The sequence below is a fragment of the Myxine glutinosa genome, chromosome 12 (assembly GCF_964187855.1).
Source record: "Myxine glutinosa chromosome 12, kmMyxGlut1.1, whole genome shotgun sequence".
Lineage (NCBI taxonomy): Eukaryota > Metazoa > Chordata > Myxini > Myxiniformes > Myxinidae > Myxine > Myxine glutinosa.
This window is the reverse complement of record NC_136272.1, coordinates 20,859,963-20,932,051: the sequence shown is the minus strand read 5'-3', so window position 1 is coordinate 20,932,051 and position 72,089 is coordinate 20,859,963.

The window sequence follows — 72,089 nt, the reverse complement described above, 5'->3', positions numbered from 1 at the left end:
TTGTTGCAGCAAACCACTTCTCGCACTTGTATTAGTGTAGCAAAACCACTTGTCGCACTTGTGTTTGTGTAGGAAACCACTTTTCGCACTTGTATTAGTGTGGAAAAACCACTTTTCGCATTTGTGTTAGTGTTGAAAAACCACTTTTTGCACTTGTGTTGGTGTTGGAAACCACTTTTCGCACTTGTATTAGTGTGGCAAAACCACTTTTCGCACTTGTGTTGGTGTAGGAACCACTTTTCGGACTTGTATTAGTGTGGAAAAACCACTTTTCGCACTTGTGTTGGTGTAGGAAACCACTTTTCGCACTTGTATTAGTTTGGAAAAACCACTTTTCGCACTTGTGTTAGTGTTGAAAATCCCACTTTTCGCACTTGTGTTGGTGTGGGAAACCACTTTTCACACTTGTGTTGGTGAAGGAAACCACTTTTCGCACAAGTATTAGTGTGGAAAAACCACTTTTCACACTTGTGTTACTGCAGGAAACCACTTTTTTCACTTGTGTTCGTGTTGAAAAAACACTTTTCGCACTTGCATTTGTGTTGAAAAACCACTTTTCGCACTTGTGTTGGTGTCGGAAACCACTTTTTGCACTTGTGTTAGTGTTGAAAAACCACTTTTCGCACTTGTGTTGGTGTAGGAAACCACTTTTCGCACTTGTGTTGGTGTAGGAAACCACTTTTCGCACTTGTGTTGGTGTTGAAAAAACACCTTTCGCACTTGTATTAGTGTGGAAAAACCACTTTTTGCACTTGTGTTGGTGTAGGAAACCACTTTTCGCACTTGTATTAGTGTGGAAAACCACTTTTCGCACGTGTGTTAGTGTTGAAAAACCACTTTTCGCACTTGTGTTGGTGTCGGAAACCACTTTTCGCACTTGTGTTAGTGTGGAAAACCACTTTTCGCACTTGTGTTGGTGTAAGAAACCACTTTTCGCACTTGTGTTTGTGTTAAAAACACACTTTTCGCACTTGTGTTGGTGTAGGAAACCACTTTTCGCACTTGTGTTAGTGTTGAAAACCCACTTTTCACACTTGTGTTGGTGTAAGAAACCACATTTCGCACTTGTGTTTGTGTTGAATAACCACTTTTTGCACTTGTTTTGGTGTAGGAAACCACTTTTCGCACTTGTATTAGTGTGGAAAAACCACTTTTCGCACTTGTGTTGGTGTAGGAAACCACTTTTCGCACTTGTGTTGGTGAGGGAAACCACTTTTCGCACTTGTGTTGGTGTAGGAAACCACTTTTCGCACTTTCGTTGGTGTTGAAGAACCACTTTTCGCACATGTATTAGTGTGGCAAAACCACTTTTTGCACTTGTGTTGGTGTAGGAAACCACTTTTCGCACTTGTGTTAGTGTTAAAAACCCACTTTTCGCCCTTGTGTTGGTGTTGAAAATCCACTTTTCGCACTTGTGTTCGTGCTGAAAAACCACTTTTCGCACTTGTGTTGGTGTAGGAAACCACATTTCGCACTTGTGTTGGTGTTGAAAAACCACTTTTCGCACTTGTACTAGTGTGGAAAAACCACTTTTCGCACTTGTGTTGGTGTAGGAAACCACTTTTCGCACTTGGTTCGTGTTGAAAACCCACTTTTCGCACTTGTGTTGGTGAAGGAAACCACTTTTCGCACTTCTATTAGTTTGGAAAAACCACTTTTCGCACTTGTGTTAGTATTGAAAAACCACTTTTTGCACTTGTTTTGGTGTAGGAAACCACTTTTTGCACTTGTTTTGGTGTAGGAAACCACTTTTTGCACTTGTATTAGTGTGGAAAAACCACTTTTCGCAATTGTGTTGGTGTAGGAAACCACTTTTCGCACTTGTGTTGGTGAAGGAAACGACTTTTCGCACTTGTATTAGTGTGGAAAAACCACTTTTCGCACTTGTGTTGGTGGAGAAAACCACTTTTCGCACTTGTGTTGGTGGAGAAAACCACTTTTCGCACTTGTATTAGTGTGGAAAAACCATTTTTCGCACTTGTGTTGGTGTAGGAAACCACTTTTCGCACTTGTGTTAGTGTTGAAAACCCACTTTTCGCACTTGTGTTGGTGTTGGAAACCACTTTTCGCACTTGTGTTTGTGTTGAAAACCAACTTTTCGCACTTGTGTTGTTGCAGCAAACCACTCCTCGCACTTGTATTAGTGTAGCAAAACAACTTGTCGCACTTGTGTTTGTGTAGGAAACCACTTTTCGCACTTGTATTATTGTGGAAAAACCACTTTTTGCATTTGTGTTGGTGTTGAAAAACCACTTTTTGCACTTGTGTTGGTGTCGGAAACCACTTTTCGCATTTGTATTAGTGTGGCAAAACCACTTTTCGCACTTGTGTTGGTGTAGGAAACCACTTTTTGCACTTGTGTTAGTGTTGAAAAACCACTTTTCGCACTTGTGTTGGTGTAGGAAAGCACTTTTCGCACTTGTGTTGGTGTAGGAATCCACTTTTCGCACTTGTGTTGGTGTTGAAAAACCACTTTTCGCACTTCTATTAGTGTGGAAAAACCACTTTTCGCACTTGCATTTGTGTTGAAAAACCACTTTTCGCACTTGTGTTGGTGTCGGAAACCACTTTTTGCACTTGTGTTAGTGTTGAAAAACCACTTTTCGCACTTGTGTTGGTGTAGGAATGCACTTTTCGCACTTGTGTTGGTGTAGGAATCCACTTTTCGCACTTGTGTTGGTGTTGAAAAACCACTTTTTGCACTTCTATTAGTGTGGAAAAACCACTTTTTGCACTTGTGTTGGTGTAGGAAACCACTTTTCGCACTTGTATTAGTGTGGCAAACCACTTTTCGCACGTATGTTAGTTTGTTAGTGTTGAAAAACCACTTTTCGCACTTGTGTTGGTGTCAGAAACCACTTTTCGCACTTGTGTTAGTGTTGAAAAAACACTTTTCGCACTTATGTTGGTGTAGGAAACCACTTTTTGCACTTGTGTTAGTTTGGAAAAACCAATTTCGCACTTGTGTTAGTGTTGAAAATCCCACTTTTCACACTTGTGTTGGTGTAGGACACCACTTTTCGCACTTATGTTGGTGAAGGAAACCACTTTGTGCACTTGTATTAGTGTGGAAAAACCACTTTTCACACTTGTGTTACTGCAGGAAAACACTTTTCGCACTTGTGTTCGTGTTGAAAAAACACTGTTCGCACTTGCATTTGTGTTGAAAAACCACTTTTCGCACTTGTGTTCATGTTGAAAAACCACTTTTCGCACTTGTGTTGGTGTAGGAAACCACTTTTCGCACTTGTGTTGGTGTAGGAAACCACTTTTCGCACTTGTGTTGGTGTTGAAAAACCACTTTTCGCACTTGTATTAGTGTTGAAAACCACTTTTTGCACTTGTGTTGGTGTAGGAAACCACTTTTCGCACTTGGTTAGTGTAGAAAACCCACTTTTCGCACTTGTGTTGGGGTAAGAAACCACTTTTCGCACTTGTGTTTGTGTTGAAAACCCACTTTTCGCACTTGTGTTTGTGTAGGAAACCACTTTTCGCACTTGTGTTAGTGTTGAAACCCCACTTTTTGCACTTGTTTTGGTGTAGGAAACCACTTTTCGCACTTGTATTAGTGTGGAAAAACAACTTTTTACACTTGTGTTAGGGTTGAAAAACCACTTTTCGCAATTGTGTTGGTGTAGGAAACCACTTTTCGCACTTGCATTTGTGTTGAAAAACCACTTTTCGCAATTGTGTTGGTGTGGTAAACCACTTTTCACACTTGTATTAGTGTGGCAAACCCACTTTTCGCACATGTGTTGGCGTAGCAAACCACTTCTCGCACTTGTATTAGTGTGGCAAAACTACTTTTCACACTTCTGTTGGTGTAGGAAACCACTTTTCGCACTTGTATTAGTGTGGAAAAACCACTTTTCACACTTGTGTTAGTGTTGAAAAACCACTTTTCGCACTTGTGTTGGTGTAGGAAACCACTTTTCGCACTTGAGTTGGTGTTGAAAAAACACCTCTCGCACTTGTGTTGGTGTAGGAAACCACTTTTCCCACTTGTGTTAGTGTTGAAAAAACACCTCTCGCACTTGTGTTGGTGTAGGAACCCACTTTTCACACTTGTGTTAGTGTTGAAAAACCACTTTTCGCAATTGTGTTGGTGTAGGAAACCACTTTTCGCACTTGTGTTGGTGAAAGAAACGACTGTTCGCACTTGTATTACTGTGGAAAAACCACTTTTCGCACTTGTGTTCGTGTTGAAAAACCACTTTTCGCACTTGTGTTGGTGGAGAAAACCACTTTTCGCACTTGTATTAGTGTGGAAAAACCATTTTTCGCACTTGTGTTGGTGTAGGAAACCACTTTTCGCACTTGTGTTAGTGTTGAAAACCCACTTTTCGCACTTGTGTTGGTGTTGGAAACCACTTTTCGCACTTGTGTTTGTGTTGAAAACCAACTTTTCACACTTGTGTTGTTGCAGCAAACCACTTCTCGCACTTGTATTAGTGTAGCAAAACCACTTGTCGCACTTGTGTTTGTGTAGGAAACCACTTTTCGCACTTGTATTAGTGTGGAAAAACCACTTTTCGCATTTGTGTTAGTGTTGAAAAACCACTTTTTGCACTTGTGTTGGTGTTGGAAACCACTTTTCGCACTTGTATTAGTGTGGCAAAACCACTTTTCGCACTTGTGTTGGTGTAGGAACCACTTTTCGGACTTGTATTAGTGTGGAAAAACCACTTTTCGCACTTGTGTTGGTGTAGGAAACCACTTTTCGCACTTGTATTAGTTTGGAAAAACCACTTTTCGCACTTGTGTTAGTGTTGAAAATCCCACTTTTCGCACTTGTGTTGGTGTGGGAAACCACTTTTCACACTTGTGTTGGTGAAGGAAACCACTTTTCGCACAAGTATTAGTGTGGAAAAACCACTTTTCACACTTGTGTTACTGCAGGAAACCACTTTTCTCACTTGTGTTCGTGTTGAAAAAACACTTTTCGCACTTGCATTTGTGTTGAAAAACCACTTTTCGCACTTGTGTTGGTGTCGGAAACCACTTTTTGCACTTGTGTTAGTGTTGAAAAACCACTTTTCGCACTTGTGTTGGTGTAGGAAACCACTTTTCGCACTTGTGTTGGTGTTGAAAATCCACTTTTCGCACTTGTGTTCGTGCTGAAAAACCACTTTTCGCACTTGTGTTGGTGTAGGAAACCACATTTCGCACTTGTGTTGGTGTTGAAAAACCACTTTTCGCACTTGTACTAGTGTGGAAAAACCACTTTTCGCACTTGTGTTGGTGTAGGAAACCACTTTTCGCACTTGGTTCGTGTTGAAAACCCACTTTTCGCACTTGTGTTGGTGAAGGAAACCACTTTTCGCACTTCTATTAGTTTGGAAAAACCACTTTTCGCACTTGTGTTAGTATTGAAAAACCACTTTTTGCACTTGTTTTGGTGTAGGAAACCACTTTTTGCACTTGTTTTGGTGTAGGAAACCACTTTTTGCACTTGTATTAGTGTGGAAAAACCACTTTTCGCAATTGTGTTGGTGTAGGAAACCACTTTTCGCACTTGTGTTGGTGAAGGAAACGACTTTTCGCACTTGTATTAGTGTGGAAAAACCACTTTTCGCACTTGTGTTGGTGGAGAAAACCACTTTTCGCACTTGTGTTGGTGGAGAAAACCACTTTTCGCACTTGTATTAGTGTGGAAAAACCATTTTTCGCACTTGTGTTGGTGTAGGAAACCACTTTTCGCACTTGTGTTAGTGTTGAAAACCCACTTTTCGCACTTGTGTTGGTGTTGGAAACCACTTTTCGCACTTGTGTTTGTGTTGAAAACCAACTTTTCGCACTTGTGTTGTTGCAGCAAACCACTCCTCGCACTTGTATTAGTGTAGCAAAACAACTTGTCGCACTTGTGTTTGTGTAGGAAACCACTTTTCGCACTTGTATTATTGTGGAAAAACCACTTTTTGCATTTGTGTTGGTGTTGAAAAACCACTTTTTGCACTTGTGTTGGTGTCGGAAACCACTTTTCGCATTTGTATTAGTGTGGCAAAACCACTTTTCGCACTTGTGTTGGTGTAGGAAACCACTTTTTGCACTTGTGTTAGTGTTGAAAAACCACTTTTCGCACTTGTGTTGGTGTAGGAAAGCACTTTTCGCACTTGTGTTGGTGTAGGAATCCACTTTTCGCACTTGTGTTGGTGTTGAAAAACCACTTTTCGCACTTCTATTAGTGTGGAAAAACCACTTTTCGCACTTGCATTTGTGTTGAAAAACCACTTTTCGCACTTGTGTTGGTGTCGGAAACCACTTTTTGCACTTGTGTTAGTGTTGAAAAACCACTTTTCGCACTTGTGTTGGTGTAGGAATGCACTTTTCGCACTTGTGTTGGTGTAGGAATCCACTTTTCGCACTTGTGTTGGTGTTGAAAAACCACTTTTTGCACTTCTATTAGTGTGGAAAAACCACTTTTTGCACTTGTGTTGGTGTAGGAAACCACTTTTCGCACTTGTATTAGTGTGGCAAACCACTTTTCGCACGTATGTTAGTTTGTTAGTGTTGAAAAACCACTTTTCGCACTTGTGTTGGTGTCAGAAACCACTTTTCGCACTTGTGTTAGTGTTGAAAAAACACTTTTCGCACTTATGTTGGTGTAGGAAACCACTTTTTGCACTTGTGTTAGTTTGGAAAAACCACTTTTCGCACTTGTGTTAGTGTTGAAAATCCCACTTTTCACACTTGTGTTGGTGTAGGACACCACTTTTCGCACTTATGTTGGTGAAGGAAACCACTTTGTGCACTTGTATTAGTGTGGAAAAACCACTTTTCACACTTGTGTTACTGCAGGAAAACACTTTTCGCACTTGTGTTCGTGTTGAAAAAACACTGTTCGCACTTGCATTTGTGTTGAAAAACCACTTTTCGCACTTGTGTTCATGTTGAAAAACCACTTTTCGCACTTGTGTTGGTGTAGGAAACCACTTTTCGCACTTGTGTTGGTGTAGGAAACCACTTTTCGCACTTGTGTTGGTGTTGAAAAACCACTTTTCGCACTTGTATTAGTGTTGAAAACCACTTTTTGCACTTGTGTTGGTGTAGGAAACCACTTTTCGCACTTGGTTAGTGTAGAAAACCCACTTTTCGCACTTGTGTTGGGGTAAGAAACCACTTTTCGCACTTGTGTTTGTGTTGAAAACCCACTTTTCGCACTTGTGTTTGTGTAGGAAACCACTTTTCGCACTTGTGTTAGTGTTGAAACCCCACTTTTTGCACTTGTTTTGGTGTAGGAAACCACTTTTCGCACTTGTATTAGTGTGGAAAAACAACTTTTTACACTTGTGTTAGGGTTGAAAAACCACTTTTCGCAATTGTGTTGGTGTAGGAAACCACTTTTCGCACTTGCATTTGTGTTGAAAAACCACTTTTCGCAATTGTGTTGGTGTGGTAAACCACTTTTCACACTTGTATTAGTGTGGCAAACCCACTTTTCGCACATGTGTTGGCGTAGCAAACCACTTCTCGCACTTGTATTAGTGTGGCAAAACTACTTTTCACACTTCTGTTGGTGTAGGAAACCACTTTTCGCACTTGTATTAGTGTGGAAAAACCACTTTTCACACTTGTGTTAGTGTTGAAAAACCACTTTTCGCACTTGTGTTGGTGTAGGAAACCACTTTTCGCACTTGAGTTGGTGTTGAAAAAACACCTCTCGCACTTGTGTTGGTGTAGGAAACCACTTTTCCCACTTGTGTTAGTGTTGAAAAAACACCTCTCGCACTTGTGTTGGTGTAGGAACCCACTTTTCACACTTGTGTTAGTGTTGAAAAACCACTTTTCGCACTTGTACTAGTGTGGAAAAACCACTTTTCGCACTTGTGTTCGTGTTGAAAAACCACTTTTCGCACTTGTGTTGGTGGAGAAAACCACTTTTCGCACTTGTATTAGTGTGGAAAAACCATTTTTCGCACTTGTGTTGGTGTAGGAAACCACTTTTCGCACTTGTGTTAGTGTTGAAAACCCACTTTTCGCACTTGTGTTGGTGTTGGAAACCACTTTTCGCACTTGTGTTTGTGTTGAAAACCAACTTTTCGCACTTGTGTTGTTGCAGCAAACCACTCCTCGCACTTGTATTAGTGTAGCAAAACAACTTGTCGCACTTGTGTTTGTGTAGGAAACCACTTTTCGCACTTGTATTATTGTGGAAAAACCACTTTTTGCATTTGTGTTGGTGTTGAAAAACCACTTTTTGCACTTGTGTTGGTGTCGGAAACCACTTTTCGCATTTGTATTAGTGTGGCAAAACCACTTTTCGCACTTGTGTTGGTGTAGGAAACCACTTTTCGGACTTGTATTAGTGTGGAAAAACCACTTTTCGCACTTGTGTTGGTGTAGGAAACCACTTTTCGCACTTGTATTAGTTTGGAAAAACCACTTTTCGCACTTGTGTTAGTGTTGAAAATCCCACTTTTCGCACTTGCGTTGGTGTGGGAAACCACTTTTCGAACTTGTGTTGGTGAAGGAAACCACTTTTCGCACATGTATTAGTGTGGAAAAACCACTTTTCACACTTGTGTTACTGCAGGAAACCACTTTTGCACTTGTATTAGTGTGGAAAAAACACTTTTCGCAATTGTGTTAGTGTTGAAAAACCACTTTTCGCACTTGTGTTGGTGCAGGAAACCACTTTTGCACTTGTATTAGTGTGGAAAAAACACTTTTTGCACTTGTGATAGTGTTGAAAAACCACTTTTCGCACTTGTGTTAGTGTTGAAAAACCACTTTTCGCACTTGTGTTGGTGCAGGAAACCACTTTTGCACTTGTATTAGTGTGGAAAAACCACTTTTCGCACTTGTGTTAGTGTTGAAAAACCACTTTTCGCACTTGTGTTAGTGTTGAAAAACCACTTTTCACACTTGTGTTAGTGTTGAAAAACCACTTTTCGCATTTGTGTTTGTGCAGGAAACCACTTTTGCACTTGAATTAGTGTGGAAAAACCACTTTTCGCACTTGTGTTAGTGTTGAAAAACCACTTTTTGCACTTGTGTTAGTGTTGAAAAACCACTTTTCGCACTTGTGTTGGTGCAGGAAACCACTTTTGCAATTGTATTAGTGTGGAAAAAACACTTTTTGCACTTGTGATAGTGTTGAAAAACCACGTTTCGTACTTGTGTTAGTGTTGAAAAACCACTTTTCGCACTTGTGTTGGTGCAGAAAACCACTTTTGCACTTGTATTAGTGTGGAAAAAACACTTTTCGCACTTGTGTTAGTGTTGAAAAACCACTTTTCGCACTTGTGTTAGTGTTGAAAAACCACTTTTCGCACTTGTGTTGGTGCGGGAAACCACTTTTGCACTTGTATTAGTGTGGAAAAACCACTTTTCGCACTTGTGTTAGTGTTGAAAAACCACTTTTCGCACTTGTGTTAGTGTTGAAAAACCACTTTTCGCACTTATGTTGGTGCAGGAAACCACTTTTGCACTTGTATTAGTGTGGAAAAAACACTTTTTGCACTTGTGATAGTGTTGAAAAACCACTTTTCACACTTGTGTTAGTGTTGAAACACCACTTTTCGCACTTGTGTTGGTGCAGGAAACCACTTTTGCACTTGTATTAGTGTGGAAAAACCACTTTTCGCACTTGTGTTAGTGTTGAAAAACCACTTTTCGCACTTGTGTTAGTGTTGAAAAACCACTTTTCGCACTTGTGTTAGTGTTGAAAAACCACTTTTCGCACTTGTGTTGGTGCAGGAATCCACTTTTGCACTTGTATTAGTGTGGAAAAAACACTTTTTGCACTTGTGATAGTGTTGAAAAACCACTTTTCGCACTTGTGTTAGTGTTGAAAAAACCACTTTTCTCACTTGTGTTGGTGCAGGAAACCACTTTTGCACTTGTATTAGTGTGGAAAAACCACTTTTCGCACTTGTGTTAGTGTTGAAAAACCACTTTTCGCACTTGTGTTGGTGTCGGAAACCACTTTTCACACTTGTGTTAGTGTTGAAAAAACACTTTTCGTACCTGTGTTGGTGTCGGAAACCACTTTTCGCACTTGTGTTAGTGTTGAAAACCCACTTTTCGCACTTGTGTTGGTGTAGGAAACCACTTTTCGCACTTGTATTAGTGTGGCAAAACCACTTTTCGCACTTGTGTTGGTGTAGGAAACCACTTTTTGGACTTGTATTAGTGTGGAAAAACCACTTTTCGCACTTGTGTTAGTGTTGAAAACCCACTTTTCGCTCTTGTGTTGCTGATGAAAATCCACTTTTCGCACTTGTGTTCGTGCTGAAAAACCACTTTTCGCACTTGTGTTGGTGTAGGAAACCACGTTTCTCACTTGTGTTGGTGTTGAAAAACCACTTTTCGCACTTGTACTAGTGTGGAAAAACCACTTTTCGCACTTGTGTTGGTGTAGGAAACCACTTTTCGCACTTGGTTCGTGTTGAAAACTTTTTCTTCGCACTTGTGTTGGTGTAGGAAACCACTATTCGCACTTGTGTTTGTGTTGAAAACTCACTTTTCGCACTTGTGTTGGTGAAGGAAACCACTTTTCGCACTTGTATTAGTTTGGAAAAACCACTTTTCGCACTTGTGTTAGTATTGAAAAACCACTTTTTGCACTTATTTTGGTGTAGGAAACCACTTTTCGCACTTGTATTAGTGTGGAAAAACCACTTTTCGCAATTGTGTTGGTGTAGGAAACCACTTTTCGCACTTGTGTTGGTGAAGGAAACGACTGTTCGCACTTGTATTACTGTGGAAAAACCACTTTTTGCACTTGTGTTCGTGTTGAAAAACCACTTTTCGCACTTGTGTTGGTGGAGAAAACCACTTTTCGCACTTGTATTAGTGTGGAAAAACCATTTTTCGCACTTGTGTTGGTGTAGGAAACCACTTTTCGCACTTGTGTTAGTGTTGAAAACCCACTTTTCGCACTTGTGTTGGTGTAGGAAACCACTTTTCGCACTTGTGTTAGTGTTGAAAACCCACTTTTCGCACTTGTGTTGGTGTTGGAAACCACTTTTCGCACTTGTGTTTGTGTTGAAAACCAACTTTTCACACTTGTGTTGTTGCAGCAAACCACTTCTCGCACTTGTATTAGTGTAGCAAAACCACTTGTCGCACTTGTGTTTGTGTAGGAAACCACTTTTCGCACTTGTATTAGTGTGGAAAAACCACTTTTCGCATTTGTGTTAGTGTTGAAAAACCACTTTTTGCACTTGTGTTGGTGTCGGAAACCACTTTTCGCACTTGTATTAGTGTGGCAAAACCACTTTTCGCACTTGTGTTGGTGTAGGAACCACTTTTCGGACTTGTATTAGTGTGGAAAAACCACTTTTCGCACTTGTGTTGGTGTAGGAAACCACTTTTCGCACTTGTATTAGTTTGGAAAAACCACTTTTCGCACTTGTGTTAGTGTTGAAAATCCCACTTTTCGCACTTGTGTTGGTGTGGGAAACCACTTTTCACACTTGTGTTGGTGAAGGAAACCAATTTTCGCACAAGTATTAGTGTGGAAAAACCACTTTTCACACTTGTGTTACTGCAGGAAACCACTTTTCTCACTTGTGTTCGTGTTGAAAAAACACTTTTCGCACTTGCATTTGTGTTGAAAAACCACTTTTCGCACTTGTGTTGGTGTCGGAAACCACTTTTTGCACTTGTGTTAGTGTTGAAAAACCACTTTTCGCACTTGTGTTGGTGTAGGAAACCACTTTTCGCACTTGTGTTGGTGTAGGAAACCACTTTTCGCACTTGTGTTGGTGTTGAAAAAACACCTTTCGCACTTGTATTAGTGTGGAAAAACCACTTTTTGCACTTGTGTTGGTGTAGGAAACCACTTTTCGCACGTGTGTTAGTGTTGAAAAACCACTTTTCGCACTTGTGTTGGTGTCGGAAACCACTTTTCGCACTTGTATTAGTGTGGAAAACCACTTTTCGCACGTGTGTTAGTGTTGAAAAACCACTTTTCGCACTTGTGTTGGTGTCGGAAACCACTTTTCGCACTTGTGTTAGTGTGGAAAACCACTTTTCGCACTTGTGTTGGTGTAAGAAACCACTTTTCGCACTTGTGTTTGTGTTAAAAACACACTTTTCGCACTTGTGTTGGTGTAGGAAACCACTTTTCGCACTTGTGTTAGTGTTGAAAACCCACTTTTCACACTTGTGTTGGTGTAAGAAACCACATTTCGCACTTGTGTTTGTGTTGAATAACCACTTTTTGCACTTGTTTTGGTGTAGGAAACCACTTTTCGCACTTGTATTAGTGTGGAAAAACCACTTTTCACACTTGTGTTGGTGTAGGAAACCACTTTTCGCACTTGTGTTGGTGAAGGAAACCACTTTTTGCACTTGTGTTGGTGTAGGAAACCACTTTTCGCACTTGCGTTGGTGTTGAAGAACCACTTTTCGCACATGTATTAGTGTGGAAAAACCACTTTTCGCACTTGTGTTGGTGTAGGAAACCACTTTTCGCACTTGTGTTAGTGTTAAAAACCCACTTTTCGCTCTTGTGTTGGTGTTGAAAATCCACTTTTCGCACTTGTGTTCGTGCTGAAAAACCACTTTTCGCACTTGTGTTGGTGTAGGAAACCACATTTCGCACTTGTGTTGGTGTTGAAAAACCACTTTTCGCACTTGTACTAGTGTGGAAAAACCACTTTTCGCACTTGTGTTGGTGTAGGAAACCACTTTTCGCACTTGGTTCGTGTTGAAAACCCACTTTTCGCACTTGTGTTGGTGAAGGAAACCACTTTTCGCACTTCTATTAGTTTGGAAAAACCACTTTTCGCACTTGTGTTAGTATTGAAAAACCACTTTTTGCACTTGTTTTGGTGTAGGAAACCACTTTTCGCACTTGTATTAGTGTGGAAAAACCACTTTTCGCAATTGTGTTGGTGTAGGAAACCACTTTTCGCACTTGTGTTGGTGAAGGAAATGACTTTTCGCACTTGTATTAGTGTGGAAAAACCACTTTTCGCACTTGTGTTCGTGTTGAAAAACCACTTTTCGCACTTGTGTTGGTGGAGAAAACCACTTTTCGCACTTGTATTAGTGTGGAAAAACCATTTTTCGCACTTGTGTTGGTGTAGGAGACCACTTTTCGCACTTGTGTTAGTGTTGAAAACCCACTTTTCGCACTTGTGTTGGTGTTGGAAACCACTTTTCGCACTTGTGTTTGTGTTGAAAACCAACTTTTCGCACTTGTGTTGTTGCAGCAAACCACTCCTCGCACTTGTATTAGTGTAGCAAAACAACTTGTCGCACTTGTGTTGGTGTAGGAAACCACTTTTCGCACTTGTGTTGGTGTCGGAAACCACTTTTTGCACTTGTGTTAGTGTTGAAAAACCACTTTTCGCACTTGTGTTGGTGTAGGAAACCACTTTTCGCACTTGTGTTGGTGTAGGAAACCACTTTTCGCACTTGTGTTGGTGTTGAAAAAACACCTTTCGCACTTGTATTAGTGTGGAAAAACCACTTTTTGCACTTGTGTTGGTGTAGGAAACCACTTTTCGCACTTGTATTAGTGTGGAAAACCACTTTTCGCACGTGTGTTAGTGTTGAAAAACCACTTTTCGCACTTGTGTTGATGTCGGAAACCACTTTTCGCACTTGTGTTAGTGTGGAAAACCACTTTTCGCACTTGTGTTGGTGTAAGAAACCACTTTTCGCACTTGTGTTTGTGTTAAAAACACACTTTTCGCACTTGTGTTGGTGTAGGAAACCACTTTTCGCACTTGTGTTAGTGTTGAAAACCCACTTTTCACACTTGTGTTGGTGTAAGAAACCACATTTCGCACTTGTGTTTGTGTTGAATAACCACTTTTTGCACTTGTTTTGGTGTAGGAAACCACTTTTCGCACTTGTATTAGTGTGGAAAAACCACTTTTCGCACTTGTGTTGGTGTAGGAAACCACTTTTCGCACTTGTGTTGGTGAAGGAAACCACTTTTCGCACTTGTGTTGGTGTAGGAAACCACTTTTCGCACTTGCGTTGGTGTTGAAGAACCATTTTTTATCGCACATGTATTAGTGTGGAAAAACCACTTTTCGCACTTGTGTTGGTGTAGGAAACCACTTTTTGCACTTGTGTTAGTGTTAAAAACCCACTTTTCGCTCTTGTGTTGGTGTTGAAAATCCACTTTTCGCACTTGTGTTCGTGCTGAAAAACCACTTTTCGCACTTGTGTTGGTGTAGGAAACCACATTTCGCACTTGTGTTGGTGTTGAAAAACCACTTTTCGCACTTGTACTAGTGTGGAAAAACCACTTTTCGCACTTGTGTTGGTGTAGGAAACCACTTTTCGCACTTGGTTCGTGTTGAAAACCCACTTTTCGCACTTGTGTTGGTGAAGGAAACCACTTTTCGCACTTCTATTAGTTTGGAAAAACCACTTTTCGCACTTGTGTTAGTATTGAAAAACCACTTTTTGCACTTGTTTTGGTGTAGGAAACCACTTTTCGCACTTGTATTAGTGTGGAAAAACCACTTTTCGCAATTGTGTTGTTGTAGGAAACCACTTTTCGCACTTGTATTAGTGTGGAAAAACCACTTTTCGCACTTGTGTTCGTGTTGAAAAACCACTTTTCGCACTTGTGTTGGTGGAGAAAACCACTTTTCGCACTTGTATTAGTGTGGAAAAACCATTTTTCGCACTTGTGTTGGTGTAGGAAACCACTTTTCGCACTTGTGTTAGTGTTGAAAACCCACTTTTCGCACTTGTGTTGGTGTTGGAAACCACTTTTCGCACTTGTGTTTGTGTTGAAAACCAACTTTTCGCACTTGTGTTGTTGCAGCAAACCACTCCTCGCACTTGTATTAGTGTAGCAAAACAACTTGTCGCACTTGTGTTTGTGTAGGAAACCACTTTTCGCACTTGTATTATTGTGGAAAAACCACTTTTTGCATTTGTGTTGGTGTTGAAAAACCACTTTTTGCACTTGTGTTGGTGTCGGAAACCACTTTTCGCATTTGTATTAGTGTGGCAAAACCACTTTTCGCACTTGTGTTGGTGTAGGAAACCACTTTTCGGACTTGTATTAGTGTGGAAAAACCACTTTTCGCACTTGTGTTGGTGTAGGAAACCACTTTTCGCACTTGTATTAGTTTGGAAAAACCACTTTTCGCACTTGTGTTAGTGTTGAAAATCCCACTTTTCGCACTTGCGTTGGTGTGTGAAACCACTTTTCGAACTTGTGTTGGTGAAGGAAACCACTTTTCGCACATGTATTAGTGTGGAAAAACCACTTTTCACACTTGTGTTACTGCAGGAAACCACTTTTGCACTTGTATTAGTGTGGAAAAAACACTTTTCGCAATTGTGTTAGTGTTGAAAAACCACTTTTCGCACTTGTGTTGGTGCAGGAAACCACTTTTGCACTTGTATTAGTGTGGAAAAAAACACTTTTTGCACTTGTGATAGTGTTGAAAAACCACTTTTCGCACTTGTGTTAGTGTTGAAAAACCACTTTTCGCACTTGTGTTGGTGCAGGAAACCACTTTTGCACTTGTATTAGTGTGGAAAACCCACTTTTCGCACTTGTGTTAGTGTTGAAAAACCACTTTTCGCACTTGTGTTAGTGTTGAAAAACCACTTTTCGCACTTGTGTTAGTGTTGAAAAACCACTTTTCGCATTTGTGTTTGTGCAGGAAACCACTTTTGCACTTGAATTAGTGTGGAAAAACCACTTTTCGCACTTGTGTTAGTGTTGAAAAACCACTTTTTGCACTTGTGTTAGTGTTGAAAAACCACTTTTCGCACTTGTGTTGGTGCAGGAAACCACTTTTGCAATTGTATTAGTGTGGAAAAAACACTTTTTGCACTTGTGATAGTGTTGAAAAACCACTTTTCGTACTTGTGTTAGTGTTGAAAAACCACTTTTCGCACTTGTGTTGGTGCAGGAAACCACTTTTGCACTTGTATTAGTGTGGAAAAACCACTTTTCGCACTTGTGTTAGTGTTGAAAAACCACTTTTCGCACTTGTGTTAGTGTTGAAAAAACCACTTTTCGCACTTATGTTGGTGCAGGAAACCACTTTTGCACTTGTATTAGTGTGGAAAAAACACTTTTTGCACTTGTGATAGTGTTGAAAAACCACTTTTCGCACTTGTGTTAGTGTTGAAAAACCACTTTTCGCACTTGTGTTGGTGCAGGAAACCACTTTTGCACTTGTATTAGTGTGGAAAAACCACTTTTCGCACTTGTGTTAGTGTTGAAAAACCACTTTTCGCACTTGTGTTAGTGTTGAAAAACCACTTTTCGCACTTGTGTTAGTGTTGAAAAACCACTTTTCGCACTTGTGTTGGTGCAGGAATCCACTTTTGCACTTGTATTAGTGTGGAAAAACACTTTTTGCACTTGTGATAGTGTTGAAAAACCACTTTTCGCACTTGTGTTAGTGTTGAAAAAACCACTTTTCGCACTTGTGTTGGTGCAGGAAACCACTTTTGCACTTGTATTAGTGTGGAAAAACCACTTTTCGCACTTGTGTTAGTGTTGAAAAACCACTTTTCGCACTTGTGTTGGTGTCGGAAACCACTTTTTGGACTTGTATTAGTGTGGAAAAACCACTTTTTGCACTTGTGTTAGTGTTGAAAACCCACTTTTCGCTCTTGTGTTGCTGATGAAAATCCACTATTCGCACTTGTGTTCGTGCTGAAAAACCACTTTTCGCACTTGTGTTGGTGTAGGAAACCACGTTTCGCACTTGAGTTGGTGTTGAAAAACCACTTTTCGCACTTGTACTAGTGTGGAAAAACCACTTTTCGCACTTGTGTTGGTGTAGGAAACCACTTTTCGCACTTGGTTCGTGTTGAAAACTTTTTCTTCGCACTTGTGTTGGTGTAGGAAACCACTTTTCGCACTTGTGTTTGTGTTGAAAACTCACTTTTCGCACTTGTGTTGGTGAAGGAAACCACTTTTCGCACTTGTATTAGTTTGGAAAAACCACTTTTCGCACTTGTGTTAGTATTGAAAAACCACTTTTTGCACTTGTTTTGGTGTAGGAAACCACTTTTCGCACTTGTATTAGTGTGGAAAAACCACTTTTCGCAATTGTGTTGGTGTAGGAAACCACTTTTCGCACTTGTGTTGGTGAAGGAAACGACTGTTCGCACTTGTATTACTGTGGAAAAAACCACTTTTCGCACTTGTGTTCGTGTTGAAAAACCACTTTTCGCACTTGTGTTGGTGGAGAAAACCACTTTTCGCACTTGTATTAGTGTGGAAAAACCATTTTTCGCACTTGTGTTGGTGTAGGAAACCACTTTTCGCACTTGTGTTAGTGTTGAAAACCCACTTTTCGCACTTGTGTTGGTGTTGGAAACCACTTTTTGCACTTGTGTTTGTGTTGAAAACCAACTTTTCACACTTGTGTTGTTGCAGCAAACCACTTCTCGCACTTGTATTAGTGTAGCAAAACCACTTGTCGCACTTGTGTTTGTGTAGGAAACCACTTTTCGCACTTGTATTAGTGTGGAAAAACCACTTTTCGCATTTGTGTTAGTGTTGAAAAACCACTTTTTGCACTTGTGTTGGTGTTGGAAACCACTTTTCGCACTTGTATTAGTGTGGAAAAACCACTTTTCGCACTTGTGTTGGTGTAGGAAACCACTTTTCGCACTTGGTTCGTGTTGAAAACTTTTTCTTCGCACTTGTGTTGGTGTAGGAAACCACTTTTCGCACTTGTGTTTGTGTTGAAAACTCACTTTTCGCACTTGTGTTGGTGAAGGAAACCACTTTTCGCGCTTGTATTAGTTTGGAAAAACCACTTTTCGCACTTGTGTTAGTATTGAAAAACCACTTTTCGCACTTGTATTAGTGTGGAAAAACCACTTTTCGCACTTGTGTTGGTGTAGGAAACCACTTTTTGCACTTGTGTTAGTGTTAAAAACCCACTTTTCGCTCTTGTGTTGGTGTTGAAAATCCACTTTTTCGCACTTGTGTTCGTGCTGAAAAACCACTTTTCGCACTTGTGTTGGTGTAGGAAACCACATTTCGCACTTGTGTTGGTGTTGAAAAACCACTTTTCGCACTTGTACTAGTGTGGAAAAACCACTTTTCGCACTTGTGTTGGTGTAGGAAACCACTTTTCGCACTTGGTTCGTGTTGAAAACCCACTTTTCGCACTTGTGTTGGTGAAGGAAACCACTTTTCGCACTTCTATTAGTTTGGAAAAACCACTTTTCGCACTTGTGTTAGTATTGAAAAACCACTTTTTGCACTTGTTTTGGTGTAGGAAACCACTTTTCGCACTTGTATTAGTGTGGAAAAACCACTTTTCGCAATTGTGTTGTTGTAGGAAACCACTTTTCGCACTTGTATTAGTGTGGAAAAACCACTTTCGCACTTGTGTTCGTGTTGAAAAACCACTTTTCGCACTTGTGTTGGTGGAGAAAACCACTTTTCGCACTTGTATTAGTGTGGAAAAACCATTTTTCGCACTTGTGTTGGTGTAGGAAACCACTTTGCGCACTTGTGTTAGTGTTGAAAACCCACTTTTCGCACTTGTGTTGGTGTTGGAAACCACTTTTCGCACTTGTGTTTGTGTTGAAAACCAACTTTTCGCACTTGTGTTGTTGCAGCAAACCACTCCTCGCACTTGTATTAGTGTAGCAAAACAACTTGTCGCACTTGTGTTTGTGTAGGAAACCACTTTTCGCACTTGTATTATTGTGGAAAAACCACTTTTTGCATTTGTGTTGGTGTTGAAAAACCACTTTTTGCACTTGTGTTGGTGTCGGAAACCACTTTTCGCATTTGTATTAGTGTGGCAAAACCACTTTTCGCACTTGTGTTGGTGTAGGAAACCACTTTTCGGACTTGTATTAGTGTGGAAAAACCACTTTTCGCACTTGTGTTGGTGTAGGAAACCACTTTTCGCACTTGTATTAGTTTGGAAAAACCACTTTTCGCACTTGTGTTAGTGTTGAAAATCCCACTTTTCGCACTTGCGTTGGTGTGTGAAACCACTTTTCGAACTTGTGTTGGTGAAGGAAACCACTTTTCGCACATGTATTAGTGTGGAAAAACCACTTTTCACACTTGTGTTACTGCAGGAAACCACTTTTGCACTTGTATTAGTGTGGAAAAAACACTTTTCGCAATTGTGTTAGTGTTGAAAAACCACTTTTCGCACTTGTGTTGGTGCAGGAAACCACTTTTGCACTTGTATTAGTGTGGAAAAAAACACTTTTTGCACTTGTGATAGTGTTGAAAAACCACTTTTCGCACTTGTGTTAGTGTTGAAAAACCACTTTTCGCACTTGTGTTGGTGCAGGAAACCACTTTTGCACTTGTATTAGTGTGGAAAAACCACTTTTCGCACTTGTGTTAGTGTTGAAAAACCACTTTTCGCACTTGTGTTAGTGTTGAAAAACCACTTTTCGCACTTGTGTTAGTGTTGAAAAACCACTTTTCGCATTTGTGTTTGTGCAGGAAACCACTTTTGCACTTGAATTAGTGTGGAAAAACCACTTTTCGCACTTGTGTTAGTGTTGAAAAACCACTTTTTGCACTTGTGTTAGTGTTGAAAAACCACTTTTCGCACTTGTGTTGGTGCAGGAAACCACTTTTGCAATTGTATTAGTGTGGAAAAAACACTTTTTGCACTTGTGATAGTGTTGAAAAACCACTTTTCGTACTTGTGTTAGTGTTGAAAAACCACTTTTCGCACTTGTGTTGGTGCAGGAAACCACTTTTGCACTTGTATTAGTGTGGAAAAACCACTTTTCGCACTTGTGTTAGTGTTGAAAAACCACTTTTCGCACTTGTGTTAGTGTTGAAAAACCACTTTTCGCACTTATGTTGGTGCAGGAAACCACTTTTGCACTTGTATTAGTGTGGAAAAAACACTTTTTGCACTTGTGATAGTGTTGAAAAACCACTTTTCGCACTTGTGTTAGTGTTGAAAAACCACTTTTCGCACTTGTGTTGGTGCAGGAAACCACTTTTGCACTTGTATTAGTGTGGAAAAACCACTTTTCGCACTTGTGTTAGTGTTGAAAAACCACTTTTCGCACTTGTGTTAGTGTTGAAAAACCACTTTTCGCACTTGTGTTAGTGTTGAAAAACCACTTTTCGCACTTGTGTTGGTGCAGGAATCCACTTTTGCACTTGTATTAGTGTGGAAAAACACTTTTTGCACTTGTGATAGTGTTGAAAAACCACTTTTCGCACTTGTGTTAGTGTTGAAAAAACCACTTTTCGCACTTGTGTTGGTGCAGGAAACCACTTTTGCACTTGTATTAGTGTGGAAAAACCACTTTTCGCACTTGTGTTAGTGTTGAAAAACCACTTTTCGCACTTGTGTTGGTGTCGGAAACCACTTTTTGGACTTGTATTAGTGTGGAAAAACCACTTTTTGCACTTGTGTTAGTGTTGAAAACCCACTTTTCGCTCTTGTGTTGCTGATGAAAATCCACTATTCGCACTTGTGTTCGTGCTGAAAAACCACTTTTCGCACTTGTGTTGGTGTAGGAAACCACGTTTCGCACTTGTGTTGGTGTTGAAAAACCACTTTTCGCACTTGTACTAGTGTGGAAAAACCACTTTTCGCACTTGTGTTGGTGTAGGAAACCACTTTTCGCACTTGGTTCGTGTTGAAAACTTTTTCTTCGCACTTGTGTTGGTGTAGGAAACCACTTTTCGCACTTGTGTTTGTGTTGAAAACTCACTTTTCGCACTTGTGTTGGTGAAGGAAACCACTTTTCGCACTTGTATTAGTTTGGAAAAACCACTTTTCGCACTTGTGTTAGTATTGAAAAACCACTTTTTGCACTTGTTTTGGTGTAGGAAACCACTTTTCGCACTTGTATTAGTGTGGAAAAACCACTTTTCGCAATTGTGTTGGTGTAGGAAACCACTTTTCGCACTTGTGTTGGTGAAGGAAACGACTGTTCGCACTTGTATTACTGTGGAAAAACCACTTTTCGCACTTGTGTTCGTGTTGAAAAACCACTTTTCGCACTTGTGTTGGTGGAGAAAACCACTTTTCGCACTTGTATTAGTGTGGAAAAACCATTTTTCGCACTTGTGTTGGTGTAGGAAACCACTTTTCGCACTTGTGTTAGTGTTGAAAACCCACTTTTCGCACTTGTGTTGGTGTTGGAAACCACTTTTCGCACTTGTGTTTGTGTTGAAAACCAACTTTTCACACTTGTGTTGTTGCAGCAAACCACTTCTCGCACTTGTATTAGTGTAGCAAAACCACTTGTCGCACTTGTGTTTGTGTAGGAAACCACTTTTCGCACTTGTATTAGTGTGGAAAAACCACTTTTCGCATTTGTGTTAGTGTTGAAAAACCACTTTTTGCACTTGTGTTGGTGTTGGAAACCACTTTTCGCACTTGTATTAGTGTGGAAAAACCACTTTTCGCACTTGTGTTGGTGTAGGAAACCACTTTTCGCATTTGGTTCGTGTTGAAAACTTTTTCTTCGCACTTGTGTTGGTGTAGGAAACCACTTTTCGCACTTGTGTTTGTGTTGAAAACTCACTTTTCGCACTTGTGTTGGTGAAGGAAACCACTTTTCGCACTTGTATTAGTTTGGAAAAACCACTTTTCGCACTTGTGTTAGTATTGAAAAACCACTTTTTGCACTTGTTTTGGTGTAGGAAACCACTTTTCGCACTTGTATTAGTGTGGAAAAACCACTTTTCGCAATTGTGTTGGTGTAGGAAACCACTTTTCGCACTTGTGTTGGTGAAGGAAACGACTGTTCGCACTTGTATTACTGTGGAAAAACCACTTTTCGCACTTGTGTTCGTGTTGAAAAACCACTTTTCGCACTTGTGTTGGTGGAGAAAACCACTTTTCGCACTTGTATTAGTGTGGAAAAACCATTTTTCGCACTTGTGTTGGTGTAGGAAACCACTTTTCGCACTTGTGTTAGTGTTGAAAACCCACTTTTCGCACTTGTGTTGGTGTTGGAAACCACTTTTCGCACTTGTGTTTGTGTTGAAAACCAACTTTTCACACTTGTGTTGTTGCAGCAAACCACTTCTCGCACTTGTATTAGTGTAGCAAAACCACTTGTCGCACTTGTGTTTGTGTAGGAAACCACTTTTCGCACTTGTATTAGTGTGGAAAAACCACTTTTCGCATTTGTGTTAGTGTTGAAAAACCACTTTTTGCACTTGTGTTGGTGTCGGAAACCACTTTTCGCACTTGTATTAGTGTGGCAAAACCACTTTTCGCACTTGTGTTGGTGTAGGAACCACTTTTCGGACTTGTATTAGTGTGGAAAAACCACTTTTCGCACTTGTGTTGGTGTAGGAAACCACTTTTCGCACTTGTATTAGTTTGGAAAAACCACTTTTCGCACTTGTGTTAGTGTTGAAAATCCCACTTTTCGCACTTGTGTTGGTGTGGGAAACCACTTTTCACACTTGTGTTGGTGAAGGAAACCAATTTTTCGCACAAGTATTAGTGTGGAAAAACCACTTTTCACACTTGTGTTACTGCAGGAAACCACTTTTCTCACTTGTGTTCGTGTTGAAAAAACACTTATTCGCACTTGCATTTGTGTTGAAAAACCACTTTTCGCACTTGTGTTGGTGGTCGGAAACCACTTTTTGCACTTGTGTTAGTGTTGAAAAACCACTTTTCGCACTTGTGTTGGTGTAGGAAACCACTTTTCGCACTTGTGTTGGTGTAGGAAACCACTTTTCGCACTTGTGTTGGTGTTGAAAAAACACCTTTCGCACTTGTATTAGTGTGGAAAAACCACTTTTCGCACTTGTGTTCGTGTTGAAAAACCACTTTTCGCACTTGTGTTGGTGGAGAAAACCACTTTTCGCACTTGTATTAGTGTGGAAAAACCATTTTTCGCACTTGTGTTGGTGTAGGAGACCACTTTTCGCACTTGTGTTAGTGTTGAAAACCCACTTTTCGCACTTGTGTTGGTGTTGGAAACCACTTTTCGCACTTGTGTTTGTGTTGAAAACCAACTTTTCGCACTTGTGTTGTTGCAGCAAACCACTCCTCGCACTTGTATTAGTGTAGCAAAACAACTTGTCGCACTTGTGTTGGTGTAGGAAACCACTTTTCGCACTTGTGTTGGTGTCGGAAACCACTTTTTGCACTTGTGTTAGTGTTGAAAAACCACTTTTCGCACTTGTGTTGGTGTAGGAAACCACTTTTCGCACTTGTGTTGGTGTAGGAAACCACTTTTCGCACTTGTGTTGGTGTTGAAAAAACACCTTTCGCACTTGTATTAGTGTGGAAAAACCACTTTTTGCACTTGTGTTGGTGTAGGAAACCACTTTTCGCACTTGTATTAGTGTGGAAAACCACTTTTCGCACGTGTGTTAGTGTTGAAAAACCACTTTTCGCACTTGTGTTGATGTCGGAAACCACTTTTCGCACTTGTGTTAGTGTGGAAAACCACTTTTCGCACTTATGTTGGTGTAAGAAACCACTTTTCGCACTTGTGTTTGTGTTAAAAACACACTTTTCGCACTTGTGTTGGTGTAGGAAACCACTTTTCGCACTTGTGTTAGTGTTGAAAACCCACTTTTCACACTTGTGTTGGTGTAAGAAACCACATTTCGCACTTGTGTTTGTGTTGAATAACCACTTTTTGCACTTGTTTTGGTGTAGGAAACCACTTTTCGCACTTGTATTAGTGTGGAAAAACCACTTTTCGCACTTGTGTTGGTGTAGGAAACCACTTTTCGCACTTGTGTTGGTGAAGGAAACCACTTTTCGCACTTGTGTTGGTGTAGGAAACCACTTTTCGCACTTGCGTTGGTGTTGAAGAACCACTTTTCGCACATGTATTAGTGTGGAAAAACCACTTTTCGCACTTGTGTTGGTGTAGGAAACCACTTTTCGCACTTGTGTTAGTGTTAAAAACCCACTTTTCGCTCTTGTGTTGGTGTTGAAAATCCACTTTTCGCACTTGTGTTCGTGCTGAAAAACCACTTTTCGCACTTGTGTTGGTGTAGGAAACCACATTTCGCACTTGTGTTGGTGTTGAAAAACCACTTTTCGCACTTGTACTAGTGTGGAAAAACCACTTTTCGCACTTGTGTTGGTGTAGGAAACCACTTTTCGCACTTGGTTCGTGTTGAAAACCCACTTTTCGCACTTGTGTTGGTGAAGGAAACCACTTTTCGCACTTCTATTAGTTTGGAAAAACCACTTTTCGCACTTGTGTTAGTATTGAAAAACCACTTTTTGCACTTGTTTTGGTGTAGGAAACCACTTTTCGCACTTGTATTAGTGTGGAAAAACCACTTTTCGCAATTGTGTTGTTGTAGGAAACCACTTTTCGCACTTGTGTTGGTGAAGGAAATGACTTTTCGCACTTGTATTAGTGTGGAAAAACCACTTTTCGCACTTGTGTTCGTGTTGAAAAACCACTTTTCGCACTTGTGTTGGTGGAGAAAACCACTTTTCGCACTTGTATTAGTGTGGAAAAACCATTTTTCGCACTTGTGTTGGTGTAGGAAACCACTTTTCGCACTTGTGTTAGTGTTGAAAACCCACTTTTCGCACTTGTGTTGGTGTTGGAAACCACTTTTCGCACTTGTGTTTGTGTTGAAAACCAACTTTTCGCACTTGTGTTGTTGCAGCAAACCACTCCTCGCACTTGTATTAGTGTAGCAAAACAACTTGTCGCACTTGTGTTTGTGTAGGAAACCACTTTTCGCACTTGTATTATTGTGGAAAAACCACTTTTTGCATTTGTGTTGGTGTTGAAAAACCACTTTTTGCACTTGTGTTGGTGTCGGAAACCACTTTTCGCATTTGTATTAGTGTGGCAAAACCACTTTTCGCACTTGTGTTGGTGTAGGAAACCACTTTTCGGACTTGTATTAGTGTGGAAAAACCACTTTTCGCACTTGTGTTGGTGTAGGAAACCACTTTTCGCACTTGTATTAGTTTGGAAAAACCACTTTTCGCACTTGTGTTAGTGTTGAAAATCCCACTTTTCGCACTTGCGTTGGTGTGTGAAACCACTTTTCGAACTTGTGTTGGTGAAGGAAACCACTTTTCGCACATGTATTAGTGTGGAAAAACCACTTTTCACACTTGTGTTACTGCAGGAAACCACTTTTGCACTTGTATTAGTGTGGAAAAAACACTTTTCGCAATTGTGTTAGTGTTGAAAAACCACTTTTCGCACTTGTGTTGGTGCAGGAAACCACTTTTGCACTTGTATTAGTGTGGAAAAAAACACTTTTTGCACTTGTGATAGTGTTGAAAAACCACTTTTCGCACTTGTGTTAGTGTTGAAAAACCACTTTTCGCACTTGTGTTGGTGCAGGAAACCACTTTTGCACTTGTATTAGTGTGGAAAAACCACTTTTCGCACTTGTGTTAGTGTTGAAAAACCACTTTTCGCACTTGTGTTAGTGTTGAAAAACCACTTTTCGCACTTGTGTTAGTGTTGAAAAACCACTTTTCGCATTTGTGTTTGTGCAGGAAACCACTTTTGCACTTGAATTAGTGTGGAAAAACCACTTTTCGCACTTGTGTTAGTGTTGAAAAACCACTTTTTGCACTTGTGTTAGTGTTGAAAAACCACTTTTCGCACTTGTGTTGGTGCAGGAAACCACTTTTGCAATTGTATTAGTGTGGAAAAAACACTTTTTGCACTTGTGATAGTGTTGAAAAACCACTTTTCGTACTTGTGTTAGTGTTGAAAAACCACTTTTCGCACTTGTGTTGGTGCAGGAAACCACTTTTGCACTTGTATTAGTGTGGAAAAAACACTTTTCGCACTTGTGTTAGTGTTGAAAAACCACTTTTCGCACTTGTGTTAGTGTTGAAAAACCACTTTTCGCACTTGTGTTGGTGCAGGAAACCACTTTTGCACTTGTATTAGTGTGGAAAAACCACTTTTCGCACTTGTGTTAGTGTTGAAAAACCACTTTTCGCACTTGTGTTAATGTTGAAAAACCACTTTTCGCACTTATGTTGGTGCAGGAAACCACTTTTGCACTTGTATTAGTGTGGAAAAAACACTTTTTGCACTTGTGATAGTGTTGAAAAACCACTTTTCGCACTTGTGTTAGTGTTGAAAAACCACTTTTCGCACTTGTGTTGGTGCAGGAAACCACTTTTGCACTTGTATTAGTGTGGAAAAACCACTTTTCGCACTTGTGTTAGTGTTGAAAAACCACTTTTCGCACTTGTGTTAGTGTTGAAAAACCACTTTTCGCACTTGTGTTAGTGTTGAAAAACCACTTTTCGCACTTGTGTTGGTGCAGGAATCCACTTTTGCACTTGTATTAGTGTGGAAAAACACTTTTTGCACTTGTGATAGTGTTGAAAAACCACTTTTCGCACTTGTGTTAGTGTTGAAAAAACCACTTTTCGCACTTGTGTTGGTGCAGGAAACCACTTTTGCACTTGTATTAGTGTGGAAAAACCACTTTTCGCACTTGTGTTAGTGTTGAAAAACCACTTTTCGCACTTGTGTTGGTGTCGGAAACCACTTTTTGGACTTGTATTAGTGTGGAAAAACCACTTTTTGCACTTGTGTTAGTGTTGAAAACCCACTTTTCGCTCTTGTGTTGCTGATGAAAATCCACTATTCGCACTTGTGTTCGTGCTGAAAAACCACTTTTCGCACTTGTGTTGGTGTAGGAAACCACGTTTCGCACTTGTGTTGGTGTTGAAAAACCACTTTTCGCACTTGTACTAGTGTGGAAAAACCACTTTTCGCACTTGTGTTGGTGTAGGAAACCACTTTTCGCACTTGGTTCGTGTTGAAAACTTTTTCTTCGCACTTGTGTTGGTGTAGGAAACCACTTTTCGCACTTGTGTTTGTGTTGAAAACTCACTTTTCGCACTTGTGTTGGTGAAGGAAACCACTTTTCGCACTTGTATTAGTTTGGAAAATCCACTTTTCGCACTTGTGTTAGTATTGAAAAACCACTTTTTGCACTTGTTTTGGTGTAGGAAACCACTTTTCGCACTTGTATTAGTGTGGAAAAACCACTTTTCGCAATTGTGTTGGTGTAGGAAACCACTTTTCGCACTTGTGTTGGTGAAGGAAACGACTGTTCGCACTTGTATTACTGTGGAAAAACCACTTTTCGCACTTGTGTTCGTGTTAAAAAACCACTTTTCGCACTTGTGTTGGTGGAGAAAACCACTTTTCGCACTTGTATTAGTGTGGAAAAACCATTTTTCGCACTTGTGTTGGTGTAGGAAACCACTTTTCGCACTTGTGTTAGTGTTGAAAACCCACTTTTCGCACTTGTGTTGGTGTTGGAAACCACTTTTCGCACTTGTGTTTGTGTTGAAAACCAACTTTTCACACTTGTGTTGTTGCAGCAAACCACTTCTCGCACTTGTATTAGTGTAGCAAAACCACTTGTCGCACTTGTGTTTGTGTAGGAAACCACTTTTCGCACTTGTATTAGTGTGGCAAAACCACTTTTCGCATTTGTGTTAGTGTTGAAAAACCACTTTTTGCACTTGTGTTGGTGTTGGAAACCACTTTTCGCACTTGTATTAGTGTGGCAAAACCACTTTTCGCACTTGTGTTGGTGTAGGAACCACTTTTCGGACTTGTATTAGTGTGGAAAAACCACTTTTCGCACTTGTGTTGGTGTAGGAAACCACTTTTCGCACTTGGTTCGTGTTGAAAACTTTTTCTTCGCACTTGTGTTGGTGTAGGAAACCACTTTTCGCACTTGTGTTTGTGTTGAAAACTCACTTTTCGCACTTGTGTTGGTGAAGGAAACCACTTTTCGCACTTGTATTAGTTTGGAAATACCACTTTTCGCACTTGTGTTAGTATTGAAAAACCACTTTTTGCACTTGTTTTGGTGTAGGAAACCACTTTTCGCACTTGTATTAGTGTGGAAAAACCACTTTTCGCAATTGTGTTGGTGTAGGAAACCACTTTTCGCACTTGTGTTGGTGAAGGAAACGACTGTTCGCACTTGTATTACTGTGGAAAAACCACTTTTCGCACTTGTGTTCGTGTTGAAAAACCACTTTTCGCACTTGTGTTGGTGGAGAAAACCACTTTTCGCACTTGTATTAGTGTGGAAAAACCATTTTTCGCACTTGTGTTGGTGTAGGAAACCACTTTTCGCACTTGTGTTAGTGTTGAAAACCCACTTTTCGCACTTGTGTTGGTGTTGCAAACCACTTTTCGCACTTGTGTTTGTGTTGAAAACCAACTTTTCACACTTGTGTTGTTGCAGCAAACCACTTCTCGCACTTGTATTAGTGTAGCAAAACCACTTGTCGCACTTGTGTTTGTGTAGGAAACCACTTTTCGCACTTGTATTAGTGTGGAAAAACCACTTTTCGCATTTGTGTTAGTGTTGAAAAACCACTTTTTGCACTTGTGTTGGTGTCGGAAACCACTTTTCGCACTTGTATTAGTGTGGCAAAACCACTTTTCGCACTTGTGTTGGTGTAGGAACCACTTTTCGGACTTGTATTAGTGTGGAAAAACCACTTTTCGCACTTGTGTTGGTGTAGGAAACCACTTTTCGCACTTGTATTAGTTTGGAAAAACCACTTTTCGCACTTGTGTTAGTGTTGAAAATCCCACTTTTCGCACTTGTGTTGGTGTGGGAAACCACTTTTCACACTTGTGTTGGTGAAGGAAACCAATTTTCGCACAAGTATTAGTGTGGAAAAACCACTTTTCACACTTGTGTTACTGCAGGAAACCACTTTTCTCACTTGTGTTCGTGTTGAAAAAACACTTTTCGCACTTGCATTTGTGTTGAAAAACCACTTTTCGCACTTGTGTTGGTGTCGGAAACCACTTTTTGCACTTGTGTTAGTGTTGAAAAACCACTTTTCGCACTTGTGTTGGTGTAGGAAACCACTTTTCGCACTTGTGTTGGTGTAGGAAACCACTTTTCGCACTTGTGTTGGTGTTGAAAAAACACCTTTCGCACTTGTATTAGTGTGGAAAAACCACTTTTTGCACTTGTGTTGGTGTAGGAAACCACTTTTCGCACTTGTATTAGTGTGGAAAACCACTTTTCGCACGTGTGTTAGTGTTGAAAAACCACTTTTCGCACTTGTGTTGGTGTCGGAAACCACTTTTCGCACTTGTGTTAGTGTGGAAAACCACTTTTCGCACTTGTGTTGGTGCAAGAAACCACTTTTCGCCCTTGTGTTTGTGTTAAAAACACACTTTTCGCACTTGTGTTGGTGTAGGAAACCACTTTTCGCACTTGTGTTAGTGTTGAAAACCCACTTTTCACACTTGTGTTGGTGTAAGAAACCACATTTCGCACTTGTGTTTGTGTTGAATAACCACTTTTTGCACTTGTTTTGGTGTAGGAAACCACTTTTCGCACTTGTATTAGTGTGGAAAAACCACTTTTCGCACTTGTGTTGGTGTAGGAAGCCACTTTTCGCACTTGTGTTGGTGAAGGAAACCACTTTTCGCACTTGTATTGGTGTAGGAAACCACTTTTCGCACTTGCGTTGGTGTTGAAGAACCACTTTTCGCACATGTATTAGTGTGGAAAACCACTTTTCGCACTTGTGTTGGTGTAGGAAACCACTTTTCGCACTTGTGTTAGTGTTAAAAACCCACTTTTCGCTCTTGTGTTGGTGTTGAAAATCCACTTTTCGCACTTGTGTTCGTGCTGAAAAACCACTTTTCGCACTTGTGTTGGTGTAGGAAACCACATTTCGCACTTGTGTTGGTGTTGAAAAACCACTTTTCGCACTTGTACTAGTGTGGAAAAACCACTTTTCGCACTTGTGTTGGTGTAGGAAACCACTTTTCGCACTTGGTTCGTGTTGAAAACCCACTTTTCGCACTTGTGTTGGTGAAGGAAACCACTTTTCGCACTTCTATTAGTTTGGAAAAACCACTTTTCGCACTTGTGTTAGTATTGAAAAACCACTTTTTGCACTTGTTTTGGTGTAGGAAACCACTTTTCGCACTTGTATTAGTGTGGAAAAACCACTTTTCGCAATTGTGTTGGTGTAGGAAACCACTTTTCGCACTTGTGTTGGTGAAGGAAATGACTTTTCGCACTTGTATTAGTGTGGAAAAACCACTTTTCGCACTTGTGTTCGTGTTGAAAAACCACTTTTCGCACTTGTGTTGGTGGAGAAAACCACTTTTCGCACTTGTATTAGTGTGGAAAAACCATTTTTCGCACTTGTGTTGGTGTAGGAAACCACTTTTCGCACTTGTGTTAGTGTTGAAAACCCACTTTTCGCACTTGTGTTGGTGTTGGAAACCACTTTTCGCACTTGTGTTTGTGTTGAAAACCAACTTTTCGCACTTGTGTTGTTGCAGCAAACCACTCCTCGCACTTGTATTAGTGTAGCAAAACAACTTGTCGCACTTGTGTTTGTGTAGGAAACCACTTTTCGCACTTGTATTATTGTGGAAAAACCACTTTTTGCATTTGTGTTGGTGTTGAAAAACCACTTTTTGCACTTGTGTTGGTGTCGGAAACCACTTTTCGCATTTGTATTAGTGTGGCAAAACCACTTTTCGCACTTGTGTTGGTGTAGGAAACCACTTTTCGGACTTGTATTAGTGTGGAAAAACCACTTTTCGCACTTGTGTTGGTGTAGGAAACCACTTTTCGCACTTGTATTAGTTTGGAAAAACCACTTTTCGCACTTGTGTTAGTGTTGAAAATCCCACTTTTCGCACTTGCGTTGGTGTGTGAAACCACTTTTCGAACTTGTGTTGGTGAAGGAAACCACTTTTCGCACATGTATTAGTGTGGAAAAACCACTTTTCACACTTGTGTTACTGCAGGAAACCACTTTTGCACTTGTATTAGTGTGGAAAAAACACTTTTCGCAATTGTGTTAGTGTTGAAAAACCACTTTTCGCACTTGTGTTGGTGCAGGAAACCACTTTTGCACTTGTATTAGTGTGGAAAAAACACTTTTTGCACTTGTGATAGTGTTGAAAAACCACTTTTCGCACTTGTGTTAGTGTTGAAAAACCACTTTTCGCACTTGTGTTGGTGCAGGAAACCACTTTTGCACTTGTATTAGTGTGGAAAAACCACTTTTCGCACTTGTGTTGGTGTAGGAAACCACTTTTCGCACTTGTGTTTGTGTTGAAAACTCACTTTTCGCACTTGTGTTGGTGAAGGAAACCACTTTTCGCACTTGTATTAGTTTGGAAAAACCACTTTTCGCACTTGTGTTAGTATTGAAAAACCACTTTTTGCACTTGTTTTGGTGTAGGAAACCACTTTTCGCACTTGTATTAGTGTGGAAAAACCACTTTTCGCAATTGTGTTGGTGTAGGAAACCACTTTTCGCACTTGTGTTGGTGAAGGAAACGACTGTTCGCACTTGTATTACTGTGGAAAAACCACTTTTCGCACTTGTGTTCGTGTTGAAAAACCACTTTTCGCACTTGTGTTGGTGGAGAAAACCACTTTTCGCACTTGTATTAGTGTGGAAAAACCATTTTTCGCACTTGTGTTGGTGTAGGAAACCACTTTTCGCACTTGTGTTAGTGTTGAAAACCCACTTTTCGCACTTGTGTTGGTGTTGGAAACCACTTTTCGCACTTGTGTTTGTGTTGAAAACCAACTTTTCACACTTGTGTTGTTGCAGCAAACCACTTCTCGCACTTGTATTAGTGTAGCAAAACCACTTGTCGCACTTGTGTTTGTGTAGGAAACCACTTTTCGCACTTGTATTAGTGTGGAAAAACCACTTTTCGCATTTGTGTTAGTGTTGAAAAACCACTTTTTGCACTTGTGTTGGTGTTGGAAACCACTTTTCGCACTTGTATTAGTGTGGCAAAACCACTTTTCGCACTTGTGTTGGTGTAGGAACCACTTTTCGGACTTGTATTAGTGTGGAAAAACCACTTTTCGCACTTGTGTTGGTGTAGGAAACCACTTTTCGCACTTGTATTAGTTTGGAAAAACCACTTTTCGCACTTGTGTTAGTGTTGAAAATCCCACTTTTCGCACTTGTGTTGGTGTGGGAAACCACTTTTCACACTTGTGTTGGTGAAGGAAACCAATTTTCGCACAAGTATTAGTGTGGAAAAACCACTTTTCACACTTGTGTTACTGCAGGAAACCACTTTTCTCACTTGTGTTCGTGTTGAAAAAACACTTTTCGCACTTGCATTTGTGTTGAAAAACAACTTTTCGCACTTGTGTTGGTGTCGGAAACCACTTTTTGCACTTGTGTTAGTGTTGAAAAACCACTTTTCGCACTTGTGTTGGTGTTGAAAAAACACCTTTCGCACTTGTATTAGTGTGGAAAAACCACTTTTTGCACTTGTGTTGGTGTAGGAAACCACTTTTCGCACTTGTATTAGTGTGGAAAACCACTTTTCGCACGTGTGTTAGTGTTGAAAAACCACTTTTCGCACTTGTGTTGGTGTCGGAAACCACTTTTCGCACTTGTGTTAGTGTGGAAAACCACTTTTCGCACTTGTGTTGGTGTAAGAAACCACTTTTCGCACTTGTGTTTGTGTAAAAACACACTTTTCGCACTTGTGTTGGTGTAGGAAACCACTTTTCGCACTTGTGTTAGTGTTGAAAACCCACTTTTCACACTTGTGTTGGTGTAAGAAACCACATTTCGCACTTGTGTTTGTGTTGAATAACCACTTTTTGCACTTGTTTTGGTGTAGGAAACCACTTTTCGCACTTGTATTAGTGTGGAAAAACCACTTTTCGCACTTGTGTTGGTGTAGGAAACCACTTTTCGCACTTGTGTTGGTGAAGGAAACCACTTTTCGCACTTGTGTTGGTGTAGTAAACCACTTTTCGCACTTGCGTTGGTGTTGAAGAACCACTTTTCGCACATGTATTAGTGTGGAAAAACCACTTTTCGCACTTGTGTTGGTGTAGGAAACCACTTTTCGCACTTGTGTTAGTGTTAAAAACCCACTTTTCGCTCTTGTGTTGGTGTTGAAAATCCACTTTTCGCACTTGTGTTCATGCTGAAAAACCACTTTTCGCACTTGTGTTGGTGTAGGAAACCACATTTCGCACTTGTGTTGGTGTTGAAAAACCACTTTTCGCACTTGTACTAGTGTGGAAAAACCACTTTTCGCCCTTGTGTTGGTGTAGGAAACCACTTTTTGCACTTGGTTCGTGTTGAAAACCCACTTTTCGCACTTGTGTTGGTGAAGGAAACCACTTTTCGCACTTCTATTAGTTTGGAAAAACCACTTTTCGCACTTGTGTTAGTATTGAAAAACCACTTTTTGCACTTGTTTTGGTGTAGGAAACCACTTTTCGCACTTGTATTAGTGTGGAAAAACCACTTTTCGCAATTGTGTTGGTGTAGGAAACCACTTTTCGCACTTGTGTTGGTGAAGGAAATGACTTTTCGCACTTGTATTAGTGTGGAAAACCACTTTTCGCACTTGTGTTCGTGTTGAAAAACCACTTTTCGCACTTGTGTTGGTGGAGAAAACCACTTTTCGCACTTGTATTAGTGTGGAAAAACCATTTTTCGCACTTCTGTTGGTGTAGGAAACCACTTTTCGCACTTGTGTTAGTGTTGAAAACCCACTTTTCGCACTTGTGTTGGTGTTGGAAACCACTTTTCGCACTTGTGTTTGTGTTGAAAACCAACTTTTCGCACTTGTGTTGTTGCAGCAAACCACTCCTCGCACTTGTATTAGTGTAGCAAAACAACTTGTCGCACTTGTGTTTGTGTAGGAAACCACTTTTCGCACTTGTATTATTGTGGAAAAACCACTTTTTGCATTTGTGTTGGTGTTGAAAAACCACTTTTTGCACTTGTGTTGGTGTCGGAAACCACTTTTCGCATTTGTATTAGTGTGGCAAAACCACTTTTCGCACTTGTGTTGGTGTAGGAAACCACTTTTCGGACTTGTATTAGTGTGGAAAAACCACTTTTCGCACTTGTGTTGGTGTAGGAAACAACTTTTCGCACTTGTATTAGTTTGGAAAAACCACTTTTCGCACTTGTGTTAGTGTTGAAAATCCCACTTTTCTCACTTGCGTTGGTGTGGGAAACCACTTTTCGAACTTGTGTTGGTGAAGGAAACCACTTTTCGCACATGTATTAGTGTGGAAAAACCACTTTTCACACTTGTGTTACTGCAGGAAACCACTTTTGCACTTGTATTAGTGTGGAAAAAACACTTTTCGCAATTGTGTTAGTGTTGAAAAACCACTTTTCGCACTTGTGTTGGTGCAGGAAACCACTTTTGCACTTGTATTAGTGTGGAAAAAACACTTTTTGCACTTGTGATAGTGTTGAAAAACCACTTTTCGCACTTGTGTTAGTGTTGAAAAACCACTTTTCGCACTTGTGTTGGTGCAGGAAACCACTTTTGCACTTGTATTAGTGTGGAAAAACCACTTTTCGCACTTGTGTTAGTGTTGAAAAACCACTTTTCGCACTTGTGTTAGTGTTGAAAAACCACTTTTCGCACTTGTGTTAGTGTTGAAAAACCACTTTTCGCATTTGTGTTTGTGCAGGAAACCACTTTTGCACTTGAATTAGTGTGGAAAAACCACTTTTTGCACTTGTGTTAGTGTTGAAAAACCACTTTTTACACTTGTGTTAGTGTTGAAAAACCACTTTTCGCACTTGTGTTGGTGCAGGAAACCACTTTTGCAATTGTATTAGTGTGGAAAAAACACTTTTTGCACTTGTGATAGTGTTGAAAAACCACTTTTCGTACTTGTGTTAGTGTTGAAAAACCACTTTTCGCACTTGTGTTGGTGCAGGAAACCACTTTTGCACTTGTATTAGTGTGGAAAAAACACTTTTCGCACTTGTGTTAGTGTTGAAAAACCACTTTTCGCACTTGTGTTAGTGTTGAAAAACCACTTTTCGCACTTGTGTTGGTGCAGGAAACCACTTTTGCACTTGTATTAGTGTGGAAAAACCACTTTTCGCACTTGTGTTAGTGTTGAAAAACCACTTTTCGCACTTGTGTTAGTGTTGAAAAACCACTTTTCGCACTTATGTTGGTGCAGGAAACCACTTTTGCACTTGTATTAGTGTGGAAAAAACACTTTTTGCACTTGTGATAGTGTTGAAAAACCACTTTTCGCACTTGTGTTAGTGTTGAAAAACCACTTTTCGCACTTGTGTTGGTGCAGGAAACCACTTTTGCACTTGTATTAGTGTGGAAAAACCACTTTTCGCACTTGTGTTAGTGTTGAAAAACCACTTTTCGCACTTGTGTTAGTGTTGAAAAACCACTTTTCGCACTTGTGTTAGTGTTGAAAAACCACTTTTCGCACTTGTGTTGGTGCAGGAATCCACTTTTGCACTTGTATTAGTGTGGAAAAAACACTTTTTGCACTTGTGATAGTGTTGAAAAACCACTTTTCGCACTTGTGTTAGTGTTGAAAAAACCACTTTTCGCACTTGTGTTGGTGCAGGAAACCACTTTTGCACTTGTATTAGTGTGGAAAAACCACTTTTCGCACTTGTGTTAGTGTTGAAAAACCACTTTTCGCACTTGTGTTGGTGTCGGAAACCACTTTTCGCACTTGTGTTACTGTTGAAAAAACACTTTTCGTACCTGTGTTGGTGTCGGAAACCACTTTTCGCACTTGTGTTAGTGTTGAAAACCCACTTTTCGCACTTGTGTTGGTGTAGGAAACCACTTTTCGCACTTGTATTAGTGTGGCAAAACCACTTTTCGCACTTGTGTTGGTGTAGGAAACCACTTTTTGGACTTGTATTAGTGTGGAAAAACCACTTTTCGCACTTGTGTTAGTGTTGAAAACCCACTTTTCGCTCTTGTGTTGCTGATGAAAATCCACTTTTCGCACTTGTGTTCGTGCTGAAAAACCACTTTTCGCACTTGTGTTGGTGTAGGAAACCACGTTTCGCACTTGTGTTGGTGTTGAAAAACCACTTTTCGCACTTGTACTAGTGTGGAAAAACCACTTTTCGCACTTGTGTTGGTGTAGGAAACCACTTTTCGCACTTGGTTCGTGTTGAAAACTTTTTCTTCGCACTTGTGTTGGTGTAGGAAACCACTTTTCGCACTTGTGTTTGTGTTGAAAACTCACTTTTCGCACTTGTGTTGGTGAAGGAAACCACTTTTCGCACTTGTATTAGTTTGGAAAAACCACTTTTCGCACTTGTGTTAGTATTGAAAAACCACTTTTTGCACTTGTTTTGGTGTAGGAAACCACTTTTCGCACTTGTATTAGTGTGGAAAAACCACTTTTCGCAATTGTGTTGGTGTAGGAAACCACTTTTCGCACTTGTGTTGGTGAAGGAAACGACTGTTCGCACTTGTATTACTGTGGAAAAACCACTTTTCGCACTTGTGTTCGTGTTGAAAAACCACTTTTCGCACTTGTGTTGGTGGAGAAAACCACTTTTCGCACTTGTATTAGTGTGGAAAAACCATTTTTCGCACTTGTGTTGGTGTAGGAAACCACTTTTCGCACTTGTGTTAGTGTTGAAAACCCACTTTTCGCACTTGTGTTGGTGTTGGAAACCACTTTTCGCACTTGTGTTTGTGTTGAAAACCAACTTTTCACACTTGTGTTGTTGCAGCAAACCACTTCTCGCACTTGTATTAGTGTAGCAAAACCACTTGTCGCACTTGTGTTTGTGTAGGAAACCACTTTTCGCACTTGTATTAGTGTGGAAAAACCACTTTTCGCATTTGTGTTAGTGTTGAAAAACCACTTTTTGCACTTGTGTTGGTGTTGGAAACCACTTTTCGCACTTGTATTAGTGTGGCAAAACCACTTTTCGCACTTGTGTTGGTGTAGGAACCACTTTTCGGACTTGTATTAGTGTGGAAAAACCACTTTTCGCACTTGTGTTGGTGTAGGAAACCACTTTTCGCACTTGTATTAGTTTGGAAAAACCACTTTTCGCACTTGTGTTAGTGTTGAAAATCCCACTTTTCGCACTTGTGTTGGTGTGGGAAACCACTTTTCACACTTGTGTTGGTGAAGGAAACCACTTTTCGCACAAGTATTAGTGTGGCAAAACCACTTTTCACACTTGTGTTACTGCAGGAAACCACTTTTCTCACTTGTGTTCGTGTTGAAAAAACACTTTTCGCACTTGCATTTGTGTTGATAAACCACTTTTCGCACTTGTGTTGGTGTCGGAAACCACTTTTTGCACTTGTGTTGTGTTGAAAAACCACTTTTCGCACTTGTGTTGGTGTAGGAAACCACTTTTCGCACTTGTGTTGGTGTAGGAAACCACTTTTCGCACTTGTGTTGGTGTTGAAAAAACACCTTTCGCACTTGTATTAGTGTGGAAAAACCACTTTTTGCACTTGTGTTGGTGTAGGAAACCACTTTTCGCACTTGTATTAGTGTGGAAAACCACTTTTCGCACATGTGTTAGTGTTGAAAAACCACTTTTCGCACTTGTGTTGGTGTCGGAAACCACTTTTCGCACTTGTGTTAGTGTGGAAAACCACTTTTCGCACTTGTGTTGGTGTAAGAAACCACTTTTCGCACTTGTGTTTGTGTTAAAAACACACTTTTCGCACTTGTGTTGGTGTTGAAAACCCACTTTTCACACTTGTGTTAGTGTAAGAAACCACATTTCGCACTTGTGTTTGTGTTGAATAACCACTTTTTGCACTTGTTTTGGTGTAGGAAACCACTTTTCGCACTTGTATTAGTGTGGAAAAACCACTTTCGCACTTGTGTTGGTGTAGGAAACCACTTTTCGCACTTGTGTTGGTGAAGGAAACCACTTTTCGCACTTGTGTTGGTGTAGGAAACCACTTTTCGCACTTGCGTTGGTGTTGAAGAACCACTTTTCGCACATGTATTAGTGTGGAAAAACCACTTTTCGCACTTGTGTTGGTGTAGGAAACCACTTTTCGCACTTGTGTTAGTGTTAAAAACCCACTTTTCGCTCTTGTGTTGGTGTTGAAAATCCACTTTTCGCACTTGTGTTCGTGCTGAAAAACCACTTTTCGCACTTGTGTTGGTGTAGGAAACCACATTTCGCACTTGTGTTGGTGTTGAAAAACCACTTTTCGCACTTGTACTAGTGTGGAAAAACCACTTTTCGCACTTGTGTTGGTGTAGGAAACCACTTTTCGCACTTGGTTCGTGTTGAAAACCCACTTTTCGCACTTGTGTTGGTGAAGGAAACCACTTTTCGCACTTCTATTAGTTTGGAAAAACCATTTTTCGCACTTGTGTTGTTGTAGGAAACCACTTTTCGCACTTGTGTTAGTGTTGAAAACCCACTTTTCGCACTTGTGTTGGTGTTGGAAACCACTTTTCGCACTTGTGTTTGTGTTGAAAACCAACTTTTCACACTTGTGTTGTTGCAGCAAACCACTTCTCGCACTTGTATTAGTGTAGCAAAACCACTTGTCGCACTTGTGTTTGTGTCGGAAACCACTTTTCGCACTTGTATTAGTGTGGAAAAACCACTTTTCGCATTTGTGTTAGTGTTGAAAAACCACTTTTTGCACTTGTGTTGGTGTTGGAAACCACTTTTCGCACTTGTATCAGTGTGGCAAAACCACTTTTCGCACTTGTGTTGGTGTAGGAACCACTTTTCGGACTTGTATTAGTGTGGAAAAACCACTTTTCGCACTTGTGTTGGTGTAGGAAACCACTTTTCGCACTTGTATTAGTTTGGAAAAACCACTTTTCGCACTTGTGTTAGTGTTGAAAATCCCACTTTTCGCACTTGTGTTGGTGTGGGAAACCACTTTTCACACTTGTGTTGGTGAAGGAAACCACTTTTCGCACAAGTATTAGTGTGGCAAAACCACTTTTCACACTTGTGTTACTGCAGGAAACCACTTTTCTCACTTGTGTTCGTGTTGAAAAAACACTTTTCGCACTTGCATTTGTGTTGATAAACCACTTTTCGCACTTGTGTTGGTGTCGGAAACCACTTTTTGCACTTGTGTTAGTGTTGAAAAACCACTTTTCGCACTTGTGTTGGTGTAGGAAACCACTTTTCGCACTTGTGTTGGTGTAGGAAACCACTTTTCGCACTTGTGTTGGTGTTGAAAAAACACCTTTCGCACTTGTATTAGTGTGGAAAAACCACTTTTTGCACTTGTGTTGGTGTAGGAAACCACTTTTCGCACTTGTATTAGTGTGGAAAACCACTTTTCGCACGTGTGTTAGTGTTGAAAAACCACTTTTCGCACTTGTGTTGGTGTCGGAAACCACTTTTCGCACTTGTGTTGGTGTAAGAAACCACTTTTCGCACTTGTGTTTGTGTTAAAAACACACTTTTCGCACTTGTGTTGGTGTTGAAAACCCACTTTTCACACTTGTGTTAGTGTAAGAAACCACATTTCGCACTTGTGTTTGTGTTGAATAACCACTTTTTGCACTTGTTTTGGTGTAGGAAACCACTTTTCGCACTTGTATTAGTGTGGAAAAACCACTTTTCGCACTTGTGTTGGTGTAGGAAACCACTTTTCGCACTTGTGTTGGTGAAGGAAACCACTTTTCGCACTTGTGTTGGTGTAGGAAACCACTTTTCGCACTTGCGTTGGTGTTGAAGAACCACTTTTCGCACATGTATTAGTGTGGAAAAACCACTTTTCTCACTTGTGTTGGTGTAGGAAACCACTTTTCGCACTTGTGTTTGTGTTAAAAACACACTTTTCGCACTTGTGTTGGTGTTGAAAACCCACTTTTCACACTTGTGTTAGTGTAAGAAACCACATTTCGCACTTGTGTTTGTGTTGAATAACCACTTTTTGCACTTGTTTTGGTGTAGGAAACCACTTTTCGCACTTGTATTAGTGTGGAAAAACCACTTTCGCACTTGTGTTGGTGTAGGAAACCACTTTTCGCACTTGTGTTGGTGAAGGAAACCACTTTTCGCACTTGTGTTGGTGTAGGAAACCACTTTTCGCACTTGCGTTGGTGTTGAAGAACCACTTTTCGCACATGTATTAGTGTGGAAAAACCACTTTTCGCACTTGTGTTGGTGTAGGAAACCACTTTTCGCACTTGTGTTAGTGTTAAAAACCCACTTTTCGCTCTTGTGTTGGTGTTGAAAATCCACTTTTCGCACTTGTGTTCGTGCTGAAAAACCACTTTTCGCACTTGTGTTGGTGTAGGAAACCACATTTCGCACTTGTGTTGGTGTTGAAAAACCACTTTTCGCACTTGTACTAGTGTGGAAAAACCACTTTTCGCACTTGTGTTGGTGTAGGAAACCACTTTTCGCACTTGGTTCGTGTTGAAAACCCACTTTTCGCACTTGTGTTGGTGTTGGAAACCACTTTTCGCACTTGTGTTTGTGTTGAAAACCAACTTTTCACACTTGTGTTGTTGCAGCAAACCACTTCTCGCACTTGTATTAGTGTAGCAAAACCACTTGTCGCACTTGTGTTTGTGTCGGAAACCACTTTTCGCACTTGTATTAGTGTGGAAAAACCACTTTTCGCATTTGTGTTAGTGTTGAAAAACCACTTTTTGCACTTGTGTTGGTGTTGGAAACCACTTTTCGCACTTGTATTAGTGTGGCAAAACCACTTTTCGCACTTGTGTTGGTGTAGGAACCACTTTTCGGACTTGTATTAGTGTGGAAAAACCACTTTTCGCACTTGTGTTGGTGTAGGAAACCACTTTTCGCACTTGTATTAGTTTGGAAAAACCACTTTTCGCACTTGTGTTAGTGTTGAAAATCCCACTTTTCGCACTTGTGTTGGTGTGGGAAACCACTTTTCACACTTGTGTTGGTGAAGGAAACCACTTTTCGCACAAGTATTAGTGTGGCAAAACCACTTTTCACACTTGTGTTACTGCAGGAAACCACTTTTCTCACTTGTGTTCGTGTTGAAAAAACACTTTTCGCACTTGCATTTGTGTTGATAAACCACTTTTCGCACTTGTGTTGGTGTCGGAAACCACTTTTTGCACTTGTGTTAGTGTTGAAAAACCACTTTTCGCACTTGTGTTGGTGTAGGAAACCACTTTTCGCACTTGTGTTGGTGTAGGAAACCACTTTTCGCACTTGTGTTGGTGTTGAAAAAACACCTTTCGCACTTGTATTAGTGTGGAAAAACCACTTTTTGCACTTGTGTTGGTGTAGGAAACCACTTTTCGCACTTGTATTAGTGTGGAAAACCACTTTTCGCACGTGTGTTAGTGTTGAAAAACCACTTTTCGCACTTGTGTTGGTGTCGGAAACCACTTTTCGCACTTGTGTTGGTGTAAGAAACCACTTTTCGCACTTGTGTTTGTGTTAAAAACACACTTTTCGCACTTGTGTTGGTGTTGAAAACCCACTTTTCACACTTGTGTTAGTGTAAGAAACCACATTTCGCACTTGTGTTTGTGTTGAATAACCACTTTTTGCACTTGTTTTGGTGTAGGAAACCACTTTTCGCACTTGTATTAGTGTGGAAAAACCACTTTTCGCACTTGTGTTGGTGTAGGAAACCACTTTTCGCACTTGTGTTGGTGAAGGAAACCACTTTTCGCACTTGTGTTGGTGTAGGAAACCACTTTTCGCACTTGCGTTGGTGTTGAAGAACCACTTTTCGCACATGTATTAGTGTGGAAAAACCACTTTTCTCACTTGTGTTGGTGTAGGAAACCACTTTTCGCACTTGTGTTAGTGTTAAAAACCCACTTTTCGCTCTTGTGTTGGTGTTGAAAATCCACTTTTCGCACTTGTGTTCGTGCTGAAAAACCACTTTTCGCACTTGTGTTGGTGTAGGAAACCACATTTCGCACTTGTGTTGGTGTTGAAAAACCACTTTTCGCACTTGTACTAGTGTGGAAAAACCACTTTTCGCACTTGTGTTGGTGTAGGAAACCACTTTTCGCACTTGGTTCGTGTTGAAAACCCACTTTTCGCACTTGTGTTGGTGAAGGAAACCACTTTTTGCACTTCTATTAGTTTGGAAAAACCACTTTTCGCACTTGTGTTAGTATTGAAAAACCACTTTTTGCACTTGTTTTGGTGTAGGAAACCACTTTTTGCACTTGTATTAGTGTGGAAAAACCACTTTTCGCAATTGTGTTGGTGTAGGAAACCACTTTTCGCACTTGTGTTGGTGAAGGAAACGACTTTTCGCACTTGTATTAGTGTGGAAAAACCACTTTTCGCACTTGTGTTCGTGTTGAAAAACCACTTTTCGCACTTGTGTTGGTGGAGAAAACCACTTTTCGCACTTGTATTAGTGTGGAAAAACCATTTTTCGCACTTGTGTTGGTGTAGGAAACCACTTTTCGCACTTGTGTTAGTGTTGAAAACCCACTTTTCGCACTTGTGTTGGTGTTGGAAACCACTTTTCGCACTTGTGTTTGTGTTGAAAACCAACTTTTCGCACTTGTGTTGTTGCAGCAAACCACTCCTCGCACTTGTATTAGTGTAGCAAAACAACTTGTCGCACTTGTGTTTGTGAAGGAAACCACTTTTCGCACTTGTATTATTGTGGAAAAACCACTTTTTGCATTTGTGTTGGTGTTGAAAAACCACTTTTTGCACTTGTGTTGGTGTCGGAAACCACTTTTCGCATTTGTATTAGTGTGGCAAAACCACTTTTCGCACTTGTGTTGGTGTAGGAAACCACTTTTTGCACTTGTGTTAGTGTTGAAAAACCACTTTTCGCACTTGTGTTGGTGTAGGAAAGCACTTTTCGCACTTGTGTTGGTGTAGGAATCCACTTTTCGCACTTGTGTTGGTGTTGAAAAACCACTTTTCGCACTTCTATTAGTGTGGAAAAACCACTTTTCGCACTTGCATTTGTGTTGAAAAACAACTTTTCGCACTTGTGTTGGTGTCGGAAACCACTTTTTGCACTTGTGTTAGTGTTGAAAAACCACTTTTCGCACTTGTGTTGGTGTAGGAAAGCACTTTTCGCACTTGTGTTGGTGTAGGAATCCACTTTTCGCACTTGTGTTGGTGTTGAAAAACCACTTTTCGCACTTCTATTAGTGTGGAAAAAACCACTTTTTGCACTTGTGTTGGTGTAGGAAACCACTTTTCGCACTTGTATTAGTGTGGCAAACCACTTTTCGCACGTATGTTAGTTTGTTAGTGTTGAAAAACCACTTTTCGCACTTGTGTTGGTGTCAGAAACCACTTTTCGCACTTGTGTTAGTGTTGAAAAAACACTTTTCGCACTTATGTTGGTGTAGGAAACCACTTTTTGCACTTGTGTTAGTTTGGAAAAACCACTTTTCGCACTTGTGTTAGTGTTGAAAATCCCACCTTTCACACTTGTGTTGGTGTAGGAAACCACTTTTCGCACTTATGTTGGTGAAGGAAACCACTTTGTGCACTTGTATTAGTGTGGAAAAACCACTTTTCACACTTGTGTTACTGCAGGAAAACACTTTTCGCACTTGTGTTAGTGTTGAAAAAACACTGTTCGCACTTGCATTTGTGTTGAAAAACCACTTTTCGCACTTGTGTTCATGTTGAAAAACCACTTTTCGCACTTCTGTTGGTGTAGGAAACCACTTTTCGCACTTGTGTTGGTGTAGGAAACCACTTTTCGCACTTGTGTTGGTGTTGAAAAACCACTTTTCGCACTTGTATTAGTGTTGAAAACCACTTTTTGCACTTGTGTTGGTGTAGGAAACCACTTTTCACACTTGGTTAGTGTAGAAAACCCACTTTTCGCACTTGTGTTGGGGTAAGAAACCACTTTTCGCACTTGTGTTTGTGTTGAAAACCCACTTTTCGCACTTGTGTTTGTGTAGGAAACCACTTTTCGCACTTGTGTTAGTGTTGAAAACCCACTTTTTGCACTTGTTTTGGTGTAGGAAACCACTTTTCGCACTTGTATTAGTGTGGAAAAACAACTTTTTACACTTGTGTTAGGGTTGAAAAACCACTTTTCGCAATTGTGTTGGTGTAGGAAACCACTTTTCGCACTTGCATTTGTGTTGAAAAACCACTTTTCGCAATTGTGTTGGTGTGGTAAACCACTTTTCACACTTGTATTAGTGTGGCAAACCCACTTTTCGCACATGTGTTGGCGTAGCAAACCACTTCTCGCACTTGTATTAGTGTGGCAAAACTACTTTTCACACTTGTGTTGGTGTAGGAAACCACTTTTCGCACTTGTATTAGTGTGGCAAAACCACTTTTCACATTTGTGTTAGTGTTGAAAAACCACTTTTTGCACTTGTGTTGGTGTTGGAAACCACTTTTCGCACTTGTATTAGTGTGGAAAAACCACTTTTCGCACTTGTGTTGGTGTAGGAAACCACTTTTCGCATTTGGTTCGTGTTGAAAACTTTTTCTTCGCACTTGTGTTGGTGTAGGAAACCACTTTTCGCACTTGTGTTTGTGTTGAAAACTCACTTTTCGCACTTGTGTTGGTGAAGGAAACCACTTTTCGCACTTGTATTAGTTTGGAAAAACCACTTTTCGCACTTGTGTTAGTATTGAAAAACCACTTTTTGCACTTGTTTTGGTGTAGGAAACCACTTTTCGCACTTGTATTAGTGTGGAAAAACCACTTTTCGCAATTGTGTTGGTGTAGGAAACCACTTTTCGCACTTGTGTTGGTGAAGGAAACGACTGTTCGCACTTGTATTACTGTGGAAAAACCACTTTTCGCACTTGTGTTCGTGTTGAAAAACCACTTTTCGCACTTGTGTTGGTGGAGAAAACCACTTTTCGCACTTGTATTAGTGTGGAAAAACCATTTTTCGCACTTGTGTTGGTGTAGGAAACCACTTTTCGCACTTGTGTTAGTGTTGAAAACCCACTTTTCGCACTTGTGTTGGTGTTGGAAACCACTTTTCGCACTTGTGTTTGTGTTGAAAACCAACTTTTCACACTTGTGTTGTTGCAGCAAACCACTTCTCGCACTTGTATTAGTGTAGCAAAACCACTTGTCGCACTTGTGTTTGTGTAGGAAACCACTTTTCGCACTTGTATTAGTGTGGAAAAACCACTTTTCGCATTTGTGTTAGTGTTGAAAAACCACTTTTTGCACTTGTGTTGGTGTCGGAAACCACTTTTCGCACTTGTATTAGTGTGGCAAAACCACTTTTCGCACTTGTGTTGGTGTAGGAACCACTTTTCGGACTTGTATTAGTGTGGAAAAACCACTTTTCGCACTTGTGTTGGTGTAGGAAACCACTTTTCGCACTTGTATTAGTTTGGAAAAACCACTTTTCGCACTTGTGTTAGTGTTGAAAATCCCACTTTTCGCACTTGTGTTGGTGTGGGAAACCACTTTTCACACTTGTGTTGGTGAAGGAAACCAATTTTCGCACAAGTATTAGTGTGGAAAAACCACTTTTCACACTTGTGTTACTGCAGGAAACCACTTTTCTCACTTGTGTTCGTGTTGAAAAAACACTTTTCGCACTTGCATTTGTGTTGAAAAACCACTTTTCGCACTTGTGTTGGTGTCGGAAACCACTTTTTGCACTTGTGTTAGTGTTGAAAAACCACTTTTCGCACTTGTGTTGGTGTAGGAAACCACTTTTCGCACTTGTGTTGGTGTAGGAAACCACTTTTCGCACTTGTGTTGGTGTTGAAAAAACACCTTTCGCACTTGTATTAGTGTGGAAAAACCACTTTTCGCACTTGTGTTCGTGTTGAAAAACCACTTTTCGCACTTGTGTTGGTGGAGAAAACCACTTTTCGCACTTGTATTAGTGTGGAAAAACCATTTTTCGCACTTGTGTTGGTGTAGGAGACCACTTTTCGCACTTGTGTTAGTGTTGAAAACCCACTTTTCGCACTTGTGTTGGTGTTGGAAACCACTTTTCGCACTTGTGTTTGTGTTGAAAACCAACTTTTCGCACTTGTGTTGTTGCAGCAAACCACTCCTCGCACTTGTATTAGTGTAGCAAAACAACTTGTCGCACTTGTGTTGGTGTAGGAAACCACTTTTCGCACTTGTGTTGGTGTCGGAAACCACTTTTTGCACTTGTGTTAGTGTTGAAAAACCACTTTTCGCACTTGTGTTGGTGTAGGAAACCACTTTTCGCACTTGTGTTGGTGTAGGAAACCACTTTTCGCACTTGTGTTGGTGTTGAAAAAACACCTTTCGCACTTGTATTAGTGTGGAAAAACCACTTTTTGCACTTGTGTTGGTGTAGGAAACCACTTTTCGCACTTGTATTAGTGTGGAAAACCACTTTTCGCACGTGTGTTAGTGTTGAAAAACCACTTTTCGCACTTGTGTTGATGTCGGAAACCACTTTTCGCACTTGTGTTAGTGTGGAAAACCACTTTTCGCACTTATGTTGGTGTAAGAAACCACTTTTCGCACTTGTGTTTGTGTTAAAAACACACTTTTCGCACTTGTGTTGGTGTAGGAAACCACTTTTCGCACTTGTGTTAGTGTTGAAAACCCACTTTTCACACTTGTGTTGGTGTAAGAAACCACATTTCGCACTTGTGTTTGTGTTGAATAACCACTTTTTGCACTTGTTTTGGTGTAGGAAACCACTTTTCGCACTTGTATTAGTGTGGAAAAACCACTTTTCGCACTTGTGTTGGTGTAGGAAACCACTTTTCGCACTTGTGTTGGTGAAGGAAACCACTTTTCGCACTTGTGTTGGTGTAGGAAACCACTTTTCGCACTTGCGTTGGTGTTGAAGAACCACTTTTCGCACATGTATTAGTGTGGAAAAACCACTTTTCGCACTTGTGTTGGTGTAGGAAACCACTTTTCGCACTTGTGTTAGTGTTAAAAACCCACTTTTCGCTCTTGTGTTGGTGTTGAAAATCCACTTTTCGCACTTGTGTTCGTGCTGAAAAACCACTTTTCGCACTTGTGTTGGTGTAGGAAACCACATTTCGCACTTGTGTTGGTGTTGAAAAACCACTTTTCGCACTTGTACTAGTGTGGAAAAACCACTTTTCGCACTTGTGTTGGTGTAGGAAACCACTTTTCGCACTTGGTTCGTGTTGAAAACCCACTTTTCGCACTTGTGTTGGTGAAGGAAACCACTTTTCGCACTTCTATTAGTTTGGAAAAACCACTTTTCGCACTTGTGTTAGTATTGAAAAACCACTTTTTGCACTTGTTTTGGTGTAGGAAACCACTTTTCGCACTTGTATTAGTGTGGAAAAACCACTTTTCGCAATTGTGTTGTTGTAGGAAACCACTTTTCGCACTTGTGTTGGTGAAGGAAATGACTTTTCGCACTTGTATTAGTGTGGAAAAACCACTTTTCGCACTTGTGTTCGTGTTGAAAAACCACTTTTCGCACTTGTGTTGGTGGAGAAAACCACTTTTCGCACTTGTATTAGTGTGGAAAAACCATTTTTCGCACTTGTGTTGGTGTAGGAAACCACTTTTCGCACTTGTGTTAGTGTTGAAAACCCACTTTTCGCACTTGTGTTGGTGTTGGAAACCACTTTTCGCACTTGTGTTTGTGTTGAAAACCAACTTTTCGCACTTGTGTTGTTGCAGCAAACCACTCCTCGCACTTGTATTAGTGTAGCAAAACAACTTGTCGCACTTGTGTTTGTGTAGGAAACCACTTTTCGCACTTGTATTATTGTGGAAAAACCACTTTTTGCATTTGTGTTGGTGTTGAAAAACCACTTTTTGCACTTGTGTTGGTGTCGGAAACCACTTTTCGCATTTGTATTAGTGTGGCAAAACCACTTTTCGCACTTGTGTTGGTGTAGGAAACCACTTTTCGGACTTGTATTAGTGTGGAAAAACCACTTTTCGCACTTGTGTTGGTGTAGGAAACCACTTTTCGCACTTGTATTAGTTTGGAAAAACCACTTTTCGCACTTGTGTTAGTGTTGAAAATCCCACTTTTCGCACTTGCGTTGGTGTGTGAAACCACTTTTCGAACTTGTGTTGGTGAAGGAAACCACTTTTCGCACATGTATTAGTGTGGAAAAACCACTTTTCACACTTGTGTTACTGCAGGAAACCACTTTTGCACTTGTATTAGTGTGGAAAAAACACTTTTCGCAATTGTGTTAGTGTTGAAAAACCACTTTTCGCACTTGTGTTGGTGCAGGAAACCACTTTTGCACTTGTATTAGTGTGGAAAAAAACACTTTTTGCACTTGTGATAGTGTTGAAAAACCACTTTTCGCACTTGTGTTAGTGTTGAAAAACCACTTTTCGCACTTGTGTTGGTGCAGGAAACCACTTTTGCACTTGTATTAGTGTGGAAAAACCACTTTTCGCACTTGTGTTAGTGTTGAAAAACCACTTTTCGCACTTGTGTTAGTGTTGAAAAACCACTTTTCGCACTTGTGTTAGTGTTGAAAAACCACTTTTCGCATTTGTGTTTGTGCAGGAAACCACTTTTGCACTTGAATTAGTGTGGAAAAACCACTTTTCGCACTTGTGTTAGTGTTGAAAAACCACTTTTTGCACTTGTGTTAGTGTTGAAAAACCACTTTTCGCACTTGTGTTGGTGCAGGAAACCACTTTTGCAATTGTATTAGTGTGGAAAAAACACTTTTTGCACTTGTGATAGTGTTGAAAAACCACTTTTCGTACTTGTGTTAGTGTTGAAAAACCACTTTTCGCACTTGTGTTGGTGCAGGAAACCACTTTTGCACTTGTATTAGTGTGGAAAAAACACTTTTCGCACTTGTGTTAGTGTTGAAAAACCACTTTTCGCACTTGTGTTAGTGTTGAAAAACCACTTTTCGCACTTGTGTTGGTGCAGGAAACCACTTTTGCACTTGTATTAGTGTGGAAAAACCACTTTTCGCACTTGTGTTAGTGTTGAAAAACCACTTTTCGCACTTGTGTTAATGTTGAAAAACCACTTTTCGCACTTATGTTGGTGCAGGAAACCACTTTTGCACTTGTATTAGTGTGGAAAAAACACTTTTTGCACTTGTGATAGTGTTGAAAAACCACTTTTCGCACTTGTGTTAGTGTTGAAAAACCACTTTTCGCACTTGTGTTGGTGCAGGAAACCACTTTTGCACTTGTATTAGTGTGGAAAAACCACTTTTCGCACTTGTGTTAGTGTTGAAAAACCACTTTTCGCACTTGTGTTAGTGTTGAAAAACCACTTTTCGCACTTGTGTTAGTGTTGAAAAACCACTTTTCGCACTTGTGTTGGTGCAGGAATCCACTTTTGCACTTGTATTAGTGTGGAAAAACACTTTTTGCACTTGTGATAGTGTTGAAAAACCACTTTTCGCACTTGTGTTAGTGTTGAAAAAACCACTTTTCGCACTTGTGTTGGTGCAGGAAACCACTTTTGCACTTGTATTAGTGTGGAAAAACCACTTTTCGCACTTGTGTTAGTGTTGAAAAACCACTTTTCGCACTTGTGTTGGTGTCGGAAACCACTTTTTGGACTTGTATTAGTGTGGAAAAACCACTTTTTGCACTTGTGTTAGTGTTGAAAACCCACTTTTCGCTCTTGTGTTGCTGATGAAAATCCACTATTCGCACTTGTGTTCGTGCTGAAAAACCACTTTTCGCACTTGTGTTGGTGTAGGAAACCACGTTTCGCACTTGTGTTGGTGTTGAAAAACCACTTTTCGCACTTGTACTAGTGTGGAAAAACCACTTTTCGCACTTGTGTTGGTGTAGGAAACCACTTTTCGCACTTGGTTCGTGTTGAAAACTTTTTCTTCGCACTTGTGTTGGTGTAGGAAACCACTTTTCGCACTTGTGTTTGTGTTGAAAACTCACTTTTCGCACTTGTGTTGGTGAAGGAAACCACTTTTCGCACTTGTATTAGTTTGGAAAATCCACTTTTCGCACTTGTGTTAGTATTGAAAAACCACTTTTTGCACTTGTTTTGGTGTAGGAAACCACTTTTCGCACTTGTATTAGTGTGGAAAAACCACTTTTCGCAATTGTGTTGGTGTAGGAAACCACTTTTCGCACTTGTGTTGGTGAAGGAAACGACTGTTCGCACTTGTATTACTGTGGAAAAACCACTTTTCGCACTTGTGTTCGTGTTAAAAAACCACTTTTCGCACTTGTGTTGGTGGAGAAAACCACTTTTCGCACTTGTATTAGTGTGGAAAAACCATTTTTCGCACTTGTGTTGGTGTAGGAAACCACTTTTCGCACTTGTGTTAGTGTTGAAAACCCACTTTTCGCACTTGTGTTGGTGTTGGAAACCACTTTTCGCACTTGTGTTTGTGTTGAAAACCAACTTTTCACACTTGTGTTGTTGCAGCAAACCACTTCTCGCACTTGTATTAGTGTAGCAAAACCACTTGTCGCACTTGTGTTTGTGTAGGAAACCACTTTTCGCACTTGTATTAGTGTGGCAAAACCACTTTTCGCATTTGTGTTAGTGTTGAAAAACCACTTTTTGCACTTGTGTTGGTGTTGGAAACCACTTTTCGCACTTGTATTAGTGTGGCAAAACCACTTTTCGCACTTGTGTTGGTGTAGGAACCACTTTTCGGACTTGTATTAGTGTGGAAAAACCACTTTTCGCACTTGTGTTGGTGTAGGAAACCACTTTTCGCACTTGGTTCGTGTTGAAAACTTTTTCTTCGCACTTGTGTTGGTGTAGGAAACCACTTTTCGCACTTGTGTTTGTGTTGAAAACTCACTTTTCGCACTTGTGTTGGTGAAGGAAACCACTTTTCGCACTTGTATTAGTTTGGAAATACCACTTTTCGCACTTGTGTTAGTATTGAAAAACCACTTTTTGCACTTGTTTTGGTGTAGGAAACCACTTTTCGCACTTGTATTAGTGTGGAAAAACCACTTTTCGCAATTGTGTTGGTGTAGGAAACCACTTTTCGCACTTGTGTTGGTGAAGGAAACGACTGTTCGCACTTGTATTACTGTGGAAAAACCACTTTTCGCACTTGTGTTCGTGTTGAAAAACCACTTTTCGCACTTGTGTTGGTGGAGAAAACCACTTTTCGCACTTGTATTAGTGTGGAAAAACCATTTTTCGCACTTGTGTTGGTGTAGGAAACCACTTTTCGCACTTGTGTTAGTGTTGAAAACCCACTTTTCGCACTTGTGTTGGTGTTGCAAACCACTTTTCGCACTTGTGTTTGTGTTGAAAACCAACTTTTCACACTTGTGTTGTTGCAGCAAACCACTTCTCGCACTTGTATTAGTGTAGCAAAACCACTTGTCGCACTTGTGTTTGTGTAGGAAACCACTTTTCGCACTTGTATTAGTGTGGAAAAACCACTTTTCGCATTTGTGTTAGTGTTGAAAAACCACTTTTTGCACTTGTGTTGGTGTCGGAAACCACTTTTCGCACTTGTATTAGTGTGGCAAAACCACTTTTCGCACTTGTGTTGGTGTAGGAACCACTTTTCGGACTTGTATTAGTGTGGAAAAACCACTTTTCGCACTTGTGTTGGTGTAGGAAACCACTTTTCGCACTTGTATTAGTTTGGAAAAACCACTTTTCGCACTTGTGTTAGTGTTGAAAATCCCACTTTTCGCACTTGTGTTGGTGTGGGAAACCACTTTTCACACTTGTGTTGGTGAAGGAAACCAATTTTCGCACAAGTATTAGTGTGGAAAAACCACTTTTCACACTTGTGTTACTGCAGGAAACCACTTTTCTCACTTGTGTTCGTGTTGAAAAAACACTTTTCGCACTTGCATTTGTGTTGAAAAACCACTTTTCGCACTTGTGTTGGTGTCGGAAACCACTTTTTGCACTTGTGTTAGTGTTGAAAAACCACTTTTCGCACTTGTGTTGGTGTAGGAAACCACTTTTCGCACTTGTGTTGGTGTAGGAAACCACTTTTCGCACTTGTGTTGGTGTTGAAAAAACACCTTTCGCACTTGTATTAGTGTGGAAAAACCACTTTTTGCACTTGTGTTGGTGTAGGAAACCACTTTTCGCACTTGTATTAGTGTGGAAAACCACTTTTCGCACGTGTGTTAGTGTTGAAAAACCACTTTTCGCACTTGTGTTGGTGTCGGAAACCACTTTTCGCACTTGTGTTAGTGTGGAAAACCACTTTTCGCACTTGTGTTGGTGCAAGAAACCACTTTTCGCCCTTGTGTTTGTGTTAAAAACACACTTTTCGCACTTGTGTTGGTGTAGGAAACCACTTTTCGCACTTGTGTTAGTGTTGAAAACCCACTTTTCACACTTGTGTTGGTGTAAGAAACCACATTTCGCACTTGTGTTTGTGTTGAATAACCACTTTTTGCACTTGTTTTGGTGTAGGAAACCACTTTTCGCACTTGTATTAGTGTGGAAAAACCACTTTTCGCACTTGTGTTGGTGTAGGAAGCCACTTTTCGCACTTGTGTTGGTGAAGGAAACCACTTTTCGCACTTGTATTGGTGTAGGAAACCACTTTTCGCACTTGCGTTGGTGTTGAAGAACCACTTTTCGCACATGTATTAGTGTGGAAAACCACTTTTCGCACTTGTGTTGGTGTAGGAAACCACTTTTCGCACTTGTGTTAGTGTTAAAAACCCACTTTTCGCTCTTGTGTTGGTGTTGAAAATCCACTTTTCGCACTTGTGTTCGTGCTGAAAAACCACTTTTCGCACTTGTGTTGGTGTAGGAAACCACATTTCGCACTTGTGTTGGTGTTGAAAAACCACTTTTCGCACTTGTACTAGTGTGGAAAAACCACTTTTCGCACTTGTGTTGGTGTAGGAAACCACTTTTCGCACTTGGTTCGTGTTGAAAACCCACTTTTCGCACTTGTGTTGGTGAAGGAAACCACTTTTCGCACTTCTATTAGTTTGGAAAAACCACTTTTCGCACTTGTGTTAGTATTGAAAAACCACTTTTTGCACTTGTTTTGGTGTAGGAAACCACTTTTCGCACTTGTATTAGTGTGGAAAAACCACTTTTCGCAATTGTGTTGGTGTAGGAAACCACTTTTCGCACTTGTGTTGGTGAAGGAAATGACTTTTCGCACTTGTATTAGTGTGGAAAAACCACTTTTCGCACTTGTGTTCGTGTTGAAAAACCACTTTTCGCACTTGTGTTGGTGGAGAAAACCACTTTTCGCACTTGTATTAGTGTGGAAAAACCATTTTTCGCACTTGTGTTGGTGTAGGAAACCACTTTTCGCACTTGTGTTAGTGTTGAAAACCCACTTTTCGCACTTGTGTTGGTGTTGGAAACCACTTTTCGCACTTGTGTTTGTGTTGAAAACCAACTTTTCGCACTTGTGTTGTTGCAGCAAACCACTCCTCGCACTTGTATTAGTGTAGCAAAACAACTTGTCGCACTTGTGTTTGTGTAGGAAACCACTTTTCGCACTTGTATTATTGTGGAAAAACCACTTTTTGCATTTGTGTTGGTGTTGAAAAACCACTTTTTGCACTTGTGTTGGTGTCGGAAACCACTTTTCGCATTTGTATTAGTGTGGCAAAACCACTTTTCGCACTTGTGTTGGTGTAGGAAACCACTTTTCGGACTTGTATTAGTGTGGAAAAACCACTTTTCGCACTTGTGTTGGTGTAGGAAACCACTTTTCGCACTTGTATTAGTTTGGAAAAACCACTTTTCGCACTTGTGTTAGTGTTGAAAATCCCACTTTTCGCACTTGCGTTGGTGTGTGAAACCACTTTTCGAACTTGTGTTGGTGAAGGAAACCACTTTTCGCACATGTATTAGTGTGGAAAAACCACTTTTCACACTTGTGTTACTGCAGGAAACCACTTTTGCACTTGTATTAGTGTGGAAAAAACACTTTTCGCAATTGTGTTAGTGTTGAAAAACCACTTTTCGCACTTGTGTTGGTGCAGGAAACCACTTTTGCACTTGTATTAGTGTGGAAAAAACACTTTTTGCACTTGTGATAGTGTTGAAAAACCACTTTTCGCACTTGTGTTAGTGTTGAAAAACCACTTTTCGCACTTGTGTTGGTGCAGGAAACCACTTTTGCACTTGTATTAGTGTGGAAAAACCACTTTTCGCACTTGTGTTGGTGTAGGAAACCACTTTTCGCACTTGTGTTTGTGTTGAAAACTCACTTTTCGCACTTGTGTTGGTGAAGGAAACCACTTTTCGCACTTGTATTAGTTTGGAAAAACCACTTTTCGCACTTGTGTTAGTATTGAAAAACCACTTTTTGCACTTGTTTTGGTGTAGGAAACCACTTTTCGCACTTGTATTAGTGTGGAAAAACCACTTTTCGCAATTGTGTTGGTGTAGGAAACCACTTTTCGCACTTGTGTTGGTGAAGGAAACGACTGTTCGCACTTGTATTACTGTGGAAAAACCACTTTTCGCACTTGTGTTCGTGTTGAAAAACCACTTTTCGCACTTGTGTTGGTGGAGAAAACCACTTTTCGCACTTGTATTAGTGTGGAAAAACCATTTTTCGCACTTGTGTTGGTGTAGGAAACCACTTTTCGCACTTGTGTTAGTGTTGAAAACCCACTTTTCGCACTTGTGTTGGTGTTGGAAACCACTTTTCGCACTTGTGTTTGTGTTGAAAACCAACTTTTCACACTTGTGTTGTTGCAGCAAACCACTTCTCGCACTTGTATTAGTGTAGCAAAACCACTTGTCGCACTTGTGTTTGTGTAGGAAACCACTTTTCGCACTTGTATTAGTGTGGCAAAACCACTTTTCGCATTTGTGTTAGTGTTGAAAAACCACTTTTTGCACTTGTGTTGGTGTTGGAAACCACTTTTCGCACTTGTATTAGTGTGGCAAAACCACTTTTCGCACTTGTGTTGGTGTAGGAACCACTTTTCGGACTTGTATTAGTGTGGAAAAACCACTTTTCGCACTTGTGTTGGTGTAGGAAACCACTTTTCGCACTTGTATTAGTTTGGAAAAACCACTTTTCGCACTTGTGTTAGTGTTGAAAATCCCACTTTTCGCACTTGTGTTGGTGTGGGAAACCACTTTTCACACTTGTGTTGGTGAAGGAAACCAATTTTCGCACAAGTATTAGTGTGGAAAAACCACTTTTCACACTTGTGTTACTGCAGGAAACCACTTTTCTCACTTGTGTTCGTGTTGAAAAAACACTTTTCGCACTTGCATTTGTGTTGAAAAACAACTTTTCGCACTTGTGTTGGTGTCGGAAACCACTTTTTGCACTTGTGTTAGTGTTGAAAAACCACTTTTCGCACTTGTGTTGGTGTTGAAAAAACACCTTTCGCACTTGTATTAGTGTGGAAAAACCACTTTTTGCACTTGTGTTGGTGTAGGAAACCACTTTTCGCACTTGTATTAGTGTGGAAAACCACTTTTCGCACGTGTGTTAGTGTTGAAAAACCACTTTTCGCACTTGTGTTGGTGTCGGAAACCACTTTTCGCACTTGTGTTAGTGTGGAAAACCACTTTTCGCACTTGTGTTGGTGTAAGAAACCACTTTTCGCACTTGTGTTTGTGTAAAAACACACTTTTCGCACTTGTGTTGGTGTAGGAAACCACTTTTCGCACTTGTGTTAGTGTTGAAAACCCACTTTTCACACTTGTGTTGGTGTAAGAAACCACATTTCGCACTTGTGTTTGTGTTGAATAACCACTTTTTGCACTTGTTTTGGTGTAGGAAACCACTTTTCGCACTTGTATTAGTGTGGAAAAACCACTTTTCGCACTTGTGTTGGTGTAGGAAACCACTTTTCGCACTTGTGTTGGTGAAGGAAACCACTTTTCGCACTTGTGTTGGTGTAGTAAACCACTTTTCGCACTTGCGTTGGTGTTGAAGAACCACTTTTCGCACATGTATTAGTGTGGAAAAACCACTTTTCGCACTTGTGTTGGTGTAGGAAACCACTTTTCGCACTTGTGTTAGTGTTAAAAACCCACTTTTCGCTCTTGTGTTGGTGTTGAAAATCCACTTTTCGCACTTGTGTTCATGCTGAAAAACCACTTTTCGCACTTGTGTTGGTGTAGGAAACCACATTTCGCACTTGTGTTGGTGTTGAAAAACCACTTTTCGCACTTGTACTAGTGTGGAAAAACCACTTTTCGCCCTTGTGTTGGTGTAGGAAACCACTTTTTGCACTTGGTTCGTGTTGAAAACCCACTTTTCGCACTTGTGTTGGTGAAGGAAACCACTTTTCGCACTTCTATTAGTTTGGAAAAACCACTTTTCGCACTTGTGTTAGTATTGAAAAACCACTTTTTGCACTTGTTTTGGTGTAGGAAACCACTTTTCGCACTTGTATTAGTGTGGAAAAACCACTTTTCGCAATTGTGTTGGTGTAGGAAACCACTTTTCGCACTTGTGTTGGTGAAGGAAATGACTTTTCGCACTTGTATTAGTGTGGAAAACCACTTTTCGCACTTGTGTTCGTGTTGAAAAACCACTTTTCGCACTTGTGTTGGTGGAGAAAACCACTTTTCGCACTTGTATTAGTGTGGAAAAACCATTTTTCGCACTTCTGTTGGTGTAGGAAACCACTTTTCGCACTTGTGTTAGTGTTGAAAACCCACTTTTCGCACTTGTGTTGGTGTTGGAAACCACTTTTCGCACTTGTGTTTGTGTTGAAAACCAACTTTTCGCACTTGTGTTGTTGCAGCAAACCACTCCTCGCACTTGTATTAGTGTAGCAAAACAACTTGTCGCACTTGTGTTTGTGTAGGAAACCACTTTTCGCACTTGTATTATTGTGGAAAAACCACTTTTTGCATTTGTGTTGGTGTTGAAAAACCACTTTTTGCACTTGTGTTGGTGTCGGAAACCACTTTTCGCATTTGTATTAGTGTGGCAAAACCACTTTTCGCACTTGTGTTGGTGTAGGAAACCACTTTTCGGACTTGTATTAGTGTGGAAAAACCACTTTTCGCACTTGTGTTGGTGTAGGAAACAACTTTTCGCACTTGTATTAGTTTGGAAAAACCACTTTTCGCACTTGTGTTAGTGTTGAAAATCCCACTTTTCTCACTTGCGTTGGTGTGGGAAACCACTTTTCGAACTTGTGTTGGTGAAGGAAACCACTTTTCGCACATGTATTAGTGTGGAAAAACCACTTTTCACACTTGTGTTACTGCAGGAAACCACTTTTGCACTTGTATTAGTGTGGAAAAAACACTTTTCGCAATTGTGTTAGTGTTGAAAAACCACTTTTCGCACTTGTGTTGGTGCAGGAAACCACTTTTGCACTTGTATTAGTGTGGAAAAAACACTTTTTGCACTTGTGATAGTGTTGAAAAACCACTTTTCGCACTTGTGTTAGTGTTGAAAAACCACTTTTCGCACTTGTGTTGGTGCAGGAAACCACTTTTGCACTTGTATTAGTGTGGAAAAACCACTTTTCGCACTTGTGTTAGTGTTGAAAAACCACTTTTCGCACTTGTGTTAGTGTTGAAAAACCACTTTTCGCACTTGTGTTAGTGTTGAAAAACCACTTTTCGCATTTGTGTTTGTGCAGGAAACCACTTTTGCACTTGAATTAGTGTGGAAAAACCACTTTTTGCACTTGTGTTAGTGTTGAAAAACCACTTTTTACACTTGTGTTAGTGTTGAAAAACCACTTTTCGCACTTGTGTTGGTGCAGGAAACCACTTTTGCAATTGTATTAGTGTGGAAAAAACACTTTTTGCACTTGTGATAGTGTTGAAAAACCACTTTTCGTACTTGTGTTAGTGTTGAAAAACCACTTTTCGCACTTGTGTTGGTGCAGGAAACCACTTTTGCACTTGTATTAGTGTGGAAAAAACACTTTTCGCACTTGTGTTAGTGTTGAAAAACCACTTTTCGCACTTGTGTTAGTGTTGAAAAACCACTTTTCGCACTTGTGTTGGTGCAGGAAACCACTTTTGCACTTGTATTAGTGTGGAAAAACCACTTTTCGCACTTGTGTTAGTGTTGAAAAACCACTTTTCGCACTTGTGTTAGTGTTGAAAAACCACTTTTCGCACTTATGTTGGTGCAGGAAACCACTTTTGCACTTGTATTAGTGTGGAAAAAACACTTTTTGCACTTGTGATAGTGTTGAAAAACCACTTTTCGCACTTGTGTTAGTGTTGAAAAACCACTTTTCGCACTTGTGTTGGTGCAGGAAACCACTTTTGCACTTGTATTAGTGTGGAAAAACCACTTTTCGCACTTGTGTTAGTGTTGAAAAACCACTTTTCGCACTTGTGTTAGTGTTGAAAACCCACTTTTCGCACTTGTGTTAGTGTTGAAAAACCACTTTTCGCACTTGTGTTGGTGCAGGAATCCACTTTTGCACTTGTATTAGTGTGGAAAAAACACTTTTTGCACTTGTGATAGTGTTGAAAAACCACTTTTCGCACTTGTGTTAGTGTTGAAAAAACCACTTTTCGCACTTGTGTTGGTGCAGGAAACCACTTTTGCACTTGTATTAGTGTGGAAAAACCACTTTTCGCACTTGTGTTAGTGTTGAAAAACCACTTTTCGCACTTGTGTTGGTGTCGGAAACCACTTTTCGCACTTGTGTTACTGTTGAAAAAACACTTTTCGTACCTGTGTTGGTGTCGGAAACCACTTTTCGCACTTGTGTTAGTGTTGAAAACCCACTTTTCGCACTTGTGTTGGTGTAGGAAACCACTTTTCGCACTTGTATTAGTGTGGCAAAACCACTTTTCGCACTTGTGTTGGTGTAGGAAACCACTTTTTGGACTTGTATTAGTGTGGAAAAACCACTTTTCGCACTTGTGTTAGTGTTGAAAACCCACTTTTCGCTCTTGTGTTGCTGATGAAAATCCACTTTTCGCACTTGTGTTCGTGCTGAAAAACCACTTTTCGCACTTGTGTTGGTGTAGGAAACCACGTTTCGCACTTGTGTTGGTGTTGAAAAACCACTTTTCGCACTTGTACTAGTGTGGAAAAACCACTTTTCGCACTTGTGTTGGTGTAGGAAACCACTTTTCGCACTTGGTTCGTGTTGAAAACTTTTTCTTCGCACTTGTGTTGGTGTAGGAAACCACTTTTCGCACTTGTGTTTGTGTTGAAAACTCACTTTTCGCACTTGTGTTGGTGAAGGAAACCACTTTTCGCACTTGTATTAGTTTGGAAAAACCACTTTTCGCACTTGTGTTAGTATTGAAAAACCACTTTTTGCACTTGTTTTGGTGTAGGAAACCACTTTTCGCACTTGTATTAGTGTGGAAAAACCACTTTTCGCAATTGTGTTGGTGTAGGAAACCACTTTTCGCACTTGTGTTGGTGAAGGAAACGACTGTTCGCACTTGTATTACTGTGGAAAAACCACTTTTCGCACTTGTGTTCGTGTTGAAAAACCACTTTTCGCACTTGTGTTGGTGGAGAAAACCACTTTTCGCACTTGTATTAGTGTGGAAAAACCATTTTTCGCACTTGTGTTGGTGTAGGAAACCACTTTTCGCACTTGTGTTAGTGTTGAAAACCCACTTTTCGCACTTGTGTTGGTGTTGGAAACCACTTTTCGCACTTGTGTTTGTGTTGAAAACCAACTTTTCACACTTGTGTTGTTGCAGCAAACCACTTCTCGCACTTGTATTAGTGTAGCAAAACCACTTGTCGCACTTGTGTTTGTGTAGGAAACCACTTTTCGCACTTGTATTAGTGTGGAAAAACCACTTTTCGCATTTGTGTTAGTGTTGAAAAACCACTTTTTGCACTTGTGTTGGTGTTGGAAACCACTTTTCGCACTTGTATTAGTGTGGCAAAACCACTTTTCGCACTTGTGTTGGTGTAGGAACCACTTTTCGGACTTGTATTAGTGTGGAAAAACCACTTTTCGCACTTGTGTTGGTGTAGGAAACCACTTTTCGCACTTGTATTAGTTTGGAAAAACCACTTTTCGCACTTGTGTTAGTGTTGAAAATCCCACTTTTCGCACTTGTGTTGGTGTGGGAAACCACTTTTCACACTTGTGTTGGTGAAGGAAACCACTTTTCGCACAAGTATTAGTGTGGCAAAACCACTTTTCACACTTGTGTTACTGCAGGAAACCACTTTTCTCACTTGTGTTCGTGTTGAAAAAACACTTTTCGCACTTGCATTTGTGTTGATAAACCACTTTTCGCACTTGTGTTGGTGTCGGAAACCACTTTTTGCACTTGTGTTGTGTTGAAAAACCACTTTTCGCACTTGTGTTGGTGTAGGAAACCACTTTTCGCACTTGTGTTGGTGTAGGAAACCACTTTTCGCACTTGTGTTGGTGTTGAAAAAACACCTTTCGCACTTGTATTAGTGTGGAAAAACCACTTTTTGCACTTGTGTTGGTGTAGGAAACCACTTTTCGCACTTGTATTAGTGTGGAAAACCACTTTTCGCACATGTGTTAGTGTTGAAAAACCACTTTTCGCACTTGTGTTGGTGTCGGAAACCACTTTTCGCACTTGTGTTAGTGTGGAAAACCACTTTTCGCACTTGTGTTGGTGTAAGAAACCACTTTTCGCACTTGTGTTTGTGTTAAAAACACACTTTTCGCACTTGTGTTGGTGTTGAAAACCCACTTTTCACACTTGTGTTAGTGTAAGAAACCACATTTCGCACTTGTGTTTGTGTTGAATAACCACTTTTTGCACTTGTTTTGGTGTAGGAAACCACTTTTCGCACTTGTATTAGTGTGGAAAAACCACTTTCGCACTTGTGTTGGTGTAGGAAACCACTTTTCGCACTTGTGTTGGTGAAGGAAACCACTTTTCGCACTTGTGTTGGTGTAGGAAACCACTTTTCGCACTTGCGTTGGTGTTGAAGAACCACTTTTCGCACATGTATTAGTGTGGAAAAACCACTTTTCGCACTTGTGTTGGTGTAGGAAACCACTTTTCGCACTTGTGTTAGTGTTAAAAACCCACTTTTCGCTCTTGTGTTGGTGTTGAAAATCCACTTTTCGCACTTGTGTTCGTGCTGAAAAACCACTTTTCGCACTTGTGTTGGTGTAGGAAACCACATTTCGCACTTGTGTTGGTGTTGAAAAACCACTTTTCGCACTTGTACTAGTGTGGAAAAACCACTTTTCGCACTTGTGTTGGTGTAGGAAACCACTTTTCGCACTTGGTTCGTGTTGAAAACCCACTTTTCGCACTTGTGTTGGTGAAGGAAACCACTTTTCGCACTTCTATTAGTTTGGAAAAACCATTTTTCGCACTTGTGTTGTTGTAGGAAACCACTTTTCGCACTTGTGTTAGTGTTGAAAACCCACTTTTCGCACTTGTGTTGGTGTTGGAAACCACTTTTCGCACTTGTGTTTGTGTTGAAAACCAACTTTTCACACTTGTGTTGTTGCAGCAAACCACTTCTCGCACTTGTATTAGTGTAGCAAAACCACTTGTCGCACTTGTGTTTGTGTCGGAAACCACTTTTCGCACTTGTATTAGTGTGGAAAAACCACTTTTCGCATTTGTGTTAGTGTTGAAAAACCACTTTTTGCACTTGTGTTGGTGTTGGAAACCACTTTTCGCACTTGTATCAGTGTGGCAAAACCACTTTTCGCACTTGTGTTGGTGTAGGAACCACTTTTCGGACTTGTATTAGTGTGGAAAAACCACTTTTCGCACTTGTGTTGGTGTAGGAAACCACTTTTCGCACTTGTATTAGTTTGGAAAAACCACTTTTCGCACTTGTGTTAGTGTTGAAAATCCCACTTTTCGCACTTGTGTTGGTGTGGGAAACCACTTTTCACACTTGTGTTGGTGAAGGAAACCACTTTTCGCACAAGTATTAGTGTGGCAAAACCACTTTTCACACTTGTGTTACTGCAGGAAACCACTTTTCTCACTTGTGTTCGTGTTGAAAAAACACTTTTCGCACTTGCATTTGTGTTGATAAACCACTTTTCGCACTTGTGTTGGTGTCGGAAACCACTTTTTGCACTTGTGTTAGTGTTGAAAAACCACTTTTCGCACTTGTGTTGGTGTAGGAAACCACTTTTCGCACTTGTGTTGGTGTAGGAAACCACTTTTCGCACTTGTGTTGGTGTTGAAAAAACACCTTTCGCACTTGTATTAGTGTGGAAAAACCACTTTTTGCACTTGTGTTGGTGTAGGAAACCACTTTTCGCACTTGTATTAGTGTGGAAAACCACTTTTCGCACGTGTGTTAGTGTTGAAAAACCACTTTTCGCACTTGTGTTGGTGTCGGAAACCACTTTTCGCACTTGTGTTGGTGTAAGAAACCACTTTTCGCACTTGTGTTTGTGTTAAAAACACACTTTTCGCACTTGTGTTGGTGTTGAAAACCCACTTTTCACACTTGTGTTAGTGTAAGAAACCACATTTCGCACTTGTGTTTGTGTTGAATAACCACTTTTTGCACTTGTTTTGGTGTAGGAAACCACTTTTCGCACTTGTATTAGTGTGGAAAAACCACTTTTCGCACTTGTGTTGGTGTAGGAAACCACTTTTCGCACTTGTGTTGGTGAAGGAAACCACTTTTCGCACTTGTGTTGGTGTAGGAAACCACTTTTCGCACTTGCGTTGGTGTTGAAGAACCACTTTTCGCACATGTATTAGTGTGGAAAAACCACTTTTCTCACTTGTGTTGGTGTAGGAAACCACTTTTCGCACTTGTGTTTGTGTTAAAAACACACTTTTCGCACTTGTGTTGGTGTTGAAAACCCACTTTTCACACTTGTGTTAGTGTAAGAAACCACATTTCGCACTTGTGTTTGTGTTGAATAACCACTTTTTGCACTTGTTTTGGTGTAGGAAACCACTTTTCGCACTTGTATTAGTGTGGAAAAACCACTTTCGCACTTGTGTTGGTGTAGGAAACCACTTTTCGCACTTGTGTTGGTGAAGGAAACCACTTTTCGCACTTGTGTTGGTGTAGGAAACCACTTTTCGCACTTGCGTTGGTGTTGAAGAACCACTTTTCGCACATGTATTAGTGTGGAAAAACCACTTTTCGCACTTGTGTTGGTGTAGGAAACCACTTTTCGCACTTGTGTTAGTGTTAAAAACCCACTTTTCGCTCTTGTGTTGGTGTTGAAAATCCACTTTTCGCACTTGTGTTCGTGCTGAAAAACCACTTTTCGCACTTGTGTTGGTGTAGGAAACCACATTTCGCACTTGTGTTGGTGTTGAAAAACCACTTTTCGCACTTGTACTAGTGTGGAAAAACCACTTTTCGCACTTGTGTTGGTGTAGGAAACCACTTTTCGCACTTGGTTCGTGTTGAAAACCCACTTTTCGCACTTGTGTTGGTGTTGGAAACCACTTTTCGCACTTGTGTTTGTGTTGAAAACCAACTTTTCACACTTGTGTTGTTGCAGCAAACCACTTCTCGCACTTGTATTAGTGTAGCAAAACCACTTGTCGCACTTGTGTTTGTGTCGGAAACCACTTTTCGCACTTGTATTAGTGTGGAAAAACCACTTTTCGCATTTGTGTTAGTGTTGAAAAACCACTTTTTGCACTTGTGTTGGTGTTGGAAACCACTTTTCGCACTTGTATTAGTGTGGCAAAACCACTTTTCGCACTTGTGTTGGTGTAGGAACCACTTTTCGGACTTGTATTAGTGTGGAAAAACCACTTTTCGCACTTGTGTTGGTGTAGGAAACCACTTTTCGCACTTGTATTAGTTTGGAAAAACCACTTTTCGCACTTGTGTTAGTGTTGAAAATCCCACTTTTCGCACTTGTGTTGGTGTGGGAAACCACTTTTCACACTTGTGTTGGTGAAGGAAACCACTTTTCGCACAAGTATTAGTGTGGCAAAACCACTTTTCACACTTGTGTTACTGCAGGAAACCACTTTTCTCACTTGTGTTCGTGTTGAAAAAACACTTTTCGCACTTGCATTTGTGTTGATAAACCACTTTTCGCACTTGTGTTGGTGTCGGAAACCACTTTTTGCACTTGTGTTAGTGTTGAAAAACCACTTTTCGCACTTGTGTTGGTGTAGGAAACCACTTTTCGCACTTGTGTTGGTGTAGGAAACCACTTTTCGCACTTGTGTTGGTGTTGAAAAAACACCTTTCGCACTTGTATTAGTGTGGAAAAACCACTTTTTGCACTTGTGTTGGTGTAGGAAACCACTTTTCGCACTTGTATTAGTGTGGAAAACCACTTTTCGCACGTGTGTTAGTGTTGAAAAACCACTTTTCGCACTTGTGTTGGTGTCGGAAACCACTTTTCGCACTTGTGTTGGTGTAAGAAACCACTTTTCGCACTTGTGTTTGTGTTAAAAACACACTTTTCGCACTTGTGTTGGTGTTGAAAACCCACTTTTCACACTTGTGTTAGTGTAAGAAACCACATTTCGCACTTGTGTTTGTGTTGAATAACCACTTTTTGCACTTGTTTTGGTGTAGGAAACCACTTTTCGCACTTGTATTAGTGTGGAAAAACCACTTTTCGCACTTGTGTTGGTGTAGGAAACCACTTTTCGCACTTGTGTTGGTGAAGGAAACCACTTTTCGCACTTGTGTTGGTGTAGGAAACCACTTTTCGCACTTGCGTTGGTGTTGAAGAACCACTTTTCGCACATGTATTAGTGTGGAAAAACCACTTTTCTCACTTGTGTTGGTGTAGGAAACCACTTTTCGCACTTGTGTTAGTGTTAAAAACCCACTTTTCGCTCTTGTGTTGGTGTTGAAAATCCACTTTTCGCACTTGTGTTCGTGCTGAAAAACCACTTTTCGCACTTGTGTTGGTGTAGGAAACCACATTTCGCACTTGTGTTGGTGTTGAAAAACCACTTTTCGCACTTGTACTAGTGTGGAAAAACCACTTTTCGCACTTGTGTTGGTGTAGGAAACCACTTTTCGCACTTGGTTCGTGTTGAAAACCCACTTTTCGCACTTGTGTTGGTGAAGGAAACCACTTTTTGCACTTCTATTAGTTTGGAAAAACCACTTTTCGCACTTGTGTTAGTATTGAAAAACCACTTTTTGCACTTGTTTTGGTGTAGGAAACCACTTTTTGCACTTGTATTAGTGTGGAAAAACCACTTTTCGCAATTGTGTTGGTGTAGGAAACCACTTTTCGCACTTGTGTTGGTGAAGGAAACGACTTTTCGCACTTGTATTAGTGTGGAAAAACCACTTTTCGCACTTGTGTTCGTGTTGAAAAACCACTTTTCGCACTTGTGTTGGTGGAGAAAACCACTTTTCGCACTTGTATTAGTGTGGAAAAACCATTTTTCGCACTTGTGTTGGTGTAGGAAACCACTTTTCGCACTTGTGTTAGTGTTGAAAACCCACTTTTCGCACTTGTGTTGGTGTTGGAAACCACTTTTCGCACTTGTGTTTGTGTTGAAAACCAACTTTTCGCACTTGTGTTGTTGCAGCAAACCACTCCTCGCACTTGTATTAGTGTAGCAAAACAACTTGTCGCACTTGTGTTTGTGAAGGAAACCACTTTTCGCACTTGTATTATTGTGGAAAAACCACTTTTTGCATTTGTGTTGGTGTTGAAAAACCACTTTTTGCACTTGTGTTGGTGTCGGAAACCACTTTTCGCATTTGTATTAGTGTGGCAAAACCACTTTTCGCACTTGTGTTGGTGTAGGAAACCACTTTTTGCACTTGTGTTAGTGTTGAAAAACCACTTTTCGCACTTGTGTTGGTGTAGGAAAGCACTTTTCGCACTTGTGTTGGTGTAGGAATCCACTTTTCGCACTTGTGTTGGTGTTGAAAAACCACTTTTCGCACTTCTATTAGTGTGGAAAAACCACTTTTCGCACTTGCATTTGTGTTGAAAAACAACTTTTCGCACTTGTGTTGGTGTCGGAAACCACTTTTTGCACTTGTGTTAGTGTTGAAAAACCACTTTTCGCACTTGTGTTGGTGTAGGAAAGCACTTTTCGCACTTGTGTTGGTGTAGGAATCCACTTTTCGCACTTGTGTTGGTGTTGAAAAACCACTTTTCGCACTTCTATTAGTGTGGAAAAAACCACTTTTTGCACTTGTGTTGGTGTAGGAAACCACTTTTCGCACTTGTATTAGTGTGGCAAACCACTTTTCGCACGTATGTTAGTTTGTTAGTGTTGAAAAACCACTTTTCGCACTTGTGTTGGTGTCAGAAACCACTTTTCGCACTTGTGTTAGTGTTGAAAAAACACTTTTCGCACTTATGTTGGTGTAGGAAACCACTTTTTGCACTTGTGTTAGTTTGGAAAAACCACTTTTCGCACTTGTGTTAGTGTTGAAAATCCCACCTTTCACACTTGTGTTGGTGTAGGAAACCACTTTTCGCACTTATGTTGGTGAAGGAAACCACTTTGTGCACTTGTATTAGTGTGGAAAAACCACTTTTCACACTTGTGTTACTGCAGGAAAACACTTTTCGCACTTGTGTTAGTGTTGAAAAAACACTGTTCGCACTTGCATTTGTGTTGAAAAACCACTTTTCGCACTTGTGTTCATGTTGAAAAACCACTTTTCGCACTTCTGTTGGTGTAGGAAACCACTTTTCGCACTTGTGTTGGTGTAGGAAACCACTTTTCGCACTTGTGTTGGTGTTGAAAAACCACTTTTCGCACTTGTATTAGTGTTGAAAACCACTTTTTGCACTTGTGTTGGTGTAGGAAACCACTTTTCGCACTTGGTTAGTGTAGAAAACCCACTTTTCGCACTTGTGTTGGGGTAAGAAACCACTTTTCGCACTTGTGTTTGTGTTGAAAACCCACTTTTCGCACTTGTGTTTGTGTAGGAAACCACTTTTCGCACTTGTGTTAGTGTTGAAAACCCACTTTTTGCACTTGTTTTGGTGTAGGAAACCACTTTTCGCACTTGTATTAGTGTGGAAAAACAACTTTTTACACTTGTGTTAGGGTTGAAAAACCACTTTTCGCAATTGTGTTGGTGTAGGAAACCACTTTTCGCACTTGCATTTGTGTTGAAAAACCACTTTTCGCAATTGTGTTGGTGTGGTAAACCACTTTTCACACTTGTATTAGTGTGGCAAACCCACTTTTCGCACATGTGTTGGCGTAGCAAACCACTTCTCGCACTTGTATTAGTGTGGCAAAACTACTTTTCACACTTGTGTTGGTGTAGGAAACCACTTTTCGCACTTGTATTAGTGTGGCAAAACCACTTTTCACACTTGTGTTAGTGTTGAAAAACCACTTTTCGCACTTGTGTTGGTGTAGGAAACCACTTTTCGCACTTGAGTTGGTGTTGAAAAAACACCTCTTGCACTTGTGTTGGTGTAGGAAACCACTTTTCCCACTTGTGTTAGTGTTGAAAAAACACCTCTCGCACTTGTGTTGGTGTAGGAACCCAATTTTCACACTTGTGTTAGTGTTGAAAAACCACTTTTCGCACTTGTACTAGTGTGGAAAAACCACTTTTCGCACTTGTGTTCGTGTTGAAAAACCACTTTTCGCACTTGTGTTGGTGGAGAAAACCACTTTTCGCACTTGTATTAGTGTGGAAAAACCATTTTTCGCACTTGTGTTGGTGTAGGAAACCACTTTTCGCACTTGTGTTAGTGTTGAAAACCCACTTTTCGCACTTGTGTTGGTGTTGGAAACCACTTTTCGCACTTGTGTTTGTGTTGAAAACCAACTTTTCGCACTTGTGTTGTTGCAGCAAACCACTCCTCGCACTTGTATTAGTGTAGCAAAACAACTTGTCGCACTTGTGTTTGTGTAGGAAACCACTTTTCGCACTTGTATTATTGTGGAAAAACCACTTTTTGCATTTGTGTTGGTGTTGAAAAACCACTTTTTGCACTTGTGTTGGTGTCGGAAACCACTTTTCGCATTTGTATTAGTGTGGCAAAACCACTTTTCGCACTTGTGTTGGTGTAGGAAACCACTTTTCGGACTTGTATTAGTGTGGAAAAACCACTTTTCGCACTTGTGTTGGTGTAGGAAACCACTTTTCGCACTTGTATTAGTTTGGAAAAACCACTTTTCGCACTTGTGTTAGTGTTGAAAATCCCACTTTTCGCACTTGCGTTGGTGTGGGAAACCACTTTTCGAACTTGTGTTGGTGAAGGAAACCACTTTTCGCACATGTATTAGTGTGGGAAAACCACTTTTCACACTTGTGTTACTGCAGGAAACCACTTTTGCACTTGTATTAGTGTGGAAAAAACACTTTTCGCAATTGTGTTAGTGTTGAAAAACCACTTTTCGCACTTGTGTTGGTGCAGGAAACCACTTTTGCACTTGTATTAGTGTGGAAAAAACACTTTTTGCACTTGTGATAGTGTTGAAAAACCACTTGTCGCACTTGTGTTAGTGTTGAAAAACCACTTTTCGCACTTGTGTTGGTGCAGGAAACCACTTTTGCACTTGTATTAGTGTGGAAAAACCACTTTTCGCACTTGTGTTAGTGTTGAAAAACCACTTTTCGCACTTGTGTTAGTGTTGAAAAACCACTTTTCGCACTTGTGTTAGTGTTGAAAAACCACTTTTCGCATTTGTGTTTGTGCAGGAAACCACTTTTGCACTTGAATTAGTGTGGAAAAACCACTTTTCGCACTTGTGTTAGTGTTGAAAAACCACTTTTTGCACTTGTGTTAGTGTTGAAAAACCACTTTTCGCACTTGTGTTGGTGCAGGAAACCACTTTTGCAATTGTATTAGTGTGGAAAAAACACTTTTTGCACTTGTGATAGTGTTGAAAAACCACTTTTCGTACTTGTGTTAGTGTTGAAAAACCACTTTTCGCACTTGTGTTGGTGCAGGAAACCACTTTTGCACTTGTATTAGTGTGGAAAAAACACTTTTCGCACTTGTGTTAGTGTTGAAAAACCACTTTTCGCACTTGTGTTAGTGTTGAAAAACCACTTTTCGCACTTGTGTTGGTGCAGGAAACCACTTTTGCACTTGTATTAGTGTGGAAAAACCACTTTTCGCACTTGTGTTAGTGTTGAAAAACCACTTTTCGCACTTGTGTTAGTGTTGAAAAACCACTTTTCGCACTTATGTTGGTGCAGGAAACCACTTTTGCACTTGTATTAGTGTGGAAAAAACACTTTTTGCACTTGTGATAGTGTTGAAAAACCACTTTTCGCACTTGTGTTAGTGTTGAAAAAACACCTCTCGCACTTGTGTTGGTGTAGGAACCCACTTTTCACACTTGTGTTAGTGTTGAAAAACCACTTTTCGCACTTGTGTTGGTGTAGGAAACCACTTTTCGCACTTGAGTTGGTGTTGAAAAAACACCTCTCGCACTTGTGTTGGTGTAGGAAACCACTTTTCCCACTTGTGTTAGTGTTGAAAAACCACTTTTCGCACTTGTGTTGGTGCAGGAAACCACTTTTGCACTTGTGTTAGTGTTGAAAAACCACTTTTCGCACTTGTGTTAGTGTTGAAAAACCACTTTTCGCACTTGTGTTAGTGTTGAAAAACCACTTTTCACACTTGTGTTAGTGTTGAAAAACCACTTTTCGCACTTGTGTTGGTGCAGGAAACCACTTTTGCACTTGAATTAGTGTGGAAAAACCACTTTTCGCACTTGTGTTAGTGTTGAAAAACCACTTTTTGCACTTGTGTTAGTGTTGAAAAACCACTTTTCGCACTTGTGTTGGTGCAGGAAACCACTTTTGCACTTGTATTAGTGTGGAAAAAACACTTTTTGCACTTGTGATAGTGTTGAAAAACCACTTTTCGCACTTGTGTTAGTGTTGAAAAACCACTTTTCGCACTTGTGTTGGTGCAGGAAACCACTTTTGCACTTGTATTAGTGTGGGAAAAACACTTTTCGCACTTGTGTTAGTGTTGAAAAACCACTTTTCGCACTTGTGTTAGTGTTGAAAAACCACTTTTCGCACTTGTGTTGGTGCAGGAAACCACTTTTGCACTTGTATTAGTGTGGAAAAACCACTTTTCGCACTTGTGTTAGTGTTGAAAAACCACTTTTCGCACTTGTGTTAGTGTTGAAAAACAACTTTTCGCACTTGTGTTGGTGCAGGAAACCACTTTTGCACTTGTATTAGTGTGGAAAAACCACTTTTCGCACTTGTGTTAGTGTTGAAAAACCACTTTTCGCACTTGTGTTAGTGTTGATAAACCACTTTTCGCACTTGTGTTGGTGCAGGAAACCACTTTTGCACTTGTATTAGTGTGGAAAAAACACTTTTTGCACTTGTGATAGTGTTGAAAAACCACTTTTCGCACTTGTGTTAGTGTTGAAAAAACCACTTTTCGAACTTGTGTTGGTGCAGGAAACCACTTTTGCACTTGTATTAGTGTGGAAAACCACTTTTTGCACTTGTGTTAGTGTTGAAAAACCACTTTTCGCACTTGTGTTAGTGTTGAAAAACCACTTTTCGCACTTGTGTTAGTGTTGAAAAACCACTTTTCGCACTTGTGTTGGTGCAGGAAACCACTTTTGCACTTGTATTAGTGTGGAAAAACCACTTTTCGCACTTGTGTTAGTGTTGAAAAACCACTTTTTGCACTTGTGTTAGTGTTGAAAAACCACTTTTCGCACTTGTGTTGGTGCAGGAAAACACTTTTGCGCTTGTATTAGTGTGGAAAAAACACTTTTTGCACTTGTGATAGTGTTGAAAAACCACTTTTCGCACTTGTGTTAGTGTTGAAAAACCACTTTTCGCACTTGTGTTGGTGCAGGAAACCACTTTTGCACTTGTATTGGTGTGGAAAAACCACTTTTCGCACTTGTGTTAGTGTTGAAAAACCACTTTTCGCACTTGTGTTAGCGTTGAAAAACCACTTTTCGCAATTGTGTTAGTGTTGAAAAACCACTTTTCGCACTTGTGTTGGTGCAGGAAACCACTTTTGCACTTGTATTAGTGTGGAAAAAACACTTTTTGCACTTGTGATAGTGTTGAAAAACCACTTTTCGCACTTGTGTTAGTGTTGAAAAACCACTTTTCGCACTTGTGTTGGTGCAGGAAACCACTTTTGCACTTGTATTAGTGTGGAAAAACCACTTTTCGCACTTGTGTTAGTGTTGAAAAACCACTTTTCGCACTTGTGTTAGTGTTGAAAAACCACTTTTCGCACTTGTGTTTGTGCAGGAAACCACTTTTGCACTTGTATTAGTGTGGAAAAACTACTTTTCACACTTGTGTTAGTGTTGAAAAACCACTTTTCGCACTTGTGTTGGTGCAGGAAACCACTTTTGCACTTGTATTAGTGTGGAAAAACCACTTTTCGCACTTGTGTTAGTGTTGAAAAACCACTTTTCGCACTTGTGTTAGTGTTGAAAAACTACTTTTCACACTTGTGTTAGTGTTGAAAAACCACTTTTCGCACTTGTGTTGGTGCAGGAAACCACTTTTGCACTTGTATTAGTGTGGAAAAACCACTTTTCGCACTTGTGTTAGTGTTGAAAAACCACTTTTCGCACTTGTGTTAGTGTTGAAAAACCACTTTTCGCACTTGTGTTTGTGCAGGAAACCACTTTTGCACTTGTATTAGTGTGGAAAAACCACTTTTCGCACTTATGTTAGTGTTGAAAAACCACTTTTTGCACTTGTGTTAGTGTTGAAAAACCACTTTTCGCACTTGTGTTGGTGCAGGAAACCACTTTTGCACTTGTATTAGTGTGGAAAAAACACTTTTTGCACTTGTGATAGTGTTGAAAAACCACTTTTCGCACTTGTGTTAGTGTTGAAAAACCACTTTTCGCACTTGTGTTGGTGCAGGAAACCACTTTTGCACTTGTATTAGTGTGGAAAAAACACTTTTCGCAATTGTGTTAGTGTTGAAAAACCACTTTTCGCACTTGTGTTAGTGTTGAAAAACCACTTTTCGCACTTGTGTTGGTGCAGGAAACCACTTTTGCACTTGTATTAGTGTGGAAAACCACTTTTCGCACTTGTGTTAGTGTTGAAAAACCACTTTTCGCACTTGTGTTAGTGTTGAAAAACCACTTTTCGCACTTGTGTTGGTGCAGGAAACCACTTTTGCACTTGTATTAGTGTGGAAAAAACACTTTTTGCACTTGTGATAGTGTTGAAAAACCACTTTTCGCACTTGTGTTAGTGTTGAAAAACCACTTTTCGCACTTGTGTTGGTGCAGGAAACCACTTTTGCACTTGTATTAGTGTGGAAAAACCACTTTTCGCACTTGTGTTAGTGTTGAAAAACCACTTTTCGCACTTGTGTTAGTGTTGAAAAACCACTTTTCGCACTTGTGTTAGAGTTGAAAAACCACTTTTCGCACTTGTGTTGGTGCAGGAAACCACTTTTGCACTTGTATTAGTGTGGAAAAAACACTTTTTGCACTTGTGATAGTGTTGAAAAACCACTTTTCGCACTTGTGTTAGTGTTGAAAAAACCACTTTTCGAACTTGTGTTGGTGCAGGAAACCACTTTTGCACTTGTATTAGTGTGGAAAAACCACTTTTCGCACTTGTGTTAGTGTTGAAAAACCACTTTTCGCACTTGTGTTAGTGTTGGAAAACCACTTTTCGCACTTGTGTTAGTGTTGAAAAACCACTTTTCGCACTTGTGTTGGTGCAGGAAACCACTTTTGCACTTGTATTAGTGTGGAAAAACCACTTTTCGCACTTGTGTTAGTGTTGAAAAACCACTTTTTGCACTTGTGTTAGTGTTGAAAAACCACTTTTCGCACTTGTGTTGGTGCA